The 71,163-nt window shown below is 47.4% G+C and overlaps 4 protein-coding genes across 5 annotated transcripts in view; 2 read left to right on the top strand and 2 right to left on the bottom strand.

Moving 5' to 3' along the window:
• Positions 1–14,055: 14,055 nt before the first annotated feature.
• ARAF (A-Raf proto-oncogene, serine/threonine kinase) lies at positions 14,056–24,101 on the top strand. Its single transcript, XM_037512459.2, has 16 exons — positions 14,056–14,113; positions 15,415–15,569; positions 15,741–15,844; positions 16,600–16,702; positions 16,789–16,943; positions 17,071–17,169; positions 18,546–18,687; positions 18,789–18,816; positions 18,894–19,039; positions 19,134–19,336; positions 21,000–21,176; positions 21,267–21,313; positions 21,820–21,938; positions 22,167–22,298; positions 23,183–23,317; positions 23,528–24,101. The coding sequence occupies exons 2-16, from the start codon at positions 15,474–15,476 to the stop codon at positions 23,660–23,662; spliced, it is 1,821 nt and encodes a 606-aa protein (XP_037368356.1). The 5' UTR covers positions 14,056–14,113; positions 15,415–15,473; the 3' UTR covers positions 23,663–24,101.
• On the bottom strand, positions 24,068–67,850 carry SYN1 (synapsin I). The gene is given in 14 exon segments (XM_037512453.2): positions 24,068–25,153; positions 26,170–26,761; positions 26,869–26,956; positions 27,291–27,443; positions 28,715–28,817; positions 28,915–28,989; positions 29,075–29,217; positions 29,953–30,015; positions 54,611–54,700; positions 54,871–55,027; positions 56,578–56,669; positions 56,775–56,832; positions 67,475–67,541; positions 67,544–67,850. Coding segments are annotated over 14 exon segments (2,124 nt in total). The 3' UTR covers positions 24,068–25,017.
• Positions 34,738–38,815, top strand: TIMP1 (TIMP metallopeptidase inhibitor 1). The gene is made up of 6 exons (XM_037512462.2): positions 34,738–34,871; positions 35,661–35,791; positions 36,843–36,922; positions 37,084–37,210; positions 37,604–37,728; positions 38,543–38,815. Exons 2-6 carry the CDS (start codon positions 35,668–35,670, stop codon positions 38,711–38,713), a joined length of 627 nt encoding a protein of 208 aa, XP_037368359.1. The 5' UTR covers positions 34,738–34,871; positions 35,661–35,667; the 3' UTR covers positions 38,714–38,815.
• Positions 67,851–70,671: 2,821 nt separating the features above from the next.
• CFP (complement factor properdin) overlaps positions 70,672–71,163 on the bottom strand; it is a 7,711-nt gene continuing 7,219 nt past the window's right edge. For both annotated transcript variants that reach the window (XM_037512461.2, XM_054695753.1), the window contains one exon: positions 70,672–71,163. This exon is cut by the window's right edge and continues 1,001 nt beyond it. The gene's annotated coding sequence lies outside the window, so the exon portion shown is untranslated.

Below are 71,163 nucleotides of genomic sequence, written 5' to 3'. Positions count from 1 at the left end.
ACACACACCTCTGGCCTCCACCCGAGCTCTTTTATGCATAAATAAATAACTTTTTTTAAAAGAATTTATCTCTCTCTTTTTTTTAAGATTTACTTATTTATTTATACAAACACTGGGTACAGTCAGAAGCACTGGAGGGTGAGAGAATTCACCAGAGCCAGAGCGGGGAACAGAACAGGCAGACTGACAAAGTACACTGCTGAGGGGAGCAATGGGCACAGCAGGAGAGGTCTGTGCGCCATGTGGGACCCTCGCCTGTGGCCAGGGATCGAACCGGCACTGCAGAGGCTGCAGGCAGCTTCGCAGCCCAGCGCTTAACCACTGCGCCACCAGGGAGGCCCAACAAAATAACTCTTTAACCAAAAAAAAAAAAAAAACCTCTAAATAACACATCAGTCATAAAGAACTCTAAGGAATTTCTGAAAATTTTTGAAGTAAATGAAAATTAAATAAAACTTATCACAATGTATAGGATACAGTGAAAGCAGTGTTTAGAGAGAAATTTATAATATTAAATGAATATATTAGATAAGAAAGATCTAAAATCAATCATCTAAGCTTCCACATTAAAAATAAAGAAAGGCAATATAGACATAATGCAAGTATAAGACAAGGAATAAAAAATTAGAGCAGAATTCAACGATATTGAAAATAGTACAAACAATAAAGAAAATCAACAAAACCAAAACCTAGTTCTTTGAAAAGATCAATAAAATTGATAAACCTCTAGCCAGGCTGACCAAGAAAAAAAGAGAAGACACAAATTACTAGTATCAGGAATGAAAGAGGGGCCATTGCTACTGATGCCATGGACATTAAAAGGGCAATTAAAATGTTACAAATAGGGCCTCCCCCGTGGCGCAGCGGTTGAGCGCTGGGTTGCGAACCTGCCCGCAGCCTCTGCAGTGCCGGTTCGATCCCCGGCTGCTCCCCGGCCACCAGAGGAGGGTCCCACATGGCGCGCAGACCTCTCCTGCCGCCCGCTGCTCCCCTCAGCAGTGTACTTCGGTCCTTCTGCCTGCTCTGCTCCCCGCTCTGGCTCTGGTGAATTCTCTCACCCTCCCGCGATTCCGACTGTACCCAGTGCTTGTATAAATAAATAAATAAATGTTTAAAAAAAAAAATGTTACAAATAACTAAGCTCACAAATCTGATGACTTAAATATATGGACAAATTTCTTAAAAGACACATAGTTATTAAAGAAATTGAATAATTAATAAACTCCCAAAAGGGAAAGCACTAGGCCCAGATGGTTTCACTGGCAAATTTCACCAACATTTCAGGATGATACCAATTCTCTACAATCTCTTCCAAAAAATAAGAAACGCAGGGAATACTTCCTAATTCATTCTGTGAGGCCATCATTACACTAATAGCAAAACTAGATAAAGACATTATAAAAAAGGAAAAGTAGACCAATGCCTCTTATCAACAAACATGCAAATATCTTCAACAAAATATTACTAAATTGAATACAACAAATGATTATACACCAAGACTACTGGGATTTATTGCAGGTATGTAAGAATGGTTCAACATTTGAAAATGAATTTATGTAATCCATCACATCAACAGGCTAAAAAAGGAAAAATCATATATCACTAGATGCAAATAAGCATTTGACAAAATTACTGATAAAAACTCTCAGCAAAGTAGGAATATAGGGGAACTTCTTCAACTTGACAAAGAATATTTACAAAAAACCTATAGCTAACATCCTACTTAAGGGTTAGAAGCTAGAACTTTACCATTAAGATCAAGAACAAGGCAAGGATGTCCCCTCTCAACATTGTACTGTAAGTACTAGGTAACACAATAAGACAAGAGGTATACTGATGGAGAAAAAAGAAATAAACTTTTGTTTATAAATGACATGATTATGTAGAAAAATTTACAGAATAAACAAAAAATTCTCCTAGAATTCATAAGCAATTAAGCAAAGTCACAAAATGTAAGATTAATATTTAAAAATCAATTGCTTTCTCATGTATGAGCAGTGAACAATTGTAATTGCAACTGAAAACACAACACCATTTACATTAGCACCCAGAAAACCCCACTTAGTCATAAATGTGACAAAATACATACAGAATGTATATGAAAATTAAAGATGCTCTAAATCGAAGAGATATTTTCTATTCACGGATTGGAACATTTGTTATTGTTAATATTTTGATTCTCCCCAACTTGGTCCATAGATTCAATATAATCCCAGTTAAAACCTCTGAAAGAGGGCCTCCCCGGTGGCGCAGCGGCTGAGCGCTGGGTTGCGAAGCTGCCCGCGGCATCTGTGGCGCCGGTTCGGAGGGTCCCACATGGCGCGCAGACCTCTCCTGCCGCCTGCTGCTCCCCTCAGCAGTGTACTTCGGTCCTTCTGCCTGCTCTGCTCCCCGCTCTGGCTCTGGTGAATCCTCTCACCCTCCTGTGCTTCTGACTGTACCCAGTGCTTGTATAAATAAATAAATAAATAAATAAATAAATAAATATCATAAAAAAAAAAAGATACTCAACATCACATGTCATTAGGGAAACGCAATTTAAGACAATAATGAGATACCATTATATAGCTCTTAGAATGGCTAAAATCCAAAACTGGTAATACCAAATGCTCACAAGCATACATAACAACAGGAAATCTCTCAATCATTGCTGATTGGAATGCAAAACGGTACATCCACTTTGGAAGACAGTTTGGCAATCTCTTAAAAGCTAAACTTCATCTTACTATACTAACCAATGGAATTGAAAACATGTCCATACAAAAACCAGCACATGGTTTCAGAATCCTCCTTCATAACTGCCAAAAAAATGAAAAGGAAATTTTCTATAGGTGAATAGGTAAACCATGATACAGTCATATGATGGATTGATTATTTAGCAATAAGAAGAAATGAGCTATTAAGCCATAAAAGACATGGATAAATTTTAAACGAATATTGCTAATATTCTTTCATTGCTAATGAAAGAAGTCATTCTGAAAGTATAATTACTACTGTATGGTTTCCAGTTTGTGACATCTTGGCAAAGGCAAAACTATAGACAATAAAGACCAGTGGTTGCCTTGGGTTCAGGGAACGGGGGAAAGGGATAAATAGGTGAGGCATAGGAGATTTTTTTTAGGATGGTGAAATTATTAAGTATGAGTCTGTAATGCTGGAGACAGGCCATTGTGCATTTGTCAAGACCCATAAAACTGTAAATTACAAAGAGTGTAGCTTGTTGTAAACTATGATTTTTTAGTCAATAACAACCTACCAGTATTGTTTCATTATTTGTAACAAATGTGCCACACTAAGGTAAGGAAACTACCAGTTGTAGGGTAAATGGTTTTCAGGCTTCTCTGCCCTCCCACCACTAGGATTGCCCTGCCTGATGGGGCACCTGCAGTTGTTACATTATTGCAAACTGTCTTGTTTACATCTGTGGGCCATGGGAGGGAGTATTGAGATAGTCACCGAAAGAAGCAGAAGCAAGGGAAGAATCAGGAGAAGATGCAGGAGAGAGAAGGGGTGAAAGAAGCCAGAGAAGCCCAGAGTGAAGACTTGTGGGAGGCTTGGAGGCCTCCTGGCCTCCCCCCCCCACCCCTGCCTGCTGTGTACCTGTTTGCCATACTACATGTAAAGCTCAATAAAAGCCTGAGAAACCCAATGAGGGCTCCAGGACTCCTCCTTCACCCATCTGCTGCATTATAGATAACCTGCTCAGTGGCCGGTCCTGCCCCTACACCAGTGCAAGAAGGTTATGGGTGTCATGGGTACATGAAACTCAATGTACTATTTGCTCAATTATTCTATCAATCTAAAACTAAATTTTTAAGTAAAAAAATAACCAACCAACTATAAGGTTTGATCATATTATTCTCTTAGCCATTATGAAGTCTGTTTGTCAAGGCAAGAAGATACAAGATATTTATCTGAGTTATTAGCTTGATATATAACTTCTAAGTATTGCTATGTATGGGATGCAACCTGTATTTGCATTCTTGCTTTAGGATCCGCTAAGGGAGGGCTTGGATTGTATAAATGTTCTTGTTAAAGAAAACTAAGTTTGGGAGACCTGTTCTACCAGACATCAGAATATATGCAAATTAGGCCAGTATGGGAATGGTGCAGGGATGGACAAGCAAATGGATGAAGTTGAATGAAAAGCACAAAAGCCTACCCAACATGGACCCTGGTTCCAAGATTCAAGGTATTATTACAGAGCATTTGGGAAGGGTGAAGTGGTGTGGGAAAATGGTTCTGGGTCCACCATATATCTATATTAAAAAAACTGACATTACATACTAAATATCAACTCTCAGGGCATTATAGAGCTGAATAAGGAAGGCAGAACTATAAGGCCTTGAACAGATAAGACAAGAGAATGTCTTCATGACTTAGTGGTAAGGAATTCTCTGTAAACAAAGATGCCAACTCACAAATCTTAAATAAATGTGGTTATTTTACAGTATTTAGAGATTTTTGTTCACCAACTTATACTATAAAATTAGAATGAAAAGACAACATTAGAAAATATTTGCAACCTATATAGTTATGAAAGTTCTATTATCCAGAATATGAAGTTTTTGCAAATCAATAGAAAAACAGGCAACCCAATGGAAAAGGAGCCACATAGGCAACTTGTAATTGAGGAAATTCAGATAGCATGCAAACATACGGAAAAGGGCTCTGTTTTACTAGTAATAGGACCATTGCAAATTAAAGCCACAGTATTACTGCCCTCCCCACAGATTGTCAAGTATTGTAAAGTTTGCCGAAAACGTAAATAGGTGCATCTTCATTGGAAAGAGATTAGCATGAGGGATAGCACTCTCCAGCACCCAAAGATGCAAAGACATGTCCATCTAGCATAGGGAGACATCCCTCAGGATAAAGGGTAATGGGCTGGCTAGAGCCTTATATGTGGCTCATGTGAGTGCAGGGATTTCTCTAAATGTTTCATGTGGTGCACATATCTCAAACCCCAGTAATTGACCAGTGGGTGCCCTTTTTTAAAGGAAATTTTGCAAAGGAAAGACATTGAAAATATTCAGTATACAAATTAGCAAAGCCTGGAGTGTTGATCAGAGATAATGATAGATGAACAGCCAAGAGTTGTCTTTACGGGCCAGCCTAGCCCCAGAGCTTTCCCTAGGGATCGGCCAAGGCTGTCCTAGTGCCTGCACAATAGACTTGTCGCTCTGTCCAATCTGGCCTCTCCCTCTCCTCTCCATGTGCACTCCTGCCTAACAGCCTGAGCATTAAACTCCATCACAGGGCCTCCCTGGTGGTGCAGGGGTTAAGCACAGCACTGTGAAACTATCCACAGCCTCTGCAGCACAAATTCGATTCCTGGCTGGCCAGGGAGCAACCCACATGGTACAGCAGACCTCTCCTGTCTCACCCGCTGCTCCCATCAGTAGTATATTTCAGTGGATCTGCCTGTTCTGCTCCCCACTCTGTCTCTGGTGAATCCTCTCATCCCCCACACCTCTGGCCTGTACTCCAGTTCTTGTATGCATAAATAAATAAATATTTAATAAAATAAAATAAAATAAAATAGGGCCTCCCTGGTGGCGCAAGGGGTTAAGATGCAACCTATGAAGCTAACCACAGCCACTGCAGCACGAGTTCGATCCCTGGCCAAGGAGCAAACCAAATGGTGCAGCAGACCTCTCCTGACTTGTCCGCTGCTCCCTTCACCAGTGTATTTCGGTCAATCTGCCTGTTCTGTTCCCCACTCTGTCTCTGGTGAATCCTCTCAATCCCCCGCACCTCTGGCCTGTACCCCAGTTCTTGTATGCATAAAAAAAATCTTATAAAATAAAATAAAATAAACTCCATTGCAGGGTCTGCTTCTTAGTCAATGCAATCTGCAATATCACCTTTCTCTCTTGCTGCCTACGTTGTCAAGTTTTAAAGGAAATAACAAACATTGCAACTATCTGATCAGATGGATGGGTTTAAGGCTTCAAATTCTTTCAAGGAATTTGAAGCCACACTTACTGCGAAGGTAACCTGAAGGGCTCCATACCTATCATTCAAATTGAAATTGTAGTTAAAAATCTTCCTTTCTACAAAGAAAACCCCAGGCTCAGGTGACTTCATGGGTGAATCTACCAAGTATTAAGGAGGAAATAATAACGATTCTACACAAACTCTTCAAAACATTGGGAAGATGGAAATATGTGCCCACCAATTTTATGAGGTCAGAGTCACCATAATACAAAAAAATCAGACAAAAACATTATCAGAAAATTAAACTATAGACCAATATCCCTCAGTAACATGGACGCAAATATGCTTAACAAAATTCTGGCAGATCAAATTCCATAATATGCGAGATATATTATAATACGTTATGACCATGTGGGGCTTATCCCAGGAATGCAGAATTGACTTAACATTGAAAATCAATCAAAGGAATTCACCACAATGACCACAAGGACAAATTAGTAAACCATGTGTTTATCTAAAGAGATGCAGAAAAGCATTTCCACAAAATAGAACATTCACTCTTGATAAAAAATCCCAAAAGATTAGGATAAAAAGAAACTTCATCAACTTTCTAAAGGGTATCTGTAAAAAGGAAAGGGAAGGGAAGGGGTGAAGGGCTTTTCAAGACCAAAGCACTGGCTGAGCTGGTAGCTGTAGGCCCCCAGGATTGTTAAAACATCTGTCAGCACTGGGACTGAGACTTCTGAAATGAAACTAGCCTTCATATTGAATTCTTTGAGGTGTTTACTCTTTCATACTCCTGTTAGTGTCCTTGAACTTGGATTATACAAGTCTGCCAAGGGACAAAGATCTTTACTTTGATACTTTAATAATATCAATGCTGATTATAGTGGTAGCAGGAACAGCTAACAATTATACAGCCATTAATGCGATAGGCATTATGTGAAGTTTGATATAATTAGTTCACAGAATCTTACAATAGCTCTATTATGGAAGTACTTTTATTAAAGATAAGAAAACTGAGGCACCATGAAGGGAAACAATTCATTCAAGGTCACACAGTTAAACACCATGATTTCAGGACACTCACACACTCTAAGTAGACAAATGGTCCAGTCCTAAGGAATTCTGGGTAAATTCAAAATTGATTTTTCTCACAGCACGTGATTGTGCACAATACTTATATGGGTGACACAAAAACTATGAGGAATTCTTTTATATATACAAAATAATATATATACATATAATAGTACAACATACATCTTATCAGGAATGACATAGCAAAGATGACGTGGGTCATTTATCCAGAAATTATGAAAACTTATTTTGTGTACATTTGTCTGAAACCTCATTTACAATGGCTTTATAAATGGATAAAGATTTGTGGAATATATGTGATATAAACCAACACATATTTAAACTTTTTATTCAGCTATGAAGAGCCTCTGGGTCAGTGTATATGTGATTGGAATAAATGTGTCAAACTTGACAACATTTCCTACCTAATGCATTTCTGATGAAAACCAAAAGTATACATTTCAGAATCACTTCTTTTGAGAAAATTACTTTTGGGGTATTAGTTTAGTTGATTAATTAATGATCTGAAAATGACGGCTGACATTATGGAGTTTTCTACCAGGTGGGGCCAGAAGTGCTTGTCACTGTCCATGGCATCTTAAAGGTGGCCCCACTGCTAACTTTGCAGGTTTATATTGATTCCTTTACTTGACTATTAAATATTTTCATGCTTGTGTTTTGTTTTCTTTTTTTTAAGATTCATTTATTTATACAAGAACCGGGGTACAGGCCAGAGGCGCGGGAGGATGAGAGGATTCACCAGAGACAGAGTGGGGAACAGAACTGGCAGATTGACAAAATACACTGTTGAGGGGAGCAGCCAGGGAGACAGGAGAGGTCTGCTGTACCATGTGGGTCAGCTCCCTGGCTGGGGATCAAACTTAAGCCACAGTGGCCTGGGATAGCTTAATTGTGCTGAGACTTTAACCCCTGTGCCACCAGGGAGGCCCTGTTTTATTTCTAAAAAATAATTATACTCACCAGAAGTTTTTCTCCTCAGGGTAAATCTTTGAAAACAAAGTTGCAGGGTTATTATTCGGTTTAGTTCTATTTTTCTTTTCCCCTAGCTTTATTGAGAAATAGTTGACAATTATTTTTTTCTACTCATCTGATCCTTGGGTTTGGAAATTGAGAACATACAATCCTGGACATTTGTTTCACTTTATGAAAAATGAAAGTAGTGTATGCAGTATATGATGTACTTTTAAAATATTAACTTAAAACAAACGTACCCTGTCTGTAGCTTCAATGGTGTGTTTGTCATCAACTTGGACGGTAGGGATAGCAAGTTCAAATCATTGCTCAACGCATTTTGTCAGAAAAAACTTTTTAATAAGGAAAATTACTGTTAAACATAACGCTTAGGTTCACTTACTTGTGAATTTCCCGCACTTCTGACCTCAGGGTTGTGTATTAAAAATCTGTCCAAGAAATATTCCTAAGTGGAAATTTCCAGGCTCTTCTTTGGACGGAACAATACAGTTGCGCCTTGCCATTAATTTAAAAGTAGCGTTAATAGCTGGTTAGTCGCAAGTGTCAGGCCCGAACCACCTCCCATTGGCTGAGACAGCCCAAAGCCCACCTCCTCTGCATAGCTATTGGTCTGTCGGTGGCTCCTTGGCGTCTGAAAGGCCGCGCTGTGCAGACTCCTAAACGCCGGTTAGGTAGAGCCCATCAAAGCCGGCGGCATTTCAAAGCCCTCTGTCGGTGGCATTGCTATTAACAGATCTTGCTGCCGCTCGCTGAGGCCTGTAGTGCCGGGTGGCTCACCAGAGACCGCTGCAGTGGCCCAGGGGAGTCAGACCCGTGCGGCACCCACCTAAGTCTCGGTCAGCGCCTCAGTGAAATGTATATGCCTGGTGGTCTCTGAAATGTGTGGATGAGAGGGAGGCAGTACGGTGGGGTATCGGAGAAGGCCTTCTCTTGGCGACTAACTGCAAGGGCTGCCCAGGGCGGTGGCGTTGGGAAATGGGAGTGGCAGATTTTAGAGGAAAGCCCAATGCACGCAAGATTGTTGGGGTGGCTCCAAGATGCCTTAAGGAGGTGCCCCTGGCCTGCAATCTCTCTTAATCCTTTCTACCAAAGCTGAATTCCTGGAGCTCTTTCTTGCCTCTATCCCTCCCATTAGAGCAACCTGAACCTCAATTTGCTCAGCTCTGAAATGGGTGGCATTACAACAGCGGGCTGTGAACGCTTCAGATTTTGAGTATATATTTTTGGGACATGTTTTCTAAGAATTTTAAATCAAAAATGAAAATCAACAACCACTTTCAAAATAATTTAAAAATTCCAGGCTTCCCTGGTGGCACAGAGGTTAAAGTCTCAGCGCTATCAAGCTATCCCAGGCCACTGTGGCTTGAGTTCTAGCCCCGGCCAGGGAGCTAACCCACATGGTACAGCAGACCTCTCCTATCTCCCCTGCTGCTCCCCTCAGCAGTGTAATTTCAGCAGCTCTGCCTGCCCTGCTCCCCACTCGGTCTCTAATGAATCCTCTCACCCCCCCCCACCCCACTGCACCTCTGGCCTACACCCCAGTTCTTGTGTGCATAAATAAAATAAAAATCTTAAAATCATTTAACAATTACTAGGTGGATAATTTTGAGGAGGGGGAGTGTCCGAAAACTATATAATCATCTAGTTCCATTTTAACTTAAAAATACATGGTGCGGGCCTCCCTAGTGACGCAAGGGTTTTTTTGTTTGTTTGTTTGTTTGTTTTTGTTTTAAAACCATTTACTTACAAACTTTAATTCAGCAAAGGTCTGTGTGAGAGGATTGGGGAGTGGACACCCTCCCACCTCCTGGAGTGGACAAGGACCCCCATTGTCAGGGGAGGGAAGCTGGTGACCCAGCTGGCTTGGCACAGGAGCCAGGGTCACCACAGGTGTATAGGTCCTGCTGGTGGGCAGGGACAGAGCTGATCTGCCTGGAGTTGTTGGTTGCCAGCAATGGACAAAGGGAGGCCAGTTCCAAATGATATGGCCTAGGAATGATGAGGTGGAGATAATCTTCAACATGGGGGAGAGAGCAGAGGCTCAGTGAGATGCATGACTACCAGACAGACAGCAGAGGACTAGTTTAAGCTGGTAGAGAAAAGCACCCAAACCTGGGGGGGGCGGCAGTGTGAGGAAGGGAGGAGGAGGGTAAGGAATGGTAGGGTTGCTGGGCCAAGACCAAGGCTTTGGCCTTCTGTCCCTCGGGTGGGGACCCTGGGTAGAAAGGTCCTAGGCCAGAGCTATTTGGTCCTGAGTCAAGATTCCGGAGCTTGGCATCTGAGAGGCTCTGGCCAGCAGGACCTGGGGCCCAGCTTTAAGGCATCAGAAGGCCAGGGGACTGGTTCAACCTATGAACCTATTGGCAGCCACTGCAGCACGAGTTCGATCCCCGGCTGGCCAGGGAGCTACCCACATGGCGCAGCAGATCTCTCCTGACTTGCCCGCTGCTCCCCTCAGCAGTGTATTTTGTCAGTCTGCCTGTTCTGTTCCCCACTCTGTCTCTGGTGAATCCTCTCACCTCCCGTACCTCTGGCCAGTACCCCAGTTCTTGTATGCATAAATAAATAAATCTTTAAAAAAAATAAAAATACATGGTGCTTCTGATGGTTTTAATGTGGTGATGAGGAGGAGGAGGAAGATGAGGATGATGATGATGATAAAAACCCAAGTCCAAAGTTCCTTATGCCCTACCCAGTCATTCTCTTGCAAGACAACTAATCTGATTTCCTTCACTATGCATTAGTTTTGCCAGATTGACAATTTCACACAAATGGAATAATACAGTATTTCTCTTTTGTACCTGGCTCCTTTCACTCAGTCATATGTCTATGACTCATAGACATAGTTTGCTCCTTTTCCTTGCTCAGTAGTATTCCTTTACCCACTTGTGTGTTTCTTGGTCAATTCTTTTGTGGTTGGGCACCTGTTTCCAGCATTTTGTTATCGTGAAATAAAACTAATATGAACATTTCATACAAGTTTTTGTGTAGCATGTGGTAGCATGTGGTACATATTTCACCCAAACTGATTTCGCAAATCCTTTTCAACTCTTCATTGATGTCATATTAGCACCTTGAAATAAACCATGGTGGAAGAATTTACACCACAGTTGGTGAATGCTATGAATTAGACCTTTTTTCCCCTTGAGAGCTGGTTGTTAAAGAATTACCAGTATACCATTTTAATTTCTTTGTTTTTTTTTAAGATTTATTTATTTATGTATACAAGAGCTGGGGTATAGGCCAGAGATGCGGGGGGTGAGAGGATCCACAAGAGACAGAGTGGGGAACAGAACAGGCAGACTGACTGAAATACACTGATGAGGGGAGCAGCAGACGAGTCAGGAGAGGTCTGCTGTGCCATGTAGGTTTGGATCTAACTAGTGCTGCAGAGGCTGTGGATTGCTTCATAGTGCAGTGCTTAACCCCTTGTGCCACCAGGGAGGCCCACCATTTTGATTTCTTTGGAGTAAATACCAGCAGTGAGATCACTGGATTGCATGGTATGTCTATGTTTAACTTTATGAGAAGCTGTCAAACTGTTTCCAAAGTGGTTGGACCATTTTACAGTCCCAATAGCAATGTAAGAAAGTTCCAGTTGTTCCATATTCTCATCAATAGGTGGTATTTCCATCTTTTTCGGTGTAAGCCATTGAACGGTAAAGATACAAACAGGAAAGAGCAATGGGATATGGAGTTTATATGACAGCCCAGTGAGCATAAGTTTGGACTTTGTACTGCCAGGATGGGCCACAGAGCAGGTTATCTATTATCCATCAGATGGGTAAAGGAGAGTCTTGGAGCCCTCAGTGGTTTTCTCAGGCTATTATTGAGCTTTAAATGTGGTGTGGCAAATAGGTACACAGCAGGCAGGGATTCTGGGGGGCCAGGTGGCGTCCTGGCCCCCCAGCAAGTCTTTACTCTGGGCTTCTCTGGCTTTCTTTCTCCCCTTCTCTCTCCTGCCTCTTCTGCTTCTCTTGGTGACTATCTCTATACTCCTCCCATGACCCACAAAAGTAAACTAGACAGTTTACAACAATGTAACAACTGCAGGTGCCCCATTAGGCAGGGCAATCCTAATGGTGGGAGGGCAGAAAAGCCTGAAAAACCATTTACACTACAGTCTTTCTCCTTAGAAGCAGAGAAAGCACTCAATAATACTAGTTGAATTATGTTGCAGCCCCCTCACCTAGGGACCTTCCTCACATCTTTCCTATTTCATCACAGAGGGATGCTGAGCTCCAAATATTAGAATGCAGTCACTTCAAACACAGCAGGACGGTCATACTGTTGGGGAAATAATTGAAAATAAAATCTCATGTCAACCCAGTGAATCCTCTCCAAAAGAGTAGAAAATAATGAAACAGATTTATTATCAAATAAGCAATAAGCCAGGTTTCAATGCAAATCAGAAGCAATCCACAGGAGATTGCGGGGACAAAGGACTTTCATCCTTTTATATAGCCAGACAGAGACAAATCCTTCCTAACATGTTCCCAAGAAAGGTAACTTGTCCTTAAGTTAAGAAAAATTGATAGCACCGTTTGCTACACAGATGCATCTTACATGCAGCTAGTAATTGGGGTAGCCATCTGCCCTTATCCAAAAGAAAAATAAAGCTCATATCTTTGACAAACTGATAACAACTTGGAGCCAGTTGCCTAGGTCAAATTCCTAGAGACGCAGAGCCAGGGCACTATCTGTATTGCTATTTACAGCTCGGAGATGGTTCCAAGGCCTTTAGAACAGCATGCCCGGGTTGTAAAACTGGCAGGAAGGTTATTTAGCTTTTTTTAAGCCTCATAGATTTTTTTTTAATGAGGCAACGTTGGTTGGTTTAGAAAACTATGTAAGTTTCAGGTATACAGCATTATTATAATTTGGCATCCATATAAAGACATGGAGTATATATACAGCCAAACAGTGCTTGATGACAAAGATATGTTCTGAGAAATGCATTTTAGGTGACTTTATAGTTACAAGAATATTATAGCGTGACTACACAAACCTAGCTGGTATAGCCAATGACACACCTAGGCTACAGTGTATAGCCCATCTGGACCACTACTGCATATGTGTTTCAGGTCATTAAGTGATAACACGGAATACTACTGGGCTAAAAGGAAAGATGAAACCTTGTCACTTGGGAAAACATGGCTGGGCCTTAAGGGTATTGAGTTAAGTGAATTAAATCACATTGTGAAATACAAGTATCACTTGATTTCATTAATATGTGGAATATTAAGAGACCACTTAACTTTAAGAGATTTTCATACATCATACAAAGAGACAGAGGAAAAATCAACAATTACAAGTGTCTACTCCATGACATCAGAGAAAAGTCAACTTCTAAAAACTTTGTTTTGACCCTACAATACTTCTATACGTTTCCATATGCTTTGCCCCCCTGCAGGTCCATACTTTCCTCCCATCTTCACCTGACCATCTTTGGCTAATCTTTCAAAAACCCTTATCAACACTATTCCTAAAGGAAACCTAGCAAAACAGCAGGCCACTCCTTCTAGGACTGGATCCCAGTCCCAGTCACATCAGAGACCCGCTGTTATTAAAGGCTGTGACTACAGCCTTTTGGAATTGGAAGACGTTACAGCTAATTTAGTTTGATTTCAACCCATTTCAAAGATGGTTAAGACTTATTAAACACAGAAAAATCCTAAATGGGTATTTAAGGGTCTGGAGCACCCACCCCAAAAGGGACGCTTAAGGAGTTTTCGCCTAGATTCTTTAACCCCTAAAGTCAGCGTCAAGAAACCAAAACAAAAGTCTGCTTCATTCCGCCTTGGTAAGACCGAGGTTAAAGCCCCCGGTACGGAGGTTTCCTCCCGACAGCGCCTGCGCAAGTCAGGACAGGCGAACTTGCCCCGACCCTGACGTTTCAGGTAGCCCCTCCCAATCCGGAACACAACGTGCAGTCAGCCAGTCCTGCCTTGACAGGCGTGACTCTGATCCAATAAGAATGGAGGGTTGAGTCCTGCGGAGCCAATGGTGTAGACGTGCCCATGGGACAGTGGAGGCGGACTCTGCCAGGAAACAAGAAGACAGGCCCAAGATGGAGGCAGCGGCAGCCGTAGCGGCGTGACAGGTGAGGGCGGGCCCGACAATGTTAGGATTTTGGGGCGATCGCCGGACACCTGCAGGGGGCCGGGGCCGAAAGCTCAGCTCCAGGGTGGCTGCGCTTCGGCCCCGGTGTCCCCGTCCGGAACCGGAGGAGTGGTTTGACCCGGGGCGAGACCATCGTCGACAGCGGAGGGGGGGGCGGTGGTGGGGAGACAGGGATAGAGGTGTAAGGTCGCGGGGGATGGTTTCGCCCGTCGCGTGTGGCAGCGCGCCTGCGCAGAGCCGGGAGGCCTTCGGTGGGCGGGGCCCAGCCGAATGGGCCCTGAGTTGCGGTGTGTTTTCCCAATGTTTCCTTTTAACCTTCTTAGGTATTTCGTGACCCTGCCTTACTCACTCACTCCGGGGAGTGCGTGAAAACGCGGCTCACCCCGCGCTCCCCTTATTCTGGATCAATGTCCAATCCACTAGGAGAATGTTTGAGGCTTCTCCCATTACCCCTCAATGATTAATATGTCTGTGGACTACCCACCCCCCCCCAATTGGTTGTCAGGGGGAGTTTTGGAGCCCTGCTACTTTACCCTCATTTATTTCACTTCTTCCATTAACCCTCACTGATTATTATGTCTGAAGCAGCCCCCCCACCATTGGTTGTCAGGGAGAGTTTTGGAGCCCCACCACTTTACCCCCATTTATTTCACTTCAACAATGTTTGGTGATGCACCATTATCTCGCTTTTCCCCATGACACTATCTGGTGCACCCGGTAATCCACTCTTCTCCCCACTATAGACCATACTGACTTCTTTTACATCTTCCTTGAGCATAGTGTCTGCTGAGCCCCTAGAAACTCCCATCACAGTCTGGTGACTCCCATTAGGCACCTAATACTTTGTGGGTCCACCATCATTACAGACAGGACTTTGGGATGCAGTATATGGTGCAGTCCTCATTTTCTCCAAATTAAGGGAAATAGCTCATCACCCTGCCTGTGACTCCTCCCTCACCACAGTCTTTGGTAAACCCCTTTGCCATTAAAAAGCCAGGATAGCCTGTTTGTGTCCATTATATGCCTGACAGCCCCTGAGCAGTGTGCTCACCGAGTCTCTTATACTCCTGTGTCCTCCAGGTCAGCACATGCTGCCTCCCCTTGTGTGTGTGAATTGTCTCCCTATCCCACCCCTCCTGCGGAGAATGTGAAACCTTGACACTTGGAAATTAGGCTACAGTGGGTTTCATGAAGCCTGAAGATTGACTTTTTTTCTGTCCCCTGCCATTTAGCTTTCAAACTATTGGTTTTGGTCCTTTGGATTCCTTCCCTTTCTTCTAGGAGCCCCATGGCACCTGCCCAGCCCCGCCTCAGCCCATCTTGACAAAGTCCTAGGCTCCATGGAGCCACCACGGGGACCCCCTTCCAACGGGGCGGAGCCATCCCGGGCAGTGGGCACTGTCAAAGTGTACCTGCCCAATAAGCAGCGAACAGTGGTAAGTCTGATGGGGGCAAAACTGGCGGGAGTGAGGATGGACCCAGTTGTTAAGTCCTGAATCTGAAGGGTGACTAGGGCTGGGAGAAGGCCTTCACAGAGGGATGGGAAAGTTGTCTGGGGTTTCTGTTGGGCACTGAGAATCCCCACATGTGCATACCCACACATACAGGTGACTGTCCGGGATGGCATGAGTGTCTATGACTCGCTAGATAAGGCCCTCAAAGTGCGGGGTCTCAACCAGGATTGCTGCGTGGTCTACCGGCTCATCAAGGGGTAAGTGTGGCATCCCTACCCCTGTGGGTGCCCAGCCTTCCATCCCCTCCTCAGAGCCCTTTGACTCCTTCTCCACTGCCCTGGAGTCTCCAGTGGTCTTACTTTAGTTCAGAGAATCAGTGAGTCTCTCCAGCCTTTGTTTCATTGCTTCCTTAGTTCATTAACCTGTAAGGTCAGCAACTCATTCTCTCCTTGCCCCCACTAAGGCCTCACCCTGCTGCAACACTTTCTCCAGGAGTTCACCTAGTTTGTTCCTTCACTACTCATCAGTTTGTCAGCCCTCTCCTTTCTGTTTCCCCATTCTCTGCTGAGTTGGACCTCCTGACCTTCCATATAGTCCTCTGTTCTGGGCTTCCTTATTATTTTTATCAATTCACACATTGCTTTCTGTTTGTTGTTTCAATGCCTGTTTCATCAGCCATCTTTTCAAGGACTTGCTTAGCACATCTGAGATTTAGTTATTTACTGCCTCATTTGCTCCTCACCTTGTGGTTAGGAATGTGGACTCTTCACAGCGTTCTGCCATTTATGATCCCCTGTGGCCTTGGTAAAGTCACTAGCCCTCTGAGCCTCGGTTTCCCCATCTGTAAAGTGGGGGCAAGGACAGTAACTAGTTCCTAGAGTTGCTGTGAGGAGAATGAAGCATGCCAGAGATTACTGCATGGATGGCACGCTGAGAGGGAGTTTGGGGGCTTCCCTCCTTCTTCATGGCCCCTGTCCACACTCCCACTCACTCCCTTCCATGCCTCCTATAGGCGAAAGACTGTCACAGCCTGGGACACGGCCATTGCCCCCTTGGATGGTGAGGAGCTCATTGTGGAGGTCCTCGAAGATGTCCCACTGACTATGCACAATTTTGTGAGTACAGGATGGATGGGGGGGCAGGTGGTAGGAGCAGGAGGGTCCTTAGCCAGGCCTCATCCTTTCCTCTTCTGTGGCAGCAGGTACGGAAGACATTCTTCAGCCTGGCCTTCTGTGACTTCTGCCTTAAGTTTCTCTTCCATGGTTTCCGCTGCCAAACCTGTGGCTACAAGTTCCACCAGCATTGTTCCTCCAAAGTGCCTACAGTCTGTGTCGACATGAGTACCAACCGCCGACAGTGAGCCTGGCCTGGGGTGGGTGGGGGGTGGGTGGCTGGGGGGGGGTGGGGCGGCTGAGGCCCAGTCATAATGTTCTTACAGACAGCTGACCCATTCTCCTTGTTCTACACCCTCAACACGCTCAAGGTTCTACCACAGTATCCAGGATTTGTCCGGAGGCTCCAGACAGCAAGAGACTCCCTCCAGCCAACCCCTGAATGAGCCACTAACCCCTCAGGGACCCAGGTAGGGATGTCTTAGCCAAAGGGCTGCTGTTGGGAGAAAAAGATCTGAAGGCTCCTATAGGCCCACAAGCTATACATTATTCATTAGTTTACTCAACAGTTATTTATTGAGAACCTGCAAGTGTGAGTAAGGGGATGGAGCTGTGGAATCTTGGGCAAGTCACCTAATCTCTCTGGGCATAGGTTTTCTCATCTGTAATGAGGGGAAAATGATATTCCTTACCATGTAGCATTCCAGTAAGGATTAAATGAGTTAAGATGTATCCAGATACATGTGTTACAGAATAAATTCCTCTTATTAATTATATATAGGGATAGATAGATAGGTGTTAATATATGATATAGATACATTAACTATATTACCATATCTGTATGTATACTGTAGATATCCAGCTTATTAATTCTTCCAGTATAAGCAGGCCTTTTAATTTTGAAATACATATTATCAATTTCCTTTTATTACTCCTTTATTGTAAGTATTCTAATACTACAGTATTTCTATTTGAAAATATATGACTGCTGTAAGGTATCATAAGTTTATAGAATATACATTTTATATGCCTATATTATATATTTTATAATGTCTGCAGGGTATGTTTATGTTGTTGTATGCATTTTGTTTAAAATATTTTCATGTAATATAGAATATACATTTTTATGTAATATATAAAATAGTAAAGTAGGACATTATGTTATTAACTGGTGTGTCATTACCCATGAATTTCATTTTTTTTTATTCTATGAATTTTATTTTAGGACAGTGAGGGGAACATTAAGAAATACTTTTATAACATTTTAATATATATAGCATATGTATAATGTGATATAATAATATATGTAACAGTTATAGGTTTATTTTAAAACACTGTCATTTTAATATCAGTGACATATATGGTGTATGGTTTGAATAGTGCACACAGCTATGCAGTATCATGTATTTTCTTTCCCTACTATCCGTGTGACTTGCTGTCCCTGCTCTAGGTCTTTGCTCAGATATCACCTCTCAGAGGATCCATTGACATCTCCAGTGACGCTTTCTGTCTCCTTATTTTGCTTTTTGTTTCCTTAATTGCAACTGTTCACCACTGAACATACTAAATAGTCTTTGTTTTTTATTTCTCTCTCTCCCTTCTGGAACATCAGCCCACAAGGGCAAGAACTTTTGTTTTGTCCACAGTTTTATTTCCACTACCAAAAGTGGTACTGGGCATGCAGCAGGCACTCAACAAATGTTTCCTAAGGGAATGGATAATAATAATGACAGTGGACACAGGCTCTGTGTGGGCTAAATACACATTTCCCAAGGGCAGTGGGAGGGATGGCTTGACTGGTTCTCCAGTTCCTGGGTCAGTGATTTCATGGCCTTTCCCCTGCCAGCCCCTGCACCCAGCACTGTGGCCCTGAGCACTTTCCCTTCCCTGCCCCGACCAATGCCCCCCTCCAGCGCATTCGCTCCACGTCCACCCCCAACGTCCATATGGTCAGCACCACGGCCCCCATGGATTCCAGCCTCCTCCAGGTTGGTGTTGAGGGGGGCTGGGCTGGGGATGCCCTGGGCAGAGGGGAGTGCCTTTCCTGTTGGCCCCCACATCTTCTCTGATACCCTCCCTCTTCTTCCAGCTTACTGCCCAGAGTTTCAGCAATGATGGTGAGCATCCCTGCCTGCACCCTGAGCCCCCCACCCTGGCCCACTTGCCTCCACTCACATCCTTTCCACCACCGTAGCTGCTGGTGGTAGAGGTGGTGGCGATGGAGTCCCCCGGGGGAGCCCCAGCCCGGCCAGTGTGTCCTCAGGGAGGAAATCCCCACATTCCAAGTCCCCATCAGAGCAGAGGGAGCGGAAGTCCTTGTCTGAGGAGAAGAAGAAAGTGGTAAGCTCCAGGGGGATCTTTTAAGGGGGGGCACCACAAATGGTGTGATGAGGGATATGGGCAGCCCCTGAGATACTGCCCATGTGGCCCACAGAAAAATCTGGGGTACCGGGACTCAGGCTATTACTGGGAGGTGCCACCCAGTGAGGTGCAGCTGCTGAAGAGGATTGGGACGGGCTCCTTCGGCACGGTGTTTCGCGGGCGCTGGCATGGTGACGTGGCCGTGAAGGTGCTCAAGGTGGCCCAGCCCACAGCTGAGCAGGCCCAGGCCTTCAAGAACGAGATGCAGGTGCTCAGGTGAGACTGCGCCTGGGTGCAGAGGGGGATGGGCTGGGGAAAGGCCGAGCTGGGGACTTGCTGCACTTTACCTGGGCTTGTGTTGTGCTCTAACCATCCTCCTAAGTTGTTTCCGCATCAAGGATGCCCCTGCCCCCTGGGAGATAGGTATGTGTAGAGGACCTCTGATGTTATTGTTTGTGTTTGGGTTAACATTGATATTAATTAATGACTCTGCTTCCAAAACATGGTCTTCTTGTTGGCCTGCTGTGAAGTGGGTGTGACCAACCATAGGACATCTGTGTCATTGCATGCACTGGCATGTTAGCTACCCCACCAGTAAGGCTGGCATCCTCCTTCACCCTCCCACTCCTGCTGCAACCGCATCATCAGCACTGTTAGTTGCATTGCATCCTTGTTACTAATCAGTTATAATAATGTCATCGATTAAAGAATCATAACCATAATTTAGTCATGGTTTGATGATTGTAGTTGCTTTGCTGAATATATTGTTAATACTGTATTAATGCATTTGCGCTGAGAAGCCTGGGTGTTCCCTTCTGAACACTGGAGTTACTCTTCCTCCCCAGTCCCCCGTGTGGGCTCCCCCTGGCTGGTGGGTACAGCTGTGTCACACCGTTAATGTTATCATAATCTCTTGTGGTGGTTTCATGTTTATCCTCATAATGGATGCCACACGAAGAAAACTCTTACTCTCTGTTCCCCTCTGTGAAATGGCAGTGACTTGAGCGTGCCATTCTGTGCCTTCCCTGATGATGTTAACCTTGACCTTACCCCTGGAAGCAAGTGCACGTGCTCTGTTGTCAGTTCTGACAGCAAAATGGCAGAGCAGCGTTGATGCCACCTGCATCATAACTGTAATTAATACTTCTACAAGGAACAAGGGCTTTCTTCTAATCAGGGTGGCTCTCCTCCTATGCAGTGGTGCCGTGAGGTAGGCCCAGCTACTTAGCAATAAAACGGAGAGTGAAACTGTCGGTGCTTGTTTGTGTCTGGTACTGTTGTAAGTGCCTTGCAGCTGATTTACTCACTCCTCCCAACACCCCTCTCAGGTGTTACCAGATAATTATAATTAATATAACTTTCCAAGTTTTATAGCTGGGGAACCTGAGACACAAAGAGGCAAAATGTCCTCCTTACGGTTGTGCAGTGAGTACCTGGGAAAGCCTGGATTAAAACCCAGGATCTAACTTGTAGCCAAACCCCAAGCTTTTTACACCTAAGCCCCTCATGATTAAGAGTGGATTATCACATGTCACTAGTATTTGTACCTGGCATCTTGTCAATATCATGCTGATACATCTGTGAGGGAGGAAGTTTGGCATTGTACTTTCTCGCCTATAAAAGGGTCACAGGCCCAGGTCATGGTCAGGGGTAGCGGTATGTGGGTGTTAGATGGTAAAGATACTGTTGGTGGCAGAGTGACAGGGACCTGCTTGTGTTGGGAGACTTCGATGAGGAAGCTCGAAACATAAGCCCCCAGCACAGAATCAGCCCAGCAAACATATCCTACAAATACATTGAATCTGACCAGTCTCACCCTGAGCCTCCCCAGACAGAGTAGAAGTAATAGCAGAGGCAGCAGTAAATGGCGCCACAGCTGAAGCTCAGAAGTTGCTCGTCCTCCCCAACTCCCTCCCTGACACTGCCTTCCCTGCTGCAGGAAGACACGCCACGTCAACATCTTGCTATTCATGGGCTTCATGACCAGGCCGGGATTTGCCATCATCACACAGTGGTGTGAGGGCTCCAGCCTCTACCACCACCTTCACGTGGCTGACACACGCTTTGACATGGTCCAGCTCATCGATGTGGCCCGGCAGACTGCCCAGGGCATGGAGTGAGCAGACTCCTAGGCACTAGGGAGGGGGCTGGGGTGGGGAAATGAGGTAACCCCCAGCCAACTGGCCATCTGCTTCCACCCCCACAGCTACCTCCATGCCAAGAACATCATCCACAGAGATCTCAAGTCTAATAGTATCTACCTGTCCCTGCAGCGGGGTGGGATGAAGGCCTGGAGCAATGGCTCTTGTGAGAAGCTTTCTGGAGACCAACAGGGAGGGGCACATGTGGCATAGTCCCTGCCGGACGGCAGAGCTGTGGCTGGTGAGGGGCTTTAGTGGGGGGTCTCTTGGGCAGGAGAGTCAGCTGTGGCTGGTTCAGATGCTGGTCTTGGGGAGCTCTGGTCAGGGTCTGAGGTGTTATAGTTTAGAGGGCATACAGGGTGTTCCTGATCAGGGTCACAGGTATGGTGGGCCTGGGTGCTATTAGAGGGGCTGTCTGGCCAAGAGTCACAAGGAGGCCAAGTATAGGGACATTCATTAGAGCTTTCTACCCGAGTCTAGGTTGTGGCTAGTGTAACATTGGGGGCTTCTGGTCAGGGTCAGAGGAGTGACTGATGGGGGAGGGTTGATGGGAGCCTCCCAGTCAGGCTGAGAGGCATGGTTGTTGGGAGACCCTGTACTGGCCCTTGACCCTGGTGGACATCTTCCTACACGAGGGGCTCACAGTGAAGATTGGTGACTTCGGCCTGGCCACAGTGAAGACGCGGTGGAGCGGAGCCCAGCCCTTGGAGCAGCCCTCGGGTTCTGTGCTATGGATGGTGAGTTGTGCCAGGGTGGGCCGGGGGTATTTAGGGATGTGGGCTGCTGGGCTGGGACATGGTGGGCTGAGAGGGGATGGGACTGCCTGTGCTGGGTGTGTCTCGACTGCTTATCTTTTGCCTCGTGAGCATGGCCCTGAGTTGCACTCTGTTGGCCAGTGGTTCTGAGATGATGGGCTAGCCATTTGTGACCACTGCTGTCTCCTTGTCTGGTCTGACCTATTGAAGGCGGCTGAGGTGATCCGTATGCAGGACCCGAACCCCTATAGCTTCCAGTCAGATGTCTACGCCTATGGGGTCGTGCTCTATGAACTCATGACCGGCTCGCTGCCCTACAGCCATATTGGCAGCCGTGACCAGGTGAGCCACACACCTTACCCACAAACATTCCTCAGCCTCTTAAACCCCAGATCTTCTCCTTTGCCAGATGAAGAATGCCATACTTCCCCCAGAATCCCCACATATTCTGGGCTGAAAACCCAAAGTTCCCATAAAGGCCAGAATCTCCTGAATTCCCTTACCCAAAGTCCCTCTATGTCCCAAAATTCCCAGAAGTCCTCTGGACCCCTCGATACATGCAGTCCTCTGGCCTGGGTATACAAAGTCCTCCAAGTCTCCAAAGCCTAGAATCTCATTTCTTCCAGAAATAGACTCCCTTGATGTGTCTGGAATACTCACAGGTGCCTGCAAGCGTTAGGCCTGGGGCATCCAGCAGGTATCACACTACTCCAGGGCCCAGACTCACTTCTCTGGATTCAAGGCCAGCAGTCTCCCAGGCTTTCAGAAATCTAGGCTCTAGATGGTAATAATCTTAGGTCCCTGAATACTCACGGCCCTATAGGACCTATGAACCCATAGTCCTGTAGGTCCCAGACCCTCACAGAAATTTAAGTGCTTGAGGGTCATAATTTAGCTCCCCCCAGACCTAGAACTTCGTGTTTCCTCCAAACTTGGTACTTTCCAGGCCTTTAAGCCCCTCAAACCCCCTAGAAACCTGTGGACCCATAATTTTCTGGGCACCAGAAAAGTCCTTTACTTCCCCAACCTTAAATCCCTCTCCTAGCAGAGAATCCTCCCAAGTCCTCAGAGACCAGATTCCATGGATCCACAAGATATCCACAATTTTCCAGACCTCAGTACCCAGAATACTCCAGTTCCCAAAAGGAGCTACCCAAGACTTTGAAGACCCAGAATTCCCTGGGCCTCCCAGCCCAGACCACTTCATTTCTGTTGCCCTTCCCCAGATAATCTTTATGGTGGGCCGTGGCTATCTGTCCCCGGACCTCAGCAAAATCTCCAGCAACTGCCCCAAGGCCATGCGGCGCCTGCTGTCTGACTGCCTCAAGTTCCAGCGGGAGGAGCGGCCCCTCTTCCCCCAGGTGGGCTAGGGAGGAGGGCTCTGGGATGATGATTCCCAGGTGCGAGTGTGGAGGACCACGTGTTCTAAGGCCCAGGGGGGAAATGGGGGGAGCAGGGAGAGTGAGTGAGTATGTGTGTGTGTGCACGCACGCGCATCCCCCCCATCAGGCTCTGGTGTTGGAATACCGGTAGGGCTCCAGATACCCCACCTCACCTGCCCCTGCCCCCAGATCCTGGCCACGATTGAGCTGCTGCAGCGGTCACTCCCCAAGATTGAGAGGAGTGCCTCGGAACCCTCCTTGCACCGCACCCAGGCTGATGAGTTGCCTGCCTGCCTGCTCAGCGCAGCCCGCCTTGTGCCTTAGGCCCTGCTCCCGGCCACCAGGGAGCCAATCTTCAGCGTGCTACAGCTAGGAACCCTGCTTACCAACCAATCAAAGGCCTGTTTCTACCCTGATACTGCCTCAGGATAACCCCATCCCCACCCTGGGAGATGAGAGGGTTCCTAATTGCTTTTCTAGTCCCTCTGGAATTGGGGGAGCCCCCAAAACTGAGATCCCCTGCCTCCACAATTTGGTTTCCTCTTGCCTCTGAGGATACTTATAAATTTGGGGTCTCCTCCATCTCCAATGGCTGTGATTTGGGGCAGCCAGGTTCCACTCAGAACTTTGCCTGATGTGCCTTCCACTGGATTTTTGGGGTCCCCAGCACCCCATATGGATTTGGGGGCTCCTGCCCCACCATTGAAGGACTACTCTGTTAAACAAATTCTGGGCCTTTGCTTGTTTATTTTGCTTCCCGACTCTTCTCATGGGGTTCAGAGCCGCTGAGGGATGGGGGTGTGTCCAGGCAAGGAGTGGGGGGTGGGGGGAGTGCGGACCACACAAACAGCGCCACTGCACGCATCACCACAGGCGGCACGATGAACGAGGACCACATATGCCAAGCACGGCACAAAAGGAGGCCACGTCAGTCACAGACACAGACATCACGGCAAAGGTGGGAAGTAGGGGACCACTGGCCTTCCATGTGCAAAGGACTTTGGGAGGATGGTTGGGGTTTGCATATTTAAAGACAGCTGTCAAGAGGCAGGAAAGTGGAATGGGGGTCCCTGGGAGAACTGAGGGGTCCTAGCAGTGGGAGGAGCTCCTCCCTGTGTGTGGAAAGGGGGTTGGTGTGTGTGTGAAGAGCGATCCTGTGGGACTGGGTGGTGGCATCTGAAGAGGTGGATCTCCAGAGGGATGGGAGATCCATGGAAAGAGATTCAAAGGTGAGGGCGTTGAGGATTTGGGGACCCAGTGTGCTTGAGAGATCTGGGACCAGCAGTAGGAGTTTCCAGGGACTTCAGGGCTCCAGGAGGAGACTAAGTGGTGTTAGTGCCAGAATGGGTTGCCTGGTATTTAGGAGCTTCCAGGAAGGAAATTCAGCTGGGATTTAGAGTGGGTCTGTAGGAATTTGGAGGTTCTAAAATTGAAACTGTAGGTCTTGAGGTGACCAGGAGTGGGACGCTAAAGGACTTGGGAATTCCAAACGTGAGAATTGGATTTAGGACCAGGAGTGCGGTTTCCCAAGGGACTTGGGCATTCTGAGGAGTGAGAAGAGGGATCTTGGTGAACCAGGAGAGGACTTCTCAAGGGATTTGGAGATTCCAAAAGTGAGAAATGGATTCAGGGCCCAGAGAGGGTTTGCCCAGGGATTTGGGGGTTCTCAGGGTGGGGTGTCAGTCGGAGAAGAGGCTGGCGAAAGACTTCCTCAGGCTGCGGATGGTCTCAGCTTTCACCTCGTCCTGGCTAAGGCTGGGCCTGGGCGGGGCTGGCTCTGGAAGGTTGAAGGCATTGGTCAGAGACTGGGATTTGCTAGAGAGAGACAAGGTGGAGGCATGGGAGGAAGGGGGGGAAGAGGAAGGGAGGAAGGGGAGAGAAACACAATGTTACCCCAGGCCCGGCCCCAGCCCTGCCCCTCTGGTCCTGGGGCTGTGCCTCTGACCCTCCCACCCACCAGTGGGAGGGTTCTGAAGGGTTCTGAACTCTGAAGGGTTTTTAGACTGTCGGGGACACCCTGGATCAGGCTAGGAGAACTTGGATCCAGAGTGAAGAAGTCTGGGATTTAAGGGAAGAGTCCTGGGCTGAATCTTCTCATCAACCTCTAGGCTAGGCTGCGAGGAGTCTGATAAAGAAGGTGAAGATGAGGGAAGAGGTTTCCAGTGTGAGGATGAGCTACCTAGAAGGGAGGTGTGGGGGGCATATCTAAGGGAGCACCATTGGGTGGGACAGGAAGGACTTGAGCTAGGGTGGGGGGAGGTCTGGAATGAACCAGAAGAGGCAACGGTGTGATGATTTGGGAGGAGGCTGAGATGTACCAGAAAGGACCCTAGACTGAGAATAGGATGAGGGCTGGGGAGGGTGAAGTGACAAAGAGGACTGTTAATTGGGCCAGGAGGAATTTGGGGGATCAGTTGGGAGGAGTCAGGTTGGGTGAGTCTGACAGGGAAGCCTCTGGGATGGGCAGAGGAGCCTTTGGTGGCAAGGGAGATGCCGAAGTAGTGCCATGGGATGCCTGGTCTGAGAGGAGGGGACTTCTCAGGGCCTAGTGAGAGGAATCCGAACTGATTTCTTAGGATTTCCTTGGGATTCTGGCATGGAATGTTGGATGGAAGGAGAAGGGCCCGGGATGGAGGGAGAAGGGCCAGGGATGGAGGGGAGGCACCTCTGGATGGGAAGGATCATAGCCTGGGGAAGGGAGGACTCTGACTCAGACTGGAGAGTGCCCCCTCGACCCCCAGTCTGTGGAGACTGGGACTTGAGGCTGCCTTCCTGGTGCAGGAGCCCGCTTTGTGAGCAGCTAGGAGAGGGCTGCTGTGGAGTCCCCTTACTTGAGCTGGGGGTGCGGGGGTCCCCCGGCAGCAGCGGTGGCAGGTGGCGGCACATCCTGGCTGGGTTTCTGGGCCAGCTGTGGCTTGGCGGGACGTCCAGCGGGGCCTGGGCCACTGGGCCGCGGCTGCTGCGTGGTGGGTGGCCCAGTGCGTGGCATGGGACCCGCCTGGCTAGCCTGGCGAGTGGGGCCTGCAGGACCAGGAGGCTTCTGGGGCGGGCCCTGGCGCTGTTGGCCACCAGGCGGCGCTCCTGAGGCCTTTGGCGGAGCCTGACCGGAGACTGAAGTCTGGCGTGTAGCCTGTGGGGGGCCCGCCTGGCGCTGGGGTGATGGGGAGGCTGGGGGACGGGCTGCAGGAGGTGCCCCGGGTCCTCCCGCCACTGGCCGGGATTGGCGGCCTTGACCCTGGGTCAGCTGTGGGGCCTGGGATGCAGGCTGCTGAGGCGCTGATGTGGGACTTGGTAGGCGCTGGGGCAGGGGGCTGCCAGCTGGGGGTCCAAGACCGGAAAGGTGCTGCTGGCCCTGTGGGGGCGGGCGCTGCTGCAACGGAGGTCCTTGGCGTTGGGGCCCTGGGCCAGGCTGTGGAGGGCCGCCTGAGGGAGAGAGAGCACACACACAACACGTGTGAGAGAGCAGCTGAACGGAGGGGGCAGAGGGGGCTGCTGCGTAGGCGGGGCGAAGGAAACCGTCCCTCACTTACCCTGTGGAGGTGGTCGTTGCTGAGCCGGGGGCCCAGCAGACTGCTGGGAGGTCTGGCGGCCCAAGGGCAGGGCTCCGGGGGATGGAGTCTGCACCAGAGAAGGGGGCAGGAGAGGTTAAAAATAGTTACCAGCTGGAGCATCAGCCAATCAGAGCGGCAGGGTGTTGCCACATTTGTGGCTGAGCTGAGGGGACATCAAGGGGTGGGGACCAGTTCCCAGGGTAGGGATGTGGAGGCACTCAGGGGAGTCAGGGTAGCAACTACTTATTTTTTTTTTTAAACAATCGGTAATTGCCATCACTTGGGTGATGGTGAGGCTTGGCTGCTGATCAGCTCTGATAGAGCATGACCAAGGGCTGCTCATCTGCCACAGCCCCCTCCCCCAGGGCCCACCCCAGGCCCAGGCTCTGCCAGGGGCTGACCTGGCTGTGAGAGCCCCTGCCTGGGGAGGCGTCCCGCTGCTGCTGCCGCTGCCTGGGCAGAGCCTGGGCCATCTTGTTGATCACCAGCTCTACAATGAGCTGCTTGTCTTCATCCTGGTGGTCACCGATGAGCGGCATGGAGGAGCCCACCACCTAGGGGAGGACAAGAGAGCCATTTAGGAGAGAGGCAGAAAGGACATGTGATGTTGACAGTAACCAAATGTTTTAAGTTGGCAAAAGGCAACATCCTGGCTGGGATGGATGAGCTGCAGAGGAGATGATCTTCCGTCTGAGAGGCGTTGGTTTTTGCACTGGGAGGAAGGCTGGTCTTTTGCAAGATACCTGACAGTCTAAGAGGTGCTCAGAGCAGGGCTCTCGTTAGGGCCTTCCACCAAATCCGGCCGCCATCCCTTTTTACGTGGCACCAAACTAAGGATGAGTTTTACACTTTTTGACAGTTGGAGATTTCATGATACTTGAGATGTACATGAAATTTAAATCCCTGTGTCCATAAGCAAATGTTTATCTAGTAACACAGCCGCGCTTATCTGTTTACATGTTGGCTGTGGCTGCACTGGGGGAGTTGAATAGCTGCAGCAGAGACTACATGACTCACCCAGGTAAAATGTGTGCTGTCTGACCCTTGACAGAAAATGTTTGCAAAACCCCAATTTATAGTTTGCTAGATGCTTTATCCTTTACAAAGAACTTTGTGGTTTACGTGGTACTTTACATGTAGTTTACAAAGCCCCCTGCCCTTTACAAAGCGCTGTGGGATATATGGTGTGTTTAGACTTAGAAAGTGTTTTTCAAAGGGTGCCTTTGTTTACAAATGATTTACCATGGATAAAACAGTCCTATTTACCAATCAGTCTGGATTTTCAAGGCATTTTACAGCTGATAAACTGCTTACTGTTTACCAGGGGCACCACTGTTTACAAAGAACTTTAGAATGTTGAAAGTGCTTTGCCTCCATAACAAGGACTTCCCAGTTTAGAGTTCCCTTTTCAGTTTATAAAGCCCTTCGCTCATTACCAAACACTTCCTAATTTATAAGGTACTTTACAGTTTACAGAGTGGTTTGGTTTCAATCGCCACTCTTTATTATAAAGTACTTTATAGTTTAGAAAGTGCATTGCCATTTGCCAAGGACCTTTCAGCTCACACAACACTGTAAAGCTTGCTGAGTGCTTTGCCATTCACCAAGGCGTCTCAGTTCACAGAGCACTTTACAGTTTATAAAGTATTTTGCCAGGCTGTCCCAGTTCTCCAGGCACTTTACAGTTTACTACAGACTTTGCCATTTGCTAAGAACCTTCTGGGCCAGAGGTTCCTCTGAAGAGAGTGCTTGACAGTTTACAGAGCATTATTGCCACGCACCTGCTCCTCCCTCTGTGCCCCCACCAATCCCCGGGTGCACCCACCTCAATGATGTGGTCCCTTCCATCTTTGCCATGCAGTGCTTCCACTGCGCAGATGTCCAGTCCCCCAAAAATCTCTGAGCATGTATCCACCCACAGCTTGTACCTGACAGGACATGGGACAGGGAGACCTGTCAGTTCCTGGTCTGGGTGGCCACACTCCACCCTCACTTCCCTGCCCAGCCTTAGCTCAGGCTGCCCACCTGTCAGACATCGCAATCTGCTCCAGCATTGCAGAGCCAGTGTTGGTCTTCCAGTTCCCTGACACTGACGTCCTCCTGGGGGACAAAAGAAGAGAGGCTCAGGGGAGCCTGGGCTGCATGGTGCAGCCCCCCCACCCCGGGCGTCATTCTCTCCACTCACATGTAGGCCTTGTAGTTCTGCCCTATCTTCTGGACACGCACGTCATATTTGGCATCGATGAAGGGCTCGGCAGTGGCATACGTCTTGGTCAGTGCCACAACGCTTGCGATGTCCTGGAAGTCATGCTGGTTGTCCACTTTGACCTGTGGGAGTGGGGCAGGGATCAGGGCCTGGTCATATGGGGCAGCAGTGGGTAGCGGGGTACCTCAGGGTGGGGGTGCATGCAGATGATGCAGGTGAGCTGAGGACTCAAAACCTTGGCATTCAAGCATGCATAGTGTGCGTCTCCTGGTGTTTGTTTGTACACACACAATGCTGGGCGCATACACCTCCGCAGCATACTGAAGGCCATTGACTCACTTTCAGTGGGTAAGTCGTATGGTGTGTGACTTACATTTCAATAAAGCCATGGGGAAGTTGAGTGTCTATACAGACAGTACATACAGATGGGCACCCAGACACAAAATCAGCTGAACACAGTATACAAACATACACAAGCATGGACACATATGTACAAATTACAAGTCTGCCTTCTACATTAGACAGTGACAAAATTAGGTAGGAGGTATACAGGGCCCCAAGACCCTTGAATGCAAAATATGTTGTGTGTGCCCAACGTAGAGGTGTTCAGGTACACACACACACACAATGCAACAGGATGCATAAAACTGGCTGAATGTACAGAGGAAATTGGGCCAACAAAGTCAACTGAATGTAAGGGGGGAAATACAAAAAAGATAAAGAATACAACAAGACGCATCCTACAGGATTACTGGTGTGCACTGGTGGGATATATAGGCACACCTCCGCATGCACAATCCATGTCAGGAGCATGCGCCCTTTACAAGTGCACATGGACACCCCGCCAGGGAACTCACCTTGCCCATCCCAGAATGCGCATGCCCCATCTTCACAACCACAGGGTATGTTGTGCTGCTGAGCTGATAGGATGGAAAGGCAGTTGATCAGGGCAGGAGGGCCGATTGCCAGGGTGGGGGTGGTGCTTAGGGGCACCCGTCCAGCGGGAGCCACATTATGAGCCATTTCCCAGAAAAGGTGGGTCAGAGACAGGCTGGGACTGGGGCTCACACAGCACCTCTAAGGCCAGAATTGAACCCAGAGCTGTGCCTGTCCCTCCCTCTACCACCCAGACTTCCCACCTCTGCTTTCCCAGGCAGAGACATGTGATTGGGCGGTAGGAGGGGGACTTTGCGGAAAAGGGAAAGTTTGTTTTTACAATGATGGATGATAGAGGAGTGAGTGTGTGCATGTTGCATGCACAGGGTGTGGTGGTGAGCATGTAGCAACTGGATCCCTCAGCTAGCTTTGTATGTAAGCCTCGTCTGCATACACATACAACACACACACACACACACACACACACACACAGAACTCAGATCTATTCAGCCAAACCCAGAGATACTCACGCAGGTTGAGACCCACAGGACGGAGACAACGATGAGCAACACAGGCTGCAGAGCCCAGCTCACTCTGGCTGCAGAGACCCACCCAGTCATTCATCCAGCCAGGTACTCAGGCACACGAGCCCCCTCTCCTAGCCCAAACCCATACACCAGTTAGAGGGAAACACATCACGAAGGCTCAGCCACGCATACAGAGGCATAGCCCTCAGCGGCACACAATGGAATTGGGCAGTGTCCACACTGCACCCACAACACTCAGACACACACGCAACACTCCTGGCACACGCACAATAGACAAAAAGGCCCACAGCACCTAGAGTGGTACCCACACTCCTACATATTCACATGACCCCAGAGACCCACCCACGCCCCTAAGCAAGCTAAAAGTCCATCTAGGGAGACATACCCCCTGCTTGCCATGCTCCATCTACCCGCCACACCCACAATCCTCCGCCTACAGACCACACTCCTGGGTGTGTGCACATGCACATTCAGGGGACATACCTCAAGTGTTTGCCCAGCCTGAGCCAGGGTAGAGGGGACTGAGTTAGCCGAGCCCAGCCCCACATCACACAGGCACGTGGGGCTGCATCCCTCCTCCGCTGTGGGGTAGAGATGCCATTCCTTTCCCGGAGGGGCGGCTGGGGCGGCTGCAGTTCCCGACAGGCACAGGAAGCAGGCTTGGGGGTGACCGACTGACCTTCAGACCTCGCCCTCCCTCTGCACTCCCACCTTCCTCATTTCCCAGATGACTAGCGTCATGATGGGGCACTGTTGGGACAGGGGATCCGGGATCCTCTCGCTGGCTTTCCAGATAAACAACACTGAGGCTGCGGTGACATTAACTCCCGGGCACATCGCCTCTGACTGAGGTGAACAGCACATCCGCGATCGCGTGTGGAGCCCAGAGCTGCTGTACGGGAGCAGACACACAACTCCCACAAGCAACACAAATTGAGAAAGTACTTTACAACTGACAGACTGCTTTGGAATCAATCACGCCACTCTTTATCATAAAGTGCTTTATAAAGTGCCATTTGCCAAAGACCTTTCAGCTCACACACACACTGTAAAGCTTGCTGAGTGCTTTGCCATTCGCCAAGGCGTCTCAGTTCACAGAGCACTTTCTAGTTTACCAAGTATTTTGCCAGAGCTGTCCCAGTTCCCAGGCACTTTACAGTTTACTACAGACTTTGCCATTTGCTAAGAACCTTCTGGGCCAGAGGTTCCTCTGAAGAGAGTGCTTGACAGTTTACAGAGCATTATTGCCACGCACCTGCACCTGCTCCTCCCTCTGTGCCCCCACCAATCCCCGGGTGCACCCACCTCAGTGATGTGGCCATGTGATGCTTCCACTGTGCACATGTCCACGGGGCTACTCAAGACCCTCAGGGCACACGTACCCCACAGAGAGGAACATGTGCCACCTCCTGGCACACACACAACTCTCAGAGGCAAAAACATTCTCTCCCCCAGGTTTCTGGGCACCCCTTTTCATGAATCCTTCTTTTCTCCTCTCGACCTGAGCCTGAACACAAGCTGTTTGTGTGTGTGCCCCATGTGTGCATGTAGAGTCTGCACCCTGGGATCGCCTGGAACCCAGCGTTTCCATCTTGGCCTCTCTTCCTAAGGTCAAGCAGGGCCCCAGGCAGGTCACTTGAGCCTGCTCTGGGTCTCAGTTTCCCGATCTGTACAAAAGACAGAAGCAGACCCATGCATTTGGTGTGGAGGGGGCACTGTCACACTCTGCACACCCCAGCTGGGCTCACAGCAGCCCCGATGATAACGCACACAGCCGGACACCCTCCATGAGACCCTAGCACTTTCCAAACCTGCACAAGAACCCAGACCCACACGTCCCCTCACAGGCAGACAGGCAGCAGAACTCTGCTGACTCAGGTTTCGTAGTCACGGAGTGGCGTCAGAGCAGGGTCAGTGAAGGGCTGCCTGAAGCAGGACTTTCCCTTTTACGCCCACTTCTCCTTGGCCCTGCCACTGACTCAGCCCCTGTCTCATTCACTCTTATTCCCCGACTTTCACAATCACCTTGGAATTTCTGGCTTACTTGCCCCCCACCTTGGCTAGTGCCCCCATCACAGTCATTTCTTCACTGTCATTCCTGGGCAGGTCACTCACCCAATGTGCGTGTCTGGGTTTCCTTATCCAGATAATGAGAATAGGAACAGTCTCAATTCACAGCGACATCACCAGAAACAGATCAGTTACTTGGGGGAAAATGCTCAGCACAGTGAGTGTCTGGCATGCAGGAAGCGTCAATCTTCAAAAAAGTGTTGGGGGGCCTCCCAGATGGCGCAGCGGGTTGAGCATGGGTTCGATTCCCAGCCAGTCAGGGAGATACCCACATGGTGTGACAGACCTCTCCTGTCTCACCCGCTGCTCCCTTCAGCAGTGTATTTCAGTCAGTCTGCCTGTTCTGTTCCCCGCTCTATCTCTGGTGAATCCTCTCACCCTCCTGTGCCTCTAACCTGTACCCCAGTTCTTGTATAAATAAATAAATCTCAAAAAAAAAAAGATGAGTAAACTAACACATGAATAAAAAAAAGAATTTAAAAAAGTGTTGGGCACCATTTTTTTTTTAATAGAGGCATGTTTTACTTATTTATTTATTTGTTTGTTTGTTTTATACATGCACTGGGTACAGTCAGAAGCGCGGGAGGGTGAGAGAATTCACCAGAGCCAGAGCGGGAGCAGAGCAGGCAGAAGGACCGAAGTACACTGCTGAGGGGAGCAGCGGGCGGCAGGAGAGGTCTGCGCGCCATATGGGACCCTCCTCCGGTGGCCGGGGAGCAGCCGGGGATCGAACCGGTGCCGCAGAGGCTGCGGGCAGCTTCGCAACCCAGCGCTCAACCGCTGCGCCACGGGGAGGCCCTGGGCACCATTATTTTTATTGGTGTAGCACCCTTTCATTAGCCAACATTTATTACCAAGGAGGTCATGGGACTGACTGTGATATACTTACAAAGATTTTAGAACAGTGCCCCACACCTAATGAACACTCTCTAAGCGCTGCTGGTTTGGTGGTGGTGGTGGTGGTGATTAGGCTGACTTACCTGAGATAATGAAACTAATTAACAGGGAGGTCTTAGAGACTGAATAAGATACTTTACACAAAGTCTTTAGGCAGGGTACACAGTACGTGCTCAATAAGTACTGCTATCATTGCTGCCACCATCACTATGGTCCGTCCTCCCTGAACTAAGAAAGGTATCCAATAACCCTCAGAGCCCTTTCCCAGGACCCCAGGAAGATTCAGGCAGCATCTGGAAGCTGGTGGGCAGGGATTGCCTCACCCCAACCCCCACTAGGGCCGTGGGAGTGTTGGTGGGGAAGGGGCAGGGCAGGATGGGAGGGGATCCATTTTCTACTGACTCACTGGCCTCTTTCACCACCATTCAACGCCCCCCCCCCCAACACTCACCCTTCCCGCTTGCCAGCACTGTGCCCTGCCTGGGTTAAGATTCTGGTGCCAGCTACCCTAGGTTCAAATCCCAGCCATACAGTGTGAGCCTGGGAGAGTACTTCAGTGCCTCTACACCTTATATTTCCTTATTGGTAAAATGGGCACCCACCTCAGAGACTTATTGTGAGCTCTAAGTGGGAGGTATTATGCCAAGTGCCTGGGACACAGTTGTGCTATATAAATGCTAGCATTTGCCTGTATCTTTGTCTTTGAGGGGGTTATGACCCAGACTCTGGCTCCAGGCCTCCTGAAGTCAAATTCCAGTTCTGTCACTTGTTAACTTGGATCTTGGATAAGTCAGTTAAATTCTTCCGCCTCAGTTTCCTCACCGTGTGTTCCTCCTCCACTCACCTGCCTTATCTCCCTCCACTGCTTCTAATTAATTTCCTCTCACCTCCCCTACTCTTCGCCAGAATGCCAGATCTACCAGGAGAGAGATTTTTGTGTTTTTTTGGTGTGTGCTTGGCACAGGTAGGTGCACAATAAGTGTATGTTGAGGGAATGAACAAATTCAGGCTTCAGCCATGGGGAATTTGGGGGATGCGGGTGATTGGAGAGATTTTGGAGACTTCAGGGCAAGGCCCTGGGGGAATCCAGCCTGCTAGTCCTCAGGGGAAGCTGCCTGGAAGGACGCGTGCCTGGGCGTGGGGGAGGAGGATGGCCCGGGAGGCCCAGGAGGAGGGGGAGGAGGAGCGCAAAACTTTTTCGGTGCAGCTCTCAGCCCGCCCCTTGGCGTCCACTGTTGGTGGGCGGATGAGTAATGCATCCCGGAAGCCTGGAGGCCTGTGGTTTCCGCACCGCCACCCCCACCCCTTGAGTGGACATTTATCCTCGCTGCTCAGGCCCTGCCGCCATCGCCGAGGACCCATCGCGTGGAGAGGCTGCAGCAGAGGTAGGCAGGGGCTTGAGGCCAGGCTGGAGCCTGTGTGCCAGACATCTGGCTGCCCAGCCTGGCCGGTGGGTACCAGGGCCCTGGGCTGGTCCAGGGGAAGTTGGTGGGGGCCTGAACTACCCCCATCTTCACACTCCAAACTCCTTGGAACCCTTCACATCCATTCCCAATTCCCCTAAACGCAGGGAATTCTACCACCATAGATGCATCCGAAGCTGCAAACTCCCCTAGATTCCGTCATTGCCCCCAAGTCCCCCCCCTCCAAATCTCTGCACTTCCTCAAACTCCCCTAGCACTCAATCACCCAGACTCCTAAATGCCCAACTCCCTAACACTCAGAACTTCTTCTGCTCCCTTATCCCTCAAGCACCCCAAATTCCCCAAACCCCCAACATCCTCCAAATTTCTCAACCTCCCTAATTCTTTCATCTCCTATATCTCTCAATATGCACAACCTTGAAATTCCCAAACTCCAGCTCCGCAAACCCCAACTTCCTCCCTCTAAACTCCTCAAACTTTTGATTTCTCCAGGTTGGGGGGGCGGGGGCCTAAATCCTCAAACTCTCCCTGCTCCTTTATTCCCCAACACCAAAGTCCCACAATCTCTTAACTCACCCATAATTCTTCAACTCCACAGGCCCCCTGACCCCCAAACTTCTCCAGGCTCTTCAAACCTTCAAAGTCCTCAAGCCCAAGTGAAGTTGCCTAACCCCCCTCCAGGCGTGTGCAGAGGCCTGGTGCCCAGGCCCTCAGATCAGCTGGACTGACTCCTCCTCTCCACCTCTGCAGAACCACCATGGCCCTCTTTGCACCCCTGGCCTCCTCCGGCATTCTGATGTTGCTGTGGCTGACAGCCCCCAGCAAGGCCTGCACCTGTGCTCCACCCCACCCTCAGACAGCTTTCTGCAACTCCGATATCGGTGAGTCTGTGCCCCACTCTGCCCACACACTCTGTGCCTTGGTTTCCCTCTCAGTCCAGCAGGATGCACGATGTACTGGCCTCTAGAACAATTCCACTTGGCCCTGCCCTGACTCTGCTTTAGCCACAGTGGCATCCTCAAGCTTCCTTGATAACTTCAGACCCAAACCTGCCTCAGGGCTTCTTCCCTCTGCCTGGTACCAACACCCTTCCCCACAGCTCCACCTGGGTGGCTGTCCCAAGGTGAGGGAAGGTCACCTTCTCAGGGTGGCCTTCCCTCACCACCCTGTTTAAATTTTACTCCCTGACTCTTGGTACCCCTGATCCCCTACCCAGCTGTGAAATTCCCCATCATACCTAATTCCTTCTAGCATCCCATATACTTACTGATTTTGCTTGTGTTTTGTCTGACGAGTGTGTGCTCCACCAGGGAAAGGACGTCTGTGTTCCGTTCATTCTTGTGTCTATAATACTCAGAGCAGTGCCTGCTACACAGAAGGCGCTCCAAAATACTTGTGGAGTGCATCAAAACATCATGAATATATGAAAAAGGCTTAAAGCACTATCTGGCAAAGAGCAGGCACACAATATTAGGGTAGACCAATTACTGAATTAACAAATTCACGAATTAACGAATGTGTGCATTGCTGTCTAGCATCCAGCGACCCCTATTTAAGAATGGGGACTCCCTGGTGGCCTAGGGGTTAAGTTTCAGCGCTACTACCATGAAGGCCCACTGCAACTGCCCAAGTTTGATCCCCAGCCAGGGAGCCACCCACATGGCGCAGCAGACCTCTCCTGACTAGCCCGCTGCTCCCCTCAGCAGTGCATTTCAGAACATCTGCGTGTTCTGGTCCCCGCTCTGTCTCTGGTGAATCCTCTCACCACCACGAACCTCTGTGCTGCACCCCAGTTCTTCTACGCAAATAAAAATTTAAAAAATCCTTTAAAAAAGAAAAGAATGGGCTTTGCTATTATTGCTATTATTTTTATTTTATTTCACTGGCTCATGAGGTCCATTTGACTCATCCCTCCCTTCCTCCTCCCCCCAGTCATCAGGGCCAAGTTCGTGGGGACCTCAGAAGTCAACCAGATCACCTCATACAAGCATTATGAGATCAAGATGACCAAGGTATCTCTCACGCTCCCCACCAGCAGTTCCAAATATCTTCCTCCGAGTCAAAACAGAAGCCTCTGGCCACCGGTTGTCAAAAGGATGCCATGAGAATTTAGGGGAGAAAGTGGAGTGGGAGGATTGTGTCAGTGAAAAAGACTTCCCCTTATCCTTGACAGATGTTCAAAGGCTTCAATGCCTCGAGGGATACCCCTGACATCCGGTTCGTCTACACCCCCGCCATGGAGAGCGTCTGCGGCTACTTACACCGGTCCCAGAACCGCAGCGAGGAGTTTCTCATCGCTGGTGAGGCCCTGCCCTCCCCCTGTGCCAAACCGACCGGCCCCCCAGCCGCTGCCTGGCAGCCTGGAGGGCGAGGCGCAGAGGGAACGGGCCCTGTGGAAGTGGGCACCGCCCCAATTTCAGCCTATCAGAGGATGGGGCGGGGGTGGGGGGGGCTTCTCCTAGCGGGGTCAACGCTCCAGGGTCATCCGTTAGACTCCCTGCCCCCCTCAGAAACTGCTTGTCGCATCTCTCCCCCTCGGTCTCTCTCTCTGCCCACCCTCCACTCCCACTCCCTCCTCCTCCCCGTCTCTCCTTCCGCTCCCCCTCCCACCCTCCCTCCCTCCCTCCCTCTCTCCATCCCCCCCCTCTCGTAGTCTAACCCCCTCCTTTTTCTCTCTCTCCCCTCCACCCCAGGACAACTGTGGAAGGGGAACCTGCGCATCACCACCTGCAGCTTCGTGGCTCCCTGGAACAGTCTGACCTCGGCTCAGCGCCGGGGCTTCACCAAGACCTACGCTGCCGGCTGTGAGGAATGCACAGTGAGTGCCCCGCCCTGACAGCAGGCCGTGGGCTCTCCCCCAAACCTCGGCTTGTTTCTTGCTCCCCCTAGCTACTCTCTGCCCCTGAACCCCAGGGATGTCCCTGATAGCTCTTGCTGGTACCCCCCACCCAAAACTCTTCCCCTAGAATGTCTGGTTGTTCCCTTGGCCTGTGAGACCATGTGTTTCCTCCACCTCTGGCTGCTCCTGTGCCTCTAGCTCTCCCTTGTGACTATATTCTGTCGTCTCCCTGTCTGCTTTTGAGCCCCTGAGATTGTTTCTTGCTTCCCTGGAATGTTCTCCAAGAACCCAAAGAGCTGTTTTCCAAACCCACCGACTCCCCCAGCACGCTGGGTTGCTGCTCTGCATCTCTGTTCCTTCCGCAACCAGGGCCACCACACCGATTGCCCTTCTGGTTCTTCCAAGGCTGTTCCCTGATGGCCCCCGTGTTCTCTGAGCCCCGTGACTGTCTGAGTCCCCCTGACCCTTCCTTCCCAGCCACCAGCTGCTTCCTACTAGTGCTAGTTGTTTCCTACTGCTATGGTGCAGTTCCCTAAGAGGCCTGCCTACCTGCCCCCACAGTTGTTTCCAACCTCCTTTCTGGGAAACAGATCTTTTCCTGGCCAAAGTCATCTTGCTGAGCCCAATGACTGTTCCTTCAACGGGAGGGGCTTCTAGACTCTGTTCCCTGACTGGGTGACACCAAGTCTTCCCAGTAGCTCAATGATGAAAATTGAGGAGTGGAAAGTTCTGCTCTGTAGGGGAGGGGCAGGAGGCCAAGCCCTCAGAGATGTGCCTCCCTCCCCTCTTCTAGGTGTTTCCCTGTAGATCCATCCCCTGCCAACTGCAGAATGACACTCACTGCTTGTGGACAGACCAGCTCCTCCGGCGCTCTGAGAAGGGCTTCCAGAGCCGCCACCTTGCCTGCCTGCCCCGGGAACCAGGCCTGTGTACCTGGCAATCCCTGAGATTCAAGGATGCCTGAACCCTGCCCCCAGGGGGAGCTGCAGCCTGTGCAGTGTTCACAGTGGGCTCTACTCTGGGGCTCTCTTCCCCCCAGACAATGAAATAAATAATTGCCACCCAGCAGGCAGAGTCCCTGTGTAGTGTTTGCGAACAAACTCATGTGACCTGGTGTGAGCACCCGGGGACTAATGCTGAGGGGGTGAGGGATGCAGATTTTTTTTAAATTTTACACAAAATTTGAGGTTTTGGCATTAGCAGTGGGGACCTGCAACATCAGTAATGCTAATTTAATCTGCATTGTCAACTTCAAATTATTGGCTAATCTTTCCACACAGAACTTTAGCAGTTTACTAGGCTCTCGAATCCATAATTTGCTCCATTGCTGGCTTGGGCAGATCCCTCTACTTGCAAACACTTCCAGTGGACAAGTTCACTGACAAATGCCCTGTCAGCTGGCAGACAGCTTTCCCGCTTTCCCCAGGTATTGTCCCTTGTTGTCCTGCTCCTTCCAACCCAGGTGTAGGTGTCCCTACCCTTAGGCTTTGTACTTGAGTGAAAGAGGAACCCCTCAGGTGATCCAGAGCCCTTCCCCCCACAGCCCAGTCCCCTTCACCCCACAGCCCAGCCAGGGACTCTGGAAGAAGGGGTAGCCCTGGCTCCCCACTCACAGCCTGCAGGAAATTCCCTAGGAGCCAGGAGTGGTTGGGTGTTTGGGGAAAAGGAGAGATGGGAAGAAGGTGCAATCTGGAACTCTCCCAGCTCTGCCCTCTCCTCCTCTACTCTCATCCTCGCACTCTTCTGACCAGCCCTGAAGGAAATACTGACAGCAGTGAAGTGCAGTAGGTTTAATACCCAAGATCAGCCAGGCACACCAGCCTCTTCCAACATGCTGTCTCCTTACCAAAACTGGGCCCTCAAGACCCACACCTCATCTTTCTGGGTCATCTTCCCCATAAAACCTTGAGTGACAGACATCTCCCCCCTCCCCCAAGAACTCCCTTCCTTTGCCCTTTCTGCTTCCATAGCTGAGGCCCAGGCTGGGCCCTTCCCAGGCCTTGGTTCCTGCCCCTTACACTCCAAAGGTCTTGACTCAGGGGAGGTCCCTGGAACCAGAATTTTAGATTGGTGCAGTCACTAGAACTGTCAGGTGTCCCGCTGACCTGCACTGCCTGGCAAAGGGCTCCAATCCATCTTCCTTGGTGAAGGAAAGGACCTCAGGCTCCCTCCCATCACACTAGCCACTGCTCCTACCATTACGAACCCAAGTCTCCAGAGAATTCTGGGTTAAAAAGCATAGGCCCCTAGAGCCCATGTTTCCCTGTCTCAGAGCCTTTGGCACACTTAGGAGGTTCCCCCTGGGTCCAAGAATCAGGATGGGTGGAGGTGGGCACACAGTGCAGGAGACACCCACTGCAGCAACAATTCTACGTTAGTGTGTCACTTTGGTGATGCCCTGGGAGGAACTGGACCTCACGGACGCAAAGAGCAAATGGAAGCCCTTGCTAATGGGTACAAGTGTAGGGGCAGGGCCTGGGCTCTGGCTTGGCCCTGGTGGCTGTGTTGCTATTGCTTCAGCAGCCTGCAAGAGTGTGACAGCTCCTGGGGCTTCCCTGGTGGCGCAAGGGATTAAGTATCGCCCTATGAAGCAATCACAGCCTCTGCAGCACGAGTTCAATCCCTGGCCAGCCAGGGAGCAACCCACAAGACTCAGAAGACGTCTCCTGACTCACCTGCTGCTCCCCTCAGCAGGGTATTTCAGTCAGTCTGCCTGTTGTGTTCCCCACTCTGTCTCTGGTGAATCCTCTCACTCCTCACATCTTTGGTCTGTACCCCAGTTCTTGTATGCATAAATAAATAAATCTTTAAAAACACACACACACTCAAAACTCACCATTGGAGAAGCAAACAATCTAATTAGAAAATGGGCACAAGTCCTCCCTGGTGGCGCAAGGGATTAAGCACCGCACTATGAAACAATCACAGCCTCTGCAACACGAGTTCAATCCCCAGCTGGCCAGGGAGCAACCCACATGGCGCAGCAGACCTCTCCTGTCTCACCCACTGCTTCCCTCAGCAGTGTGTTTCAGTCATTCTGCCCGTTCTATTCCCCACTCTGTTTCTGGTGAATCCTCTCATTCCCCACATCTCTGGCCTATACCCCAGCTCTTGTATGCATAAATAAATAAATATATCTTTTTTTTTAAAAAAAAAAAAAGAATGTGACAGCTCCTGACAGTTCACTAAACCCTACTACCAGCTCCCTGCACTGTTTTTTTTTTTAAAGATTTATTTATTTATGCATATAAGAATTGGGGTACACCTATGTTTATAGCAGCACTATTTACAATAGCTAAGCTTTGGAAACAACCCAAATGCCCAAAAATAGATGACTGGATCAAGAAGATGTGGTCCATATACACCATGGAATATTACTCAGCATTCCAAAAAGATAAACACATGCAATGTGCAGCAACATGGATGGAGCTGGAAGGGATCATGCTCAGCGAAATAAGCCAGAAAGAAACAGAAAAATACCAGATGGTCTCACTCATAGCAGGACTCTAGAAAACTTAAATAAGGGACCAGGAAAATGAATAACTATAAGAAAGAAAAAATAAAAATCAACAAACAACTATGAACCAGAAACACTCTATAGGGGGTGGGGGGCGGGGAAAAGAGGGCTTGGGGTCAAAATAAGGGGGTTGTAATTATAAGGGGAATATAAAAATAAAATTTAAATAATAATAAAAAAAAGAACTGGGGTACAGGCCAGAGGTGGGGGGATGAGAGGATTTACCAGAGACAGAGTGGGGAGAACAGCGGATTGACTGAAATACATTGCTAAGGGGAGCAGCAGGCGAGACAGGAGAGGTCTGCTGTGCCATGTGGGTCACCTCCCTGGCTGGGGATCAAACTTGTGCTGCAGTGGCTGCGGATAGCTTCATAGTGCTGAGACTTAACCCCTTGTGCCACCAGGGAGGGCCCTCCCTGCACTGTTTGCTGGGCCCACCTGTTCCCTGAACTTCAGCTATTTTAACTCCTGAGAGGAAGGTGTAGTAGAAGATGACAGGGAAGGATGGAGCCCAGTGTTGAGGCCATTTGCCTGCTGACCTGCCCACCTGTAATTGGTACCCTGACAGGGTTAACCACCAGGCCCGTCCAGGACAGGGCATAAGGCACCCCCTACCCTGACCCTGGCGGGATCTCCTGGCAGAGTATCTGTAGTCCTGGAGTCACTACACTTCCTCCCATTTTCCCTTCTAGAAAATACATTAAAGTGAGCAACCCTGCCCCACCCTCACCCCAGTGTTCCATGAGTCAATGTGTAAGTCTTTGCTTGGAAGACACAAATGGCTGAGAGGAAATACTTGGGGGTGACAGCCCTGTGAGGTGTGCGGAATGGGGTTCAGCTCGGACTTTGCTGTCCTTACCCAGAATCCTTCAGAGGACTGCACTAGGGTTGGAGGGTACTGGATGGGTGTGCCCACCCCTGGCGTATTTTTTCAGGTCAAAACACATGAGATTCTCATAGCAATAACTTGATGTGTAATATTTGTAACAGTGAGTTCATCTCTAGACACGTAATGTAGTAACATGAGGAACATGAACCTGGAACCAGGCCATCAGCACTCAAATCCTGCCCCTGTCATGTCCTAACTCTGTGTCCTTGGGAAAATAATGTTGCTCTGTGTACTCCTGTTGCTTCAGTTTCCACTTCTGTAAGATGGGGATAAAAGGTGCCTAACTCCTGGGACCAATGTGAGCATTAAATGTCCAGAACAGTGTTAGGCACCTAACACTTAAAAGGTATTTATTGTTACAGGAAATAGTTGTGGCAAATATAATTTAATGTACAACTCTAGTAATGCTCATTCTTAGCAGTGATTATTTACAGTATTGCAGGTACTGTTTAACATCAGGAATACTTTACAAAGCTGAAAATAACGGATAACGTGTAATGATACGTACAGAACATGTAATACTGTAATAATGTCACATATCCTGGAAACCTTAGTTTAACTTGTGATCCTGATAGTATCTCCCAGAGACATTATAAATATTTAATATGCTCATTTGTAATGCTCTTGTCACTATGGTACATGTACACTGCTTTCCAGGGTGCAAACCTCCCCACTGACAAAGACTTCTGAAAACACCCCTCCCTTGCCCCAGTCACAGCATTCCCCGCTGTGAAGTCCTTACTGTGGATTTACAAACCACCACGTTTATAAATCTCTACTGCTGTTAAGACTACAGGTGACAGGTCTCTTGGTAAATCCTTTCTTCGAAAAGTCCTCTCTTCTCATTGTACAAATTCCCTCTTCCATAAGTGTTCCACTAACAAATCTCTGTTGAGCTACCTCTTTTTAAATAAATATCCCTTCTACATATCCCCATTGATGATCCCCACTGACGATTCTCCCCATTCACCAATACCCAGCAGCACTCTATCACCCCCTCATGGAGCCAGTGAAAAATACCTCTCTTCATAACTGCCCATTTATTAGCATAGCCCCAATGGACCACTCATTGACGAATCTCTCTGTTCATAAGTAGGTTTCTGTGACATAATTCCCATTGACAAATCTCCCCATTCACACACCATGACCCACTGGCACACTCCCCCATTCAGAAACGCCTAACAAAATGTTCTCATTGATGAGCTCGCTCATCAAATCTTCCCATTCAGAAATACCCACAATTGATATCTATCTCATTTGATAAGCCAATTTGAAAATATCTTCATTCATAAAACCCCATCTGGGGCCTCCCTGGTGGCGCAGGCGGTTGAGCGCAGCGCTGTGGAGCTGTCCGCAGCTTCTGCAATGCCAGTTCGATCCCCACTGGCCTTGGAGCAACCCACGTGGCAAGCAGACCTCTCCTGTCTCACCCACTGCTCCCCTCAGCAGCGTATTTCAGTCTGTCTGCCTGTTCTATTCCCCACTCTGTCTCTGGTGAGTCCTCTCACCCTCCCGCACATCTAGACTGTACGCCGTCTCTTGTAGAAATAAAATAAAATCTTCAAAAAAAAAAAAAAACAAACCCACCCATCCATATAGGCCCTATTGATTGATGCCCACTGATACATTTCTCCATTTTTAATATCTTCAGTTGGAAAAATCTCCTTGTTGGAACAGCTCCTCATGTGTTGAAACATCTCTCCCCACCAATGAGACAGATGAGGAGGTAACTTTCTTTAAAAAAAAAAAAATTATTTATGCATACAAGAACTGGGGTACAGGCCAGGGGTGTGCGGGGTGAGAGGAGTCACCAGAGACAGAATGGGGGGCAGAACAGGCAGACTGACTGAAATACACTGCTGAGGGGAGCAGCAGGCAAGACAGGAGAGGTTTGCTGTGCCATGTGGGTAGCTCACTGGCTGGGAATCGAACTCGTGCTGCAGAGGCTGTGGATAGCTTCATAGTGCGGTGCTTAACCCTTGTGCCACCAGGGAGGCCCGGAGGAGGTAGCTTTCTATAATAAGACCAACCCTTTCTTTTATCAATAGTGACTGGCATCTGCATCTCACTGTCCACCCCGAATGCCTCCTGTGCCAGTGGTGGTGAAATCCCCCATTTTACTGCAGAGCCCACGCTAAAGGAATGATGAGGGCACATGTTCTCTCTCAATGTAGGGGTAAAGGTAGAGGTGTTTTTTTTTTTCTTTTAAAGAAGACTGAACATCTGCACCAGAAACTGTTGGGACCCCAGATACCCTCCCTAATTACCAAGCCCCACTCCAGTAGAAGGCTACAGGTATGATCTCTTAAAAGAGTAAACTTAACATCCACACGCCCAGGTGTATCTCCCTGTTGTTGGCTATTTATCATCCACTAGGCTTGGGCCTCCTGCTGAACCTTTGTGGAGAGCTGCAGCTCTGGATGGAGATGGGACTATTGGTGCCAGGGGCCCCGAACTCAGTGTCCTTAGCTCTCACCACACTGCAGGGCCCTCCCACCCTGACCCCAGGCTCCTGGAAAGCAATAGTGTTAGATAGATGTTCCTTGAATCCTCTCCTGATTGGGGGTGCACTGGACTGGGGATAGGTAATGCTTCCCCTCCTGTGGCCCTCAGGCCCCTGCCATGAATCCTGTCTTCCTGATGGCCCTACTTTGCTCCTGGCTCTGTCCATACCTGTCGCTGGGTGAGCCTTCAGGTGCTACCAACCACACCTCTGCATTACTTGTATCTCAGACATAGGTAAATCTGCGCCTATGTAAGCCTCCAATATAGGGGTTCACACTAAGGTTCCAGAGGGTTGATAATGCCCCCTGAGATGGTAGAGTCTGGAGGGAAGGTGCTCTGCAGACTTTCACCCCCAAAAATTATGGATGCAAAACAGCTTGTTTGAGTGTCTGGACCCCAAGCGTTCCCTGATAAATTTCTCCTACCCTTAGTCCTTGTGGCTTAACCCCTGGGGTACACGTCCTCACTGAGATCATGCAGCATTATGAGTTCAAATCACCAGGATACCCTCCCCACTCTTTCCCTCACTTGTCTCGCCACCAATATATAAGTCCTGACCCTGCTCTGGAGTAGAGTGGGTCTCTGAGATGCCAAAGCTACTGATAGGACACTTAAGACCCCAGGCCCTCACTCCACAAATTCTCCTCAGTTCCAGTGTCCTTCTCTCTCTCCCTTCCTCATAATCAAGAACCTAAATATAAAGAGCTCTGTGGCCAGACCCACCTACATGACCACTGAGAACAGCTGTGGTAACACCCATGTGGACAGGAATTCCTTGCCACAGGGCAGCCAGCCTGTCTCCGCCCAGGTACACTCCTGACCCTCAGGTCTCCTTCTGTCCCAGCCCTGGAACAAAGTACCCCCTCCCCAGGACATTCTCCCACCAAGGGCCTCCCACCCGAGAATACTGCGCTCCCATTTTCAGGCAATCACAGCCAATCCTGCCCTCACCGTACAGGGCTGTGTCTCTGGGATGGACTACTTGGGGTCAGTCTGTCTTAACCAAGGGAATCCAGTCACATTCTCGCCTGCCAGGGTCTATGCCCTCTGGGCTCTTTGAGGGACCGGAAGTGAGCGGTGGGTCGCTGCAAAGGGCTGGGGAAGAGGACAAGAGCGAGGCTTCCTGAGCCGCTGTAGGAAACTGTGCCCCTGGGCCTTGAGTGTGCCCCTTGGGTATTCCTGCAGCCTCGTGCTCCGCCCCTTCCCTGTTGTCCCTGTTCTTTCTGCCTTCTGCTTCCTCTCCCCATTTCCTGCCCTCAGTTCCCCTGTGTCCTACTCTCTCTCTCACCCTGCTCCTTACTCCTTGTGCGCTGCACCTTTCCTCATCCCTTTTCCACGCCCTGGCCCCTCTGCCTGTCCTTAGTACCTGTTGGCCTTTTCTTCTAGGAGCAGAAACTGTGAGGAGAAGCTTGTGGAGCAGCACTTTGCCAACCACCTCCAGGTGCCCTTGTCACCCCTGCAATGCCACATCCCAGATCCAACCTCCATAGCGGCCATGGAGCGAGACCCGCTTGTCTGAGCGCTGGCAAGAACATGCAGCCATGAGCTTGGCCACCCTCCTGGTGACCCGATACCTGCTGCTCCATAGCCTGTTGCCTTGGCCCCAGACTCTACTTAGCCACAATGAATGGGGACTTTCCACCTTCTGCAAACTCACAAACCTCGCTAAGCCCATCAACCTGCCCCACCTGCCCCCTCAAGCCTCCCAAAGAAAACTCTGATCAAATTCTTACATGCTGGGGATCCATTTGGTCATGTCTATTTCTTGATCTAGGGGCAGGTGACAGAAATATGTTTGTTTTATGAAAATTCAATGAGCTGTACACTTAAGATATGTCCCCCTTTCTGAACTTGCCATATTACAATGAAATTAGCCCCTCAAAAGAAAACTCTTGTGGGCCTCCCTGGTGGTGCAAGGGGTTAAAACGCAACCTATGAAGCTATCTGCAGCCACTGCAGCATGAGTTTGATCCCCGGCCAGGGAGCAACCCACATGGTGCAGCAGACCTCTCCTGTCTCACCCGCTGCTTCCCTCTGCAGTGTATGTTGGTCAATCCGCCTGTTCTGTTCTCCACTCTGTCTCCAGTGAATCCTCTCACCCCCACCCCTCTGGCCTGTACCCCAGTTCTTGTATGCATAAATAAAATCTTTTTTAAAAAAAAAAGAAAGAAAAGAAACCTCTTGTAACCTATTGACATATCTCCCCTGCTCCTGCCTTTACTTCCTCAGTCACTCTTGCTCTCGCTACTTCCCACAGTCGCCACATCCCTGACCTTGTTGATCCTTACCCTGAGGAGCTTTCTCGATCCTCACTGCACAGGGACCTTGGATCCTGGGCCCAGAGTCTTGGGGTCAGAGTCTACTTGTCACATTATGAACCCTCTAGAAATATTTGCTGAGCCATAAATTACCTGGAGTGCAGGTAGCAAGGGGGGTGGAATTTCCTCCCCACAGCACCCCCCCCATCTAGGTCTGCACAATATAAGCAGATCACTAGATGAGTAGATCACCAGATGAGTAGATCACCAGAAGTGGGAGAGAAAAGAAGTCAAACTGAGCTTAACAGGGTCTTGCCATGTGCCCTACCCCTAACTGGTACCTATTACGAGGGCTGACCAGCCCTGAGGATTCCTGGACGTCTGCAACCTCGAAGGGAATAGTTGGGGTAGCAGAATCAGAGTCCTAATGTGTCTTGTGTCACAAGACGGAGGCTGGGCAACCTTTCTACCAAAGCTTCAAAGTACAGGGTGGGGGAAGGTTGTTCCTGCAAATCCAGACCTAGCCTTTTGCCCCCATATGCTGCACAGTGGGGTGGGGGACAAAAGAGGAAATGGAGGCAGCAAGCTGGCCGGTGAGAAGTCTAACCCCTCTGACACCCTCCTCCACCATTACCCGCCATTAACTGTCTTCTTTCTGACCTCTGAAGTTCTGTTCTTTCTGTCCCTGACAAAAATAGCCTCTACACAGCTAGAGAACAGCCAGGAGGTATAACTGTCCTACTAGATATCAGGAATTAATGAGAAAATATAGTTATTAAGATTGTACTGCAGCGGTACAAGTATAGAGAAAGCAACCAAGGGACTAGGACAGAGAGTCCAGAATCTGTTCCACAGGTATGTGCATTTTTAGTATATGACAAAAGTGATATAGGAGATCAGTAGGGAAAAAAGGGTAGCCTATAAGGAAAAAGATGAAAGTGGATCCCTACCTACTTCACATTGTATATGAAAATCAATTTCAAAGAACACATAATAAAGCTACCTGCTTGCTATGTTGAGCACAGTGTTATGTAAGTGGGTGGAGGTGATGACTGTTCTGTAAGGCATGTAGGGAAACGTTAAAGGATGCATGTACCTAAGATGTTTGTAAGAGGGCTTAAAAAAGAGGAAATCAATTTCAGACAGATGAAGAATTTCGCTGTCAAAAATAAAGATTGTTAATTTTGTCATCTACTAAATGTCTATATGTACGTGAATCTATATTTGGATTTTTCCTTTTTCTTGCCTCAGTTTGTCAGTCTGTCTATCCATGTGTCAACATTTTACTGTGTAAATTGGAAAAAAAAATTGTAATATGTTTGCTGGCAGAGGCTTTAGATTGCCTGCAGGCTGGCCACTCCCTCCCCAACAGTCCCCCAATACCCCCCCACCAGCTTTTCTTTTTCAGGGTTTTCCTGGTTTTATTCTTGCATATTCGCTTTCCCATATTAACTTTATTAATAACCTGTCAAGCTAAAGATAAAAACTTATAGGTATATTTTTGGGGATCACATTAAATTCATAAATAAAGGACTAAGAAGGGAGCTGACATCTTTATGATGTTAGTTCATCCTATCCAAGCACAAGGACTGTCTTCCCATTTGTTAAGTCTACCTTTGTATTTATCTTTGTATCTGTATTTAAAATGTTTCCTTATTTATTGCACTTATTTGTTGACCCAGCTTTTTGTCTTTTTTTCCTGTAATAATAAATGGGACTTTTTCTTCCATTAAATTACTATCTTGTTATTTGTGTATGTGAAAACTACTGATTTCTGTGTTTATTTTGTATTCTATATTACTGAATTTTTTTTATTATTTGAATTAGCTTTACTATTGGTTTTGTAAGGGGATTTCCTGGTACACTTTCATATTATTTATAAATAGAAATATTTTATGTCCTCTTTACCATCCTTACTTCTATAATTGCTTTTCCTAGACTAATTGTGTTAGTCTAATACCTCGTAGTACAATGTTGGAAAAGAATGGAGAAACTGGGCATTTTGCCTTATTCCTGGTCATAGTGGAAATGCTTTTAATATTATCCTATGGACTTGATGATAACTTTAGGATTGAGGTATACAGATTTCATCATGTTAAAGAGGTATCAGTTGATTTTTAAATGATTTTTTATCAGACTGGGTATTGAATTTTTTCAAAGACTTTAAATATGGGAAAGTGCATAATTTTCTCTTTAGATCTAATAATACATTGTATCATATTAGTAAATTACTTATAATGAACCATCCTTGCATCCCCAGAAGAAAACTCACTTAGTTGGTTATTAATGCAGTTTTGAAGTCACTTGCCTATATTTTATTTAGGATTTTTGCATTGCTATTCATGGATGAAATTGTCTATGTTTTCCTGCTATCAATGTTATAATTATTTTAGAAAAATAACGTGGAGGTTTCTCTTCATTTTATGTTCCCTAGAACAATTTATATGACATTGGGATTAACTGGTCTCCAACAATTTGGTAGACTTCCCCTGTGAAATGATCTGAGCCTGATGCTTTTTTATGGGGTAGCTCCTTAATAACTTACTCTACTAATTTTTTGTAAATTGATCTGTTAAGTTCAAATTTTGGTTAACTTTGCTTCTCACGGAAATTTTCCATTTTACCTAGGTTTTAAATTTTATCCATGTATTCCTTTTTTATATTTTGACTTTTGGAGTCATGCTAATGTTTTACAGTTAAAAATATAAAATTAAATCAGCATCAGAGGGACAAAACTAAAATTTCATAGAAAGAGAAAAAACTATATTTGAAATAAAATGAATACTGAATCAGAAATAAAATGAACTAACCCAAGTAATTTTTTAATATAGTACTTTGACTGCCCTCATCGAAAGACATAAAAAAAGGCAAACAAACCTCAAAGTCTATGTTAGTAGACTTGTTTTTCACATGGTGTGGTTCAGATTCCAAAAATACTTTCTATATATTGTAGAATTGAGCGAATAAATAAATATATTGTGTTGCAGGTTAGGATTGTTGCTGTTAGAGAAGAGAAACATAAATATAGAATGTAGGAAGGCTAGGAGGAAACCTATGATGTGTTAGATTAGAATCAGAGGTATTAGCATAAATATATATATATATATATATATATATATATGAACTTCCCTAGTTCTGCACAGTGAGAGGTCCTAGAAGAAACAGGGACATTCTAGCAGTGATGAGTATATCTAGCTCTCAGATCTTCACTTTTATCCTAGGTCTGGGGAATGGGGAAGAACAAGGTATTCCTGGAGGTGATGTCAGCAAAAATGTCAGAGTCTATAAAAATTCTCTCCTCTATAAAAGCAACGAGAATACTGGCAAAATTTATCAAAATCAACTTTGTCAGAACTCTAGAAATTGATCAAAAGGTTACAATTCAGAAAGCATTTATTTTTTAAAAATAGTTGAATATCAGTAGGAACAGCAAATTTTGTTGTATTTGAGCGTACCCTGTTCCCATTCCCTTCTCCCCACCTCCACAACAGCCTATAAAATCAACAGTCTTGCAATTTTTATGAAAACCAGCAGCCTAGCAACCACTGGAGGAGGTAGAACAGGGTTAAAGTTCCTCAGAAGCACCATTCCTATGGTATTATCATTATTTGACCTTTCTGATATTTTTCTAGAAAGTTCCATCATGAGACTTTTGCCTTTTTGACCTGTCTCAGAGTCCACCCAGTATGAACAGCTTTCTTTGGGGATGCTTTCCAAAACTATTCAGCAGCAATTGTTTAACATAGAATTTATTTGAGCCAGCAACTACAGATAGGACAAAAAAAACAAACAAATAAAAACCAAGGTAAACAAAAAAATTAACAGGAAAAGTTGGGTAACAAGATTTCCACAGAAGGCTTTGTAAAGTTCTGAAATATTTCTAGGAATCTAGAAAGCCACAACTATGCATAAGGTTGTGTGCATGCCAGGATCTCTGACTGAACTTGAGGCTCTGCACAAGCAGGAAGTGAGGACTAAAGCAAAGTTGTAAACAGCCTGCCTAAGCATTGAAGGCATGCGCCAGCATGTACACAGAGCCCATCAGCAAAGGTTGGGGGACTTACTTGTTACAGGCATTTTAACAAATATCTGTCCAATGTTAGCTGACCACTAACTCAGGGAGCAGAGATTTCAGTGGCCATATATGACAATTATTTACAGATTCCGGAAAGTCACTAAAAAAAGAAAAACAAAGTGCAACAAAAACAAACGCCAAGGAGTGGGAAGCATCTGATATCTAGAGTTGCCTATTATATTAAACAGTTCAGTTTCCAACAAAAATCTATGAGATATGTAACGATGAAACAGTTCCCAAATACAGAAACATAAAGCAGTCAATAGACATTGCCCCTAAGGAAGCACAGATTTTGGAATTAATAGACTATAAGTGAGAATTTAGAGAATTTTCAAAGATCTAAAGCAAACCTTGTCTGAAGAACTAAGTGAAGGTATGTGAATAACGTTCTAACAAATAGAGACTATCAATAATGAGATAGAAATTATAAAAATCAGAAATTTTGGAATAGAAAAACACTAACTAAAATGGAAAATTCACTAGAAAGGCTCAACAGTACATCTGAGCTGGCAGAGGATGAATCAGCAATCTTGAAGAGAGTTCAACTGAGATTATCCAATCTGAGCAACAGAAAGGGAGAAAAAAAGAACAGAGCCTTAGAGACCTGTGGAAGATCACCAAGCATATCAACATACACATAATCAGAGTCCCAAATGGAGAGAGGAGAGAAAAAGGTGCAAGAGAGAACAGGAGGAAATTTGGGGAATTCACAAATATGTGGAAAGTAAAGCAACATGCTTCTAATTCCTAATGGCTCAAAGAAGATATTAGCAGGGAAATCAGAAGATACTTTGAGATGAATGAAAATGAAAACACAACATGCCAAAACTTAAGAGATGCCGAAAAAATGCTGCTTAAAGGGAAATTCATAGTTGTAAATCTGTATGTTTAGATATATAAAATCAATAATCAATTTTCAATCTTGAGAAACTAGAAAAAGAAGAGCAAAGTCCAAGAGCAAGAAGAATGAAAGAAGTAAAGATTAAAGTGGGAAAAGGGGAAATAGAGAATAGAAAACTAATAAAGAAAAGCAAACTAAAAGTTGGTGGGGACTCCCTGGTGGAGCAAGGGGTTAAATCTCAGCACTATGAAGCTATCAGCAGCCACTGCAGCACCATTTTGATCCCTGGCCAGGGAGCTAACCCACATGGCACAGCAGACCTCTCTTGTCTTGCCTGCTGCTCCCCTCAGCAGTGTATTTCAGTAGATCCGCCTGCTCTGCTCCCCACTCTATCTCTGGTGAATCCTCTCACCCTCTGCACCTCTGGCCTCTACCCCAGTTCTTCTATGTAAAAATAAATAAAATCTTTAAAAAGTACAAAAATTGGTAGCTTGAAGATAAATAAAATTGACAAGCCTTTAGACTAAGAAAAAAGAGAGTAAATTAATTATAAAATCAAGAATAAAAGAAAGGATGTAACTAATAATCTTACAGAAATAGAAAGGACTATAAAAGAGTATTTATAAACAACTATATGTCAAGAAATTAGAAAAACCTAGATGAAACTGACAAATTCCTAGAAATAGAGAAATTACCAAAACTGACTCAAGAAGAAATGGAAAATTGGAACAAACCTATAATAAATGAAGAGATTGAATAAGTAATAAAAAGCACTTTCTGCAAAGAAATGCCCAGGATTGTGTGTCTTCACCAGTGAATTTTATCAAACATTTAAAATGAATTAACACCAATCCTTCACAAACTCTTACAAAAGATAGAAGAGGAAGGAATACTGTCCAATTCATTCTATGAGTTTAGTATTGCTCTGATACCAAAACCAGACAAAGCATGCTGTCTTATGACTACAGATACCATGATTCTCAACAAAATATTAGCAGATGGAAAGATTCTGTCTCATGACCAAATGGGGTTCATCTCGGGAATGCAAGTGAGTTTCAACTGGCATGAAAATCAATTAATGCAATTTCCTTTCTCCACAAAATAAAGGACAAAACCCACACAATTATGTCAGTAAACATAAAAAGCATTTAACAAAGGCCAACATCCTTTCATAATAAAAACACTAAACAAAGTAGGAATAGAAGGAAACTTCATCAACACTTAGATATCAGTTAATATATGCCAGATGCACTGTTCAAACCATTTTACATTCATTAAATAATTTAAATCTCACACCAACTCTGTGAAACAGGAACTACCGTTAGTCACATTCTGCAGATGGGTAAATTGCAGTACAGAGGATTTAGGTAATGGTCCCTATATTAAAAAGCTAACAAGTTATGGAGTTATGATTCCCATACAGAAATTCCAGCTACAGAGTCCATGCTCTTAGCTAGCCAACTGTACTGTCTCTCAAAGAGTGTGGAATAATAATAATGATAAATTGGATTCCAAAAAACAAATTTTTTGACCTTTATCTGTAAAAAAACTTATAATACCATGAACTTCTATCGGTTAACATGATATATAATACTGGTAAGAATTTTCAGCATTAGTAGCAACGTTTACTTAACCAAGTTGATAATGTTGGGTCAATGTTAGTATTTAATTGCAATTAAATTCATAAAACTGGTGATGACATTATATATATAAGTAAACATAATTTGTATCATTTGTAAAATTTAGTAAAATTTGATGGCACTAGTAACAGTGGTTCAGTTTCTACTTGAAATTGTGGCACTCATAATTTATACTCATAATCATTAACTTTTATACTAATATTATTTATAAATTTATTGGAATATTAACCATGTTAATAATGATTTCTATGAGTAACTATGATATAATTCAAAACACAGGGTTCATAATTTATATTAGCAACCTTAATTTGTAACAATGGTAATAATTTACAATAATATTTTATAATATTTGTACTAAAGTTTAATTTCTTTTAGTAATATAACTTAATTTACCACGTACATACTAATCACTTATATTGATAATCTTAATTTGTAACATGGATAATAAATTGTAATATTAGTCATAACATTTGACATTAGTAATGATAATATAATTTCTATTATTTAGTACACTATAATTCAAAACAGACACTTGTATTGAGGCATAATTTGTAATACTGGCAGTAATTTGTAATAATAGTTGTAATCCTCAATGATACTAGTAATGATTATCCAATTTCCATTAGGAGTTAACATTTAATTCATAACACTGGTACTCATAATTTACATCAGTAATAATAATTTTTAATAGGGATAATTTGTAATATTGGTGATATTATTTTATGATAAAAGTAACCAATAATCTAGTTATTTGTAAACAATTCAATTTATAACACTGTTACTGATAATATTTATTGTTAATCTTGATTTGAAACATAGGTAATATTTCTACCAGGAAGAATATTTCATTATGTTGGTACCAATGACTTGATTTCCACATGCAATAGAATGTGATGTTTATTTACATTAGAAATCACTTTTTAATACTGGTGAGAAGAGGTACTATAAGTAACAGGATCAATTACTTAAATCACACTTGTAACCACACAGGTAAATTCATGGCACTAATAAGCCCTCACAGGACCAGCTTCACCCTCCACCAGCATGTGGCCGTGGTGACCGACCGCCCATGGCAATATTACTGCAATGGGCGTGATGTCTTTCCCTCCTCCCCACTCTACTTTCCCCAGACTCACCATCTCTTTGTGATTGGGGTAGAAGGTCTGGTCGATTAGAGGAAATTCCTCTGTCCCCAGTTTCTTGTGCAGTCGAACCATCTGGGCAAACTATGAGAGGCAGTAGACACAGGTCAGCAAGTCCTTCACCTGGAGGGAGTCTACAAACTGGGACTCCAAGCTGCAAACTTCCTCCGTTCCCCCAAATCAGAGTGATTTCCAAATCCCACATCAGTACAGGAACTCTTCCCTTTGCCAGCAGCGCGCTCCCTGTCACTTACCACCCAGGGCTTGTCACAGAAGTTGTAGACAGAATGCAAAGAGTTAACGCTGGGGATTCCCGCGTACTGCAGCCCGATCACTAAACTGCGGTAGTCCCCATTGCGCGCCATGCTGAAGGCGTGCTGGCGGATCAGCACAAAGTCCGGCTTCAGAGACCTGGGGTGGCAGGAGCAAGAGTGTTGAGGGTTCCTCACCCCCCAGAACTCCCCACCATCCTTAGAACAAAGTCCGAGTTTTTAAATCTCAGCAGCTCCTAGACATTGTAAGGCGATTGTCCACCTGCTTGCACCTGCACAGGCTATTCCCAGCGTGCCTATCCTCTCTATTCTTTCCCCATGTGGTACCCCCTTAAACCTTTCCTACGTTCATTCTCTTTTCCTCGCTAAGGTCACCTTGCAGCTCACCGGCTCAACTCTCACAGTTCCCTGGTCACAATCTCTCAGACGACCAGCTGTCCTCAAAGCATGCTGCCCAGAGGAAATTCTAAGCTCAGGACCTGGACAGGGGCTGCTCCCTCTGCCTGAAACACTTCCCGCCTAGATACTGCACGGATCACTCCTTCACCTCCTTTAGATTTCTCTCCCAGTGCCTCACACTGCCAGAGTCCCCTCTCCGGATTGCAGGCAAGGCCACCATCCAACAGTCCCTACATCACTTTGCTGTTATGTATTTTTTCTTAGCACGTTTACATTTCTTATTTGTTTATTGTGTGTGTCCCACGGCAAGTAGAATTAAAGATTCATGACAGTAGAGGGTTTGTTGGGGTTTTTTGTTGTTCTTATTTTTGATCTTTTTTGTTCACTACCAGGTTCAGGACATACATTAACTAAATATGTAATAAGATATTTAGTACAGTGCCGAAAGCAGTACCTGACATGCAACAGATGATCAGCAAATGTGATGAATAACTGAAAAGTTTGGCTTGTGGTCAGCTGGGATCCTGGGCTCCAGGAATTCTCAGAAGAGAAACAACTTCCCCACATTCTGTGCTTAAGTTCTTTTTTTTTTTAAGTTGAAATATATTTGATATATAACATCAACATGCTGATTTGATACATCTATAAATTGGAGTACCCCCGTTGTAAAGCTAGTTAGCACCTCTATCGTGTCACCTAATCTTTTTTTGTGGTGGGAATAATTAAAATCCAGTTTCTTAGCTGTTAAATAGTTTCTTAGCAAGTTTGATGATTCTAATAGAAGGTTGTCTATATTCACTACACTGTGCATTAGATCTCCAGGACTTTTTTATCTACCAGTCATAAGTTTATACCCTTAAGTGTTTCTCCTGTTCTGCCACCCCTCGGTCCTGGTAACCACCAATTTACTCCTGTAAGTGTGGCTTTTTTAGAGTCTTCCCTAACACGATATCATCATAAAGCAGGTCCTCGAATAACATCTCCTTCTACACCACTGAAATTATAATGATGAGAAAAAAACAAATCCAGGCGGTGGTGAAACATTATTCAAGGGCCTGCTTTCATCATGTGTAGTTTCACTTAAAGTTGACGTTTCCAAGAATCTATGAACCACCCCAGTGAGGACTTACTGTATTTGTCTTTGTTTGATTGATATCTCACTTAGCATAATGTCCTCAAGGTCCAACTATGTTGTGGCAAATGGCAGGCTTTCCTCCCCTCTCCTGGGTGAATAATATTCCACTGTCTTGATGCCTCTCCCATAACACCACGTTGCCTTTTTATACTCACCGCACGACCTTCACGCCATTCCGGAGAACTTCCATGTCCACAGAGAATCCCCCATTGGCGTGAGCCACAAGGTTGAGATCAGAGAATTCAGCCTGGGAAGGACACAAAAAGGTGATTGTTCACATCACATAAAAAAACGACCACTCAGCTTGCAGTCCGGACAGTTGACCCCCCCAGGCCTACTTGCCCCAACTAACCTGTTCTACTTTAATGTCAATTTCTCCATGGATCTTTTTCCCTTTGAAGTGTTTCGCCCTGGAGAAGAAAAGCAGTGCACATCCATCAGTGCTCATATCTCAGGGAAACAAAACCCAGGCCAGTCCTTCCACCCCTTTGCCACCTAGAGAAACCATAAAGCACTTATAATTGTTGAAATACTTTGAAAAACTCATTCGTGTTTGTGAACAATCAAGTCGCTTCAATCCTCATGGGGACGCAGGCATGTCAAAGGCCACCGCAGCTGTTAAATAAGCCCTTACGTCGTCGGAGAGCAGGCGTTTCCTGAGTATAGCTTTCGTGTCACCCTGCTATTGTAGATGTTTTTGAAAAACTTTGCAAAATGAGGAGTGCTCTGTGAACTGCAGCATACTTTCCCGCTGCATGGGGGTTTGTAAATGGCAAAGAACTTCAGGGAATGTGTGCATAGGAAGAGTTCTGGGCCTGGCTCCCTGCCCACATCTGCGCCGCCTGAAGCGCCTCTGCCCTGGCCCTTGCCGGGGAAGAGCACGTTCGCCTCTCGTGGCTGTGTGCCGTGAAGGACGCAGCGGTCGTGGGTGGGCAGCTGTATCAGAAAAGGACGAGCAGATTGATGGGTGCCGGCCGGCTGTGGTTCTGAAGAAGGCAGAGCTGGCAATGGGGGAGGGGAGGAACGCCGTTGAGGGTGAGAGGGAGCTGGGAGAGGGAAGAGCTGGGAGAGGGAAGAGCGGTCCAAGCAGCAGCGGCAGGCGAGTCACAAACTGCTCTGTCACTGTCCCTGAGCCCATCCCCAGCTGGGCTCAGTTTCCTGTGGCCTCATCCCCCAGGCCCAGAGTCCTACCTGACAGACTCCTCCACACACAGGAGTCCACCCCCAATCAGGTTTCTCCTGGAAGGGGGAGGAGGGGAGGCCCCACTTCTGGGGCCACCTACACGCACACAATCAGGGTCTCTGCCATGCCCAGAAGGCGTCAAGCACGGCTATTTCCCTCTCTCCATGTCTCCCTCCCTCCTTTCTCCTTCTCTCTCAATCTCTCTCTCTCTCTCTCTCTCTCTCTCTCTCTCTCTCTCTCTCTCTCTCTCTCTCCCCTCTACACATACAGACACACACCACTGCAGCTGACACTCTCCTCACAAGGGCTGGAGAGAATTTGCCTCATACCCGCACATTTTTCACGCATAAAATGATGAGTGTAGAGTATATCACTATTTTACAAGCCTTTTGGGACCATGGATGTAGTGGATACTATGGTGCTGTGCTCAGATGGCCCCTTGAAGGCCAGTGCACCCTGACTATCAGCTGCCAACAATTCACAGCTGTGTCCTACTGGGAAGTGTCTTCCGTCACGGGAATTGCCTTGGCCAAGGTTAAACCTACTTCAAGCAGCCCATGATCTATATTTGGTCTATGTGTGGGTACAAAAGTCAGCCTCTTTGCCTCAGTATGGGCTGACTCTGAAGGACCTCCCCAGCCCCAGAGCTCCCCCTAGGATCAGCTGAGGCCTGTGACGCAAGCACTTTGTGGACCAGCTTCTCTCTCTGCCTGACCCTGCCTTCCTTACAGGTGTCTAACACAAAGGCACTCTCCGATAAGCCCCCCTCATGCAAATCTCTGCCTCAAATCTGTTTCCAGACAATAGTGGTCTAGAGAAGTCAGAATACAAAGAAGACTCTAACGCAGTTCTGGAGCTGGGTCACCCAGCAACCAGCAGGAAATGAGGAGACATCATTGGTGGGGGGGGGGGAGGTGGTGGTGGGGGCACAGCAGAGAGACTACGACATGCTGTAGCAGCACAGAGCACTCTGCAGCAGGTCTGGGCTGTGGTGCAAGAGAGATGCCACTGGGGCCTTGTGATCTGGCTGATCCCGTGATACTGGAGGTGTTGGTAGTGGGAAAAGATGCAGCGTGGAGCTTATTCTCTGGAGTGGGAGAACTATGGTGCCAGCCCCTGGGGTTTTGGAGCAGCAGTGACTTACTGATGGTGGACTCTAGTGACATACTGGTGGAAGGGGATGTGCCAGCTGGTGACATATCCCTGGTATTTGAGAGTTGTGAGGGAAAGGGTAACCAGACTTAATTGACTATTCACTAAGTATCACTGATTAGCAAGACCTGACACCCTCAACGTGGATAATCACTGATTCAAGGCAAAATGTAAAAGACAGAAGACTTCCCTGGCTCTGTTTCGGGAAACTCCAATGTTCTGCAACCAGAGGGCAGACAGAGGAGAGGGCTAAGCTTAGGACTTAATTATAAGCATAAGCAAGCTTCTGAGGAGGCTGAATTCTCAGCTCGGTCATTTCCCATGCTAGACTCAAGACTCTAATAAGACAAGAGTGCGACCCTGAGATTGGGATGGGAATATCTGGGGAGATACATGCAACAGCTTAAACTTACAGATTCACCTGAATCCACTAGGCCTGCAAAAGTAGCCCACTCCTCCTTGCCAGACTATAGACCTCTCTGCTTGAAGATAATGCAGAGACCTCAGATGAAGCAGGTGACTTAGAAGACAATGCTTGCCCCTTTCAGAACCCAGCCCCTCTTCCCTCTCAGCAACCAGATCAACAACCAGAGTCAAATCCTAGCACAACCAACTTGAGGTGTTTGAAGCTTGCCTAAGGAAGGAGAGGGATGACACGCAGAAGCAGCTAAATTATCTGGCTAATACAGAGGAAAGTACTCATGGGACTGGATCCTGAGGACAATGGGTCAAGGGGGCAGAGTATGAAGTTGGAGCACTCTCCTAGGAACTTAAAACTCTGGCACGGACCCTAGATGCTGCTGCTGACACACTTCTAGATGATTTATGGAAGCTTGGGGAAACAATAGCCCACAATAAGTGAAGCAGCAATGCCAGGACACCCATGGCCAGCTGTGGAGCAAAGGTTCAAAGGGCTGAGAGAAGCGAACACATTACACTGGATACTTTACTCCCTGGAAAACCCACCAGCTGACTATGTTCTGTGGGAGGGCCCAGAGCAGATTCCCAGCTTGCAAAATCAATAAGGAATATGCACCAGCCATGTTGAGAAGTACAACAGAGGTAAGGTAATACACGAAACCCTGGCTCAGGTCCCACTCATAGTGGGTCTGCAGATTCACCCAGTGGTCATGTCTCCAGTTCACAAACATGTAATTGGAATGGACAGATCTGTAGTTGTCAGAACCCCTCCATGGGTTTCTTGGCCTGTGGGGTAAGAAATGTTGTACTAGGCAAGTCCAAATAGATGCTTCTGAAACCACACTTCTGTCCCCTGATCAAAATAGTGCTGCATCTATCCTATGGGTATTGGAGGAAATTAGTGCCACTCTGACAGATTTCAAGGATAGAGGGGTCCCATCTTATCTCCACTGAATGAACTAGCTCAGCCCTTGAAGAGGCTGGATGTGTCCTGGAGAATGTTTGTAGACTGCTGCAAGCTCAACGGACTGTAGCTAGTGCTGGACAAGCTGCATTATTTATTGAAAGACCTCAGGTATGGCAGGTGGCTGCTGATTTAGTGAATGAGTTCTTTTCGATTCTGCTCAGAAAAGATCAGAAACCGTTCACACTCGTGGGACTGACAATATTTGTTGATGGGTTTCCCATAGGCCTAAGCTAGCTCTTCACCCTGTGTTGTAACACAGTCCAAAAGGGGCTGGACCATCCGGATGCTCCAAGGGGCCTTACACTGGACGATTGTATCAGTTGCAACCTGCTGGCTGGCCTGATGAGCAGGAGATGGCAAGCACATTGTTTTGATAAGACATGAGCATTCCAGAGGGTGGGAGATAAACACTGCAAAGTCTCAAGAGCTTGCCACATGACTCGAATTTTTAGGGATCTGTCCAGGGCATATCCAGGCAAAGCCAGAACAGCTGGTCCAAAGAATAAAACAAAACATGGCACCTTGTGCCACCCACCATGAAGAAAGCAACACAACACCTGGTAGGTCTCCTTAGATTCTGGAAACAACATATTCTATACCTGGAAAATATTGCTCTGATGTGTATTTCAGGTGACATATAGGCGGCCATACCTGAGTGGGTGACAGAGCAGAAAGGGGCACTGCAGCAGGTTCAGGCTGTGGTATAAACAGTCCTGCTACATAGGCACAGATCCTGTGATCCTGGGGGGTGTCAGTAGTGGGAAAAGATGTAGTGTGGGTCTCTCTCCTTGCTCTGGGTTCTGGAACAAGGTCATGCCATCTGCAGCAGAGAATTGCATGCCTTTTGAGAAACAAATCCCGGTGCAGTCCTGGGTCCTGATAGAAACAGAATGTTTGACAATGAGGTGCCAAGTGACCATGCATCCAGAAGAGTCTGTTACAAGCTGGGTCCTACCAGGCCTACCAAGTAAGAAAGTCAGATGGGTCCAGCAGCCAAGAGGGAGCCCAGGCAGAACCACGCAAGCTGCCTGAACAGGGAACCCAGGTGCCTTGTCACCTACACTGTTGCTTTAGTGCCTCCCTCACTTCACTGAGTGGAATTCTTACAACCAGTAGATGAAGGAAGAAAAAGCCTAAGCATGGTTCACAAATGGCTTGACTTGGCATGTGGGTGGAAGCCAAAAATGGACAGCGACTACATTCAAGCCCCTCTTGGAGAGGCCTTGCAGGACAGCAGCAGAGCTCTTGATTGGCAGAGCTTTGGGCTGTGTGCCTGCTCCTCCACTTTGTGTGGAAAGAGAAATGGGGCCTCCCTGGTGGCCTAGGGGTTAAGTCTGAGAACCAGCACCACAAAGGTCCACCGGGACAACCTGAGTTCGATCTCCAGCCAGGGAGCTACCCACATGGTGCAGCAGACCTCTCCTGCCTCACCTGCTGCTCCCCTCAAGAGTGTGTTTCAGTAGATCTGCCTGTTCTGGTCCCCACTCTGTGTCTGGAGAATCCTCTCACCCCCCCCCCAACACCTGTAGCCTGTACCCCAGTTCTTCTATGCAAAGATAAATAAGTCAAATCTTACAAAAAGAATGTGAAATGGCCCAAGATTGGAATATATATTCCCCCATGAGCAGTGATGAATGGCTTGGCTGATTGGCCAAAGTCCTGGAAGGAAAAAACATTGGAAAATCAAGACAAAGAAGTCTGGGACACAGAACTGTGAGTTGGCATACGGGAGAGGGCAAAAAGTGAGCAGTGAAGATCTATGTATTGTGTGTTAACCCCTGCTGGGCAGCATCTATCATGGAAGTGGCACTAAGCAACAGGTAGACAGAATGAGTCAGCCGGATGATGTCAGCCAACCTTTCGAATTAACCACCACAGTGCTAGCATACGGGCACATGAATGATGTGGCAAAAGTAGAACTCAAGTCTATATATGGCCCCTAAGAAGTATTGTTGCATGTCCAACCTGCCAGCAACAGAGAGAGCAACACTGAGGTGTCAGTAGTGGGAAGTCAGCAGTCAGTTACTGACACGGCACCACCCCTCAAGGAAACCTACCAGCCACTTTGTGGTAGCTGACTATATTGGTCACCTTCCACCCTGGAGAGAGTAATGATTCATTCTGACTGGAATATTCTATATATGGGTTTGCCTTTCATGACTGCAAAGCCTTAGCCAGCATCACTGTTGAAGGGCTCACACAATGTTTAATCCACCAGTATGGGATCCCACATAACATTGCACCAAACCAGAGAATGCTTTACAGTAAAGGAGGTACAAAAGTGCACCCCTGATGTTGGAATCATGTGATGATCTCATCCACCACCCAGAAGCTGCTGGCCTGATAGAGTGATGGAACAACTTGTTGCAGCCACAGCTAAGATCCCAGCTTGGAGAGGATACAGTGCAAAAATGGGGCATCGTCCTCCCAAACATAGTATATACCCTAAATCAATGACCATTGTTTATACTGTGTCCCTAAAAGGTAGAATACATGGGCCTGTACATTCAGAGGTGAAAGTAGGAGTGGCCCCACTAACCATCAAACCAGTCATCAAATTTTGGAATGTGTGTTTCCTGTTTCATTAGGACTCTGCAAGGTTAGATGTCCTGGTTCTCCAAGGGGGAACCCTGTCACCAGGGGACACAGCAAGGATCCCAGTATATTCTAAGTTATGACTGTCATCTGGACACTTCAGGCTTCACATTCTAATGGACGTGAAAAATCACTGTCTTGGCAGGGGTGCATGACCTTGAGCTTCAGAAGGAGGTGGGGCTGCTGCTGCTGCACAGTGGACAGGGAGGGATAAGTTTGGCATCTGTTGATGCTCTTTGCTCAACTTCGATGGCACATGCACAAGTACCACAGCCGCAGTCTGAGAAGGCCATGGGTCGTCTAAGGGCTAGGGGCTCAGGGGTCACTCAAGGATGAGGGAAGGGGCCATTCACCAGGTAAGCCACTGAGACCCAGAGAGGTGCTAGCTGAGGGTAAAGAATCTAGAACACATAGTAGAGGAAGGAGACAATAAATAGCACTTACGGCCTTGACATCAACCGAGGCCGTGGACGTTGGTGTGCGCTTTCAGGTTACTCCCTGAAAACAAAACCAACTAGAACTCTGGACATGCTGTTCCCAGTTGGGGCAAACACTCTAAGAAACAAGTGAATCTGAGCAGTACAAGGGGCGGATGGTATGCTCCATCCGGATCCTTACCACTGCCCTTCGAGCCTTCACAGCTCCCCCTTAGCTCCTGGGAGTATCTGTCCTGAGGGCTCGCAGCGCTGTTCCTGACTGGGCACTGCCCTCCGCAGCAGATGTTTGTCTTTCCTAAGATGATACCTCCTCCCAGGGGGCAGTCTGACGTCAATGACTAAGCAAGAATCCAAAATCCTGGCCCCCCCACCAAACTCAAGTGTAACAACTCTGAAGGGTCATCCCAGCTCCAGGGCCCCCAGAAGCCTGGCAGCAGCCTCTGTTGTGGCTGTATCATAGCTCAACCTTTCCTTCTGCCAAATTCTGCTTCCCCCACTCCTCCCCCGCAACAGGTGTTGTTCCCAAGAACTCTCCCCAACAAATCTGCACATAAATCTCAAAGTCTCAGGGTCTGCTTCCAAGGAAGTCTAAGAAAAGAAGCCACAATAAGAAATATATTTTATATAACCCACTACATAGCTATTTACATAATAACCCACCCTATATATGTAATATATATTATATAAGACACATATACCGAAAATGCAGGATCCTTATACAATATATAACATATTATATATCACATGTTATGTGTAGATGCATGTAGAATGCATACAAATATACATATTTAACTGGAATGAAAGTTTCAGTAAATAATTACTCTTACTATGTGCAATGGAATACAATATTTCCTATTCTTTTTTATTCTATTTTATGAAGAAAAACATACACATGCATATATCTCATAGGCTATAAATCTATTATCTAACAGATGCACCACACATGTTATATGATGTACAGTCTTGATTATCTCTCTCATTGGAGTAACAGTTTCGCTAAATAAGCCTTCTAGTCACTATGTGCAATATTTTCTGGAATCTTCTATTTTCACATATCTTAGTTCGTGAAACAATGAAATGCTGATCACAAGTCATTAGGGGACCCACAGTCTGCAAAGCATTGGGTTAGATTATCTGTAAAGAGGTGAGATGAACCTCCACTCAGAATGTATAACTTTAAACCACGGAGGACTTGCTGCCCAGGAGAGAATGAGAGTGGTGAGGGAGGCAGACTGTCCTGAGGTGTGCAATTGATTACAGATTTTGCACAACAACCCCTTTATTCCAGGCTGAACCCCCTAAAGCCTGTGTGTTGCTGGATGCCTGTGAACTGGGGATGTAGAGGCCTCTGTCCCCTGGTGGCCATAGGTGCTCTCCCTTCGCCCATCACACCCCGCCTACAGTGGACACTAAATAAATGTTTGTGACATCGACTAGAAGAAACCTTTTGAGGAACAGTTGGACAAAAGGGGGCTTGTGGGATGCAGAAGGGGAGGGGAAGAACCTTTCACTGAATCAGCAGGTAGGTGTTCATGCTTGCTTGCCCAACATATTACAAGAAAAAAGGGTAAACTCTGGTGTTGTGATTATGGAAAAGGGGAGGTCCTTGTCGGTATGCGGTAGATAACTAATGTGCTTGGTGGAATGACGGGAAAAGCAGCAAAGACTCTACCTGGAGGGGTGGAGTAGAGAAGGGAAGTCTAAAGTAAAGTGCTTACCAATATACAGCAGGGGTCTCATTAAGGTTTGTTGACTTCAATGGAGCAAATTTAGCCAGAAAGATAACTCCCGAGCGAGTGGATCTTATGAAGGAACCACAGCGTGTGTTCAATAAATGCTTCATGGATTGATGAAGGAAAGATTGATGTAGTTGTCTGAACAGAATGCACTAAGAAATTAATAAGTGCTTTTTGGATTGAGGGAAAAAAGGGTTGTTGGGAAGATGGCAAATAAATGGGGGCAGAATACTTGGCCAGAAGACAGTAGGTGCACATCATGAGCTTTCAGAATCGTGTGGTGTGACAGGCAGGAAGGGGGTTGTTCAAGGGGGAATTAGGCTACAACAGGGAAAGGAGAAGAGACACCTAGCATGGGATTCTTGGCAGTATACAGTAAGTGCTCATTAGATAGTTGTGGATTCGAATGTAGGAAAAGGTATACCAGAAGAGAATCCAGTTGGCAGTTGGGATTATAAGGGAGGGAAAGCAAAGGAACGGAAGGGTTAGAAGTAGGGGAATTACAGCGGGGCTTAACAAACGCTGGCACAGAGTGTGCAATAACTCTGTGTAAAATGAATAAATGGCTCCAAATAAGAGAAAGGCTGATGGTTTAGGGCTCCTGGGTATAGGGGTGAGCTAACCAGTAAAGAACTGGTACCCAGTAAATTCAGGATGAAGTACACCCCTCAAGAGAGCTCTTGAGACAGGTGACACTCAATAAACTCAAACCGGGAAGAAGGACGTTGAGAATGGCTATTACAGAGTAGGTGCTCGGTCACTGTTTATTGGCTTAAATAGAAGGAAGGCCCTTTGGGATGTGGACTTAAGAGTGGGAGAGGACATTGTAGGGACACTAGAGGGAGTGGAAAAGAGGTAGCCCTTAGAAGTTGGGCTCTGGATTTACCATAGGAAAAGACCCTGGGGAGAGAAAGGCCTTATGGTTGATGCAGGTTCTCCTATGGCTGATGAAGGGGAGCACCTACATACAGCAGGTGCTGCACACATGCTCACTGGATCCACTGGAATAAAAGGATATTGCAGGTGTGTGTGTGTGTGTGTGTGTGTGTGTGTGTGTGTGTGTGTGTGTGTGAATATAGAGCACACAGAAGGTATTCCAAAAATGTTCACAGGAGCCACTGGAGGACAAGGTCTTTGGGGGAAAGTGATTACAATTGAGTACCCGGCTGCTAATGAATAAATGTTCACTAGACTCATTAAAAGAGGAGGGGGTCAGGGGTGGGGGCTAGAGATGGGCTGCAACCACTGGATCCGCTGGAAAAAGGGGAATAGGGACACCAGAGCTTGATCTATGTAAGCTTGATTGTCTATCCGTGGGAGGAAAGACCTGTGCAGAAGGCACAGAATCAGGCACACAACAGGTGCTTCACAAATGCTTCTAAGGAGTAATTAAAAAGAAATGGTCTTTGGAAGGAGATTGAAGTGGTGTACACAGCAAGTGCTAGGTATCTGGTCACTGTATTCATTGGAGGTAAAGGCCTTTATGGAGAAGACGTAAGGTTGTGTCATGCAGAAGGTGCTCAATTCATGCAGACTGAAGATGAAAGAGCACTGGGGAAAGGGTTAAATGACTGGGGTAAAAGCAGGCACTCAATAAATGCTTGCTGAATACACTGAAGGAAAGTGCCTTTAGAGGTTTACACAGCAGGCGGTTGATTAATGCTAGGTGGGTCTACCAAAGGAACAGTCTTTGAAGGAGTAGCTTGAGAACAGATGATAAAGGAGACATTCAATAAATGCTTTCTAGATCCACTGTAGGAAAAGGATTTGGGGGAGTGAGTCTGAAGATGAGTCACACACATAAGGTTCAAAAATGCTCATGGAAGTCATTTGCGGAAAATGGTATATTTGAGAAAGGGGTTTGAGGATGGGGCATACATCAGTCACTTAATGTGTCCTACCTCCTTTGGAGAAACAGGCCCTTGGAGAGGGGGCGCATAGAAGGTATTCAATAAAGGATCACAGGCTCCATTAAGAGCAATGCTTTTGGTGAGATGCTGGGGTGGGATACACAGCAGGCACTCAATCAATGTTTACTGAATAGTTTAAAAGGTCTTTCTGGAGAGGGTTGGGGTGGGGCACACAGCACACCCTGGATACATGCTCACAAGATCTATTTGGGAGAAGGCCTTAGGGCAAGGGTTAAGGAGAACAAGACACACATCAAGCTCTTAATGAATGTTCACAAAATTCATGTACGCCAAAGGCCTTGGGGAAGGGCTCTGTGATGAGGCACACTGCAGGTACTTGATAAATGCTTACAAGATCCATTAGAGGACAAGGTCCTTGGGGCGAGGGCGGGGGAGGGGGGTTGAGGCAGGGCACATAAGGCTCTGAAATGCTCACAGACATTTGAAGCAAAGGTTTTGGGAAGGAGGTAAACAGCAGGCGCCCGATAACTGCTCCCAGTACCGATAGAGAAAGCGGGGTTAAGGTGTGGAATGGGGGCAAGGGCGGAGTACGCAGAAAGCACCCAGGAAAATAATTTAAAGGGAAAGGGTATATATGGGCAGGGGGGCCAGCTGCCGGGAGCACGGGGAGACGTCCATGGCGGTGGCTTACCAGTCGGTGTGGGGCTCGTCGATGACCAGCAGCACCCTGGCGGCGGCGCCCCCGCGGCCTGCGCCCCAGAGCCGCCGCCCACCTGCTCGCTGAAGGTGGCGGCCGCGGCCGCTGTGGTCTGCTTAACCGCGTTGGACAGCGACGAGAAGAAGCCACCGCCCCCCGACGACCCGGGGCTTGGGGCAGCCGGAGAAGCCACCGGGGCGGCCCCGGAGGCCCTCTCGGCAGAGGCGGTCGCGGGACTGGGTGTGGCTCCGGGGCTGGGGGCAGAAGGCGGCGGCGGGGGCGGCTGCGGGCGCTGCAGGTCTGTCATGTACCCATTTGGCAGATTGGCCATGAAGTTGCTGTCCGACAGGCGGCGCCGCAGGTAGTTCATGGCTGCGGCGCGGGGCAGGGGGTCCTAGGAGCAGTCTGATCAGGAGCCGCGGGGGCGGACCGCGCGGGACCCGGGAGCACAGCTGCACTCTCAGGCACGACGCGACTCTTCGGCTGCCCGCTGCAGACTGAGGCAGCGCTGAGTCGCCGCCGCCGCAGCGCGGATGGTCGCGCCCGTACCCCCTATCTGGCGCTCGGCGTGGTGCAGTCCGTCTGGGCCGGCGGCGGCGCGGACGCGACCAAGGCGACCTGGAAGGGGAGTTTGCGGAGGAACGGCCAGTGACGTCAGCGCGCCTTCAGTGCTGGGGCGGCGGTGGCGCGCGTCGGCAGGCGGGGGCGCAGGCACTGTCCGCGGTGCTGAAGGCGGCAGTGCGCACGCGCCACGCCGCATCTTGTTTCCCTCTCGCCCCCCCACCATTGGGGATGCGCAATTTGGGGAATGGGGGCGGGGTGGGTGCTTGTCCAGAGCGTTAGGATGGGTGGTCAGACAAGCCCCCCCCCCTGCTTCATCCTGGTCTTCACACTCGCCCTCATGCAGGACCTTCGGTAGATACTCGGATTCCTGTGTTGATATTCACCACAGAAGGCATTTGGGGGGGGGATGGGAATGGGGGCACACCCGGTGACACAGAAGTAGAGAAGTAACCCCCTCACAGAGAGGGTTGGGGGGAAGGTCACACTCAGTACCCCGCGGGGAAATCAGTCTCCGACGTCCACACAGGCTTGAGCAGAGAGAAAGGTGCGTGGGCGGTGAAGCCAGCATCAGACTGGCAAAGGTGAGCACTTGGGCGGAGTACACACCCTTGCCCCCGGGAGCTGGTAGACAGGAGGCACACAGGGAATTACACACACGTGGGGACACACACACACACACACACACACACACGTAGGGAAACACACAGAGCCATGTACATAGAAGACAAGGATCCTGGCATCTACACATACACACATAATCCCAGGGTAACACACATGGGCATGCATGCATATACACAGTATAGGCCTGCATATGCACACAGCTACACTGACACAGAGACCCAGGGGAACGCACACAAGCGTGTGCACCCCAACAGAACACATACCCACTGACAATTATGGACAAACCTAGGGCTGCTACACAGACATATTTCCTGAGGATCTAGCCTTGATGTGTGCCCATCTCCCTTTCCCATCCCCCCACATTTGGTCCATATGCCCCATCCCTTCACCCTGGACACAGTCAAAACCCACAACCACCTGTTATTTATCAGTGCTCATATTTGCCTCCCCCTACACCCAAGAAATTTACACAGAGGGACAGCCATCCAAGGATATGCCTGCAGCAGGTGCCAAATGTTTGCCACATGAGTGAATGATCTTTATAGTCCAGGCAGAGATGAGCTGTGGAATCCATTCTGTCAACCCCTGTAAGATTCTGACCACTATGAAAGCACTTATTTTTTTATAAGTAATCATTTGTTGACAGTACCTAATACTTGACTAAGTTGTTTACAAACATTGCCTCATCCAACCCTCATGATAATACTATTGGGCGGGCAATATCATTTTCGTTTTATAGGTGAGGAAATCTGAAAACTCAAATTTCATTCCCAAAGGGTCATGTTCATTTTGTAATTTGTGCACTTATTTTTTCTTTTAAGAAGTGCCAGGAGTAAGTGCCAGTGCAGCTGAAACAAGGTGAGAAGATTGTGGCAGATTGAATCAGAAATGTTAGCAGGGACCAGACTGAGCAGGGCCTTGTGGGCCGCGGTGAGAGATGACTGTGGACCAAGTGAGGTGGAAGAAGATAAGGCAAGAAGCAGGCAGATTTGGAGTCTCATCTACCTGCAGGATTTTCAGAGTTGTCATCCACTTATCTGTTCATTCTTCATTCATTAAACCATTGGCCTGTTTAAATGAGGCAAAAATAGTGTGGGGTCTGAAGTCAGAGTGCCTGAATTCAAACTTGGGCTCCATCATGGCATTGGGAAAATAACTCAGCCCCTCTGAGCCTTGGCTTACTTCATCCATAAAAAATATCACCTTCACCCTCTTCAGAGGTGAAGGGGAGTCACCCTCTATCTTTGAATGTACTGTAACTTCTCAGGAAGTTTCCTCAGGAAGTTTCCATTTCCTGTCTTCTAAGGATGATCTTTGGCCAAAGTCTACAGGAAATCCTCTCCCCCAGGACTCAGATTCCATCCCCTCTTCCCCTGGGTTCCCACAGTTCCCAAGACAAATATTTTCAAGCCATCCTCCATGCCTTCCTCTACCCAGTCAGCTTCAGTCCCACCTCCAGGCCTTTGCTTTGGCCACCCTCTCTTCTGGATGCCCTCTCTGGCATTCCATCTCCCAGTATTCCTCACAAAACCAGTATTGACCAAGATTTCAAACTACATGCTCTCCAGTTTTTTGCTCAGTAACTGAAGCAAACAAGCTGTGCTGGGCCCGTGGTGCCCTCTCTGGGGGACAGGAGCAGCTGCAAGTCTACAGACTTTTCTGGCTTCTCTGGCAACCAGAAGTCAGGATCTTCAGGAATCTGTCAGACAGTCTCTTCCCAGGGGCTCGGTTCCTAGTATTTGTAGTTCCAAGTGTCATTCCTTTTCTCCAGACATTTTTTTGGTAGACTGTTTTGCAGAAGTGAGTATTCCCCCCAGGAGTGTCTAAACTCCCCAAGGCAAGAGTTAAGGCTCTCCGGTACTGTCTCTATCTTCCCCAGCAGGACTGAGTGTATAGAAGGGACACCAAGAATGATTCTTTGTTGTGCATCAGTGAGCCACAACTCTGAAACACATCCTCTGACATGTTCATAATCAGCACTGTCCCCACATTTATAAGATATCCATAATATCCGTGCCACTTTAATATGCATGCACATAATACATAGCTATGGTGCACACAATTATAACTTCATGTACACTCTACATACACTCAGTACCTCCCAGACAAGAGTGCCCTGACAGTCTGGGTGCTGCAGATCTGCCATGCACAAAGCAGAAGTCCGAAACCTTGCTCCTGACATAGTGCTTCAGGAATGTCTAACCCACTATCTTTCTGTGCCTGTTTTCCTTTGTAAAATGGGGATAATGATAAAACTGGACCTTCTAGGTTCATTGTAGATGAAAAGAATTTATGCTATGGAAAGTCTTAAAATACTACAAAGGCACCCGGGCAAGTACTGTCTCAGAATTAGCATTACCATGATTATGATTTTTATGATTTGTCTCATCACAAGAGGCCCTGTTTTCAGTAAGTGCTAATTAGTGCTAAATAAATGAGCAAATACTAAGAGCATTAGTGTCTGGGTTTGTTCTCTTGGCTGTGGAGACACTACCATG

The sequence above is a fragment of the Talpa occidentalis genome, unplaced genomic scaffold, assembly GCF_014898055.3.
Source record: "Talpa occidentalis isolate TD23 unplaced genomic scaffold, MPIMG_talOcc4v2.1 talOcc4.15, whole genome shotgun sequence".
NCBI classification, from domain to species: Eukaryota; Metazoa; Chordata; class Mammalia; order Eulipotyphla; family Talpidae; genus Talpa; species Talpa occidentalis.
Note: the sequence above shows the minus strand (reverse complement) of the source record. Positions and strands in the feature narration are given on the sequence as shown.

Coding starts and splice junctions, on each gene's coding strand:
- ARAF (XM_037512459.2), top strand. CDS start 15,474: ATGGAGCCACCACGGGGACCCCCTTCCAACGGGGCGGAGCCATCCCGG. Junction 16,703..16,788: donor CACTGACTATGCACAATTTT/GTGAGTACAGGA, acceptor CTGTGGCAGCAG/GTACGGAAGACATTCTTCAG. Junction 23,318..23,527: donor AGCGGCCCCTCTTCCCCCAG/GTGGGCTAGGGA, acceptor CCCTGCCCCCAG/ATCCTGGCCACGATTGAGCT.
- TIMP1 (XM_037512462.2), top strand. CDS start 35,668: ATGGCCCTCTTTGCACCCCTGGCCTCCTCCGGCATTCTGATGTTGCTG. Junction 37,211..37,603: donor CGAGGAGTTTCTCATCGCTG/GTGAGGCCCTGC, acceptor CCTCCACCCCAG/GACAACTGTGGAAGGGGAAC. Junction 37,729..38,542: donor CCGGCTGTGAGGAATGCACA/GTGAGTGCCCCG, acceptor CCCCTCTTCTAG/GTGTTTCCCTGTAGATCCAT.